General features: G+C 31.6%; 1 long non-coding RNA gene across 1 annotated transcript; it reads left to right on the top strand.

Annotated features, from left to right (window-relative positions):
• Positions 1–44,807: 44,807 nt before the first annotated feature.
• Positions 44,808–48,484, top strand: LOC130903827 (uncharacterized). The gene is made up of 2 exons (XR_009060783.1): positions 44,808–44,925; positions 48,214–48,484. It is a non-coding gene; the product is annotated as an uncharacterized LOC130903827 (long non-coding RNA).
• The last annotated feature ends 23,605 nt before the right edge of the window (positions 48,485–72,089 follow it).

Below are 72,089 nucleotides of genomic sequence, written 5' to 3'. Positions count from 1 at the left end.
CCCTTTGGTAAATAAAGAGTTTTTTCATCATTTACCAATAAAATAATTTTCAAATAGACAATAGATGTTTGGGAATAAATATTAATACAACAAATATGATAAGAAAATTTTCAATTAAATCAATCCAAATACCTAACTGTGAAGCCAACAAAGAAAGAACGATGGTTGGCTAACGATAGTGAAAAGAAAATTAAATCGAAAGTGTATAAATCGATCTAGTATCTTGTGCGGAAGGACATTCACATATTCTTAGAGTGCTTTTATCGAAACCTAGAGTTCTTTTTTCTAAGGCTACATCTTCCATTTTTTGCTTATCCCATGCCTGGCTTTGGTTAGGTTGTAGATTTAGATGATATTTAGACGATATATATATTCTATGATTCTAATTTGTATCCCAGGATCTATATTATTAGCATTGAGAGGGGCCAAATTACACCTTTAGACTTGTGAAATCTTGTACCACATGAAAAGCTAATAAATTTAATGGATATTAATAAACATTGTTAGTTGCCAAGAGTGATCTTAAGTTAACTTACTTATACCTCGTAGAAACCGTATGCTACAAGTGTTTCACAAATTTTGAACATCAAGATGCTGGAGAAATATTTTATTGAAAGTTTCTTCTCGCTCCCTATCCCTCTTCTTATCTAGAAAATAAATTGCAATACATTTTCATGATAAGTATAACTCTCCCTCTTGTTTTCAATGTTTTTTTGGCACATATTCCAGCCCTATATGACGCCAATGCTGAACACGATGGAAACATTACCTTGTTTGTATTCCAGTATTTTAGTTGTGATGAAAGTTTGATTTTCTTGTAAATACAATCATACTTATGCTATTACGTTAATATTAGTTTAAAATGTGCAGATGTGCGAGTACATCTTAAGAATATCAAGTTCGCTTGACTGTCCAAATGAGACGCTTGTCTGCTATATTATTTCATCATAACAATTTTCATATTTCTATCTCAGAGGCGTCTATGAGCGTCATCTTATGCTGTAGCTACCGAATTAATGACGAATTGTTCCCTTATTACGTATTATTAGGTTATCCGAGGGAGAAATCCGATTATACTGAAGGCAGTTCGTCTTCCAGGCAGGATTCATTAGAATTTCAAAACGATGTATACACTAAGATATCAATTTTATACAGATTGAGTATTCTTCAGGGACGGAAATTTATTATATATTAGAAGGTAGCTTTTAGGAAATTACGTTGTAAATTTCTATTTTTGTTATGCAACTTTTCTATTATTTTTCCTTGAAAATTGTTTATATGTTTCTGATCACCTCAATGCCTTAAAATATTTTATATTGATTTGATACAATCAAATAAGAATAATATTATACATAATGACTAGAATGTGATGATTTCTAATTACTGTTACCATTTGAAAGTTATGATACTATTTAAGTCGTCTCATCATCTGTCACAATGAATTCCAGAAGATCAATATTGTAAGGGTCAAGAAACTCCAAAGCGAGTTTTGTGGTTGTCAGTCAACATCGTTCGGACCAAGCGAGCGCAAATGTTTCTGTACTGTTCAGTAGAATACTAGAATACAGAGCAGATCTTGAAATTTCCGGACATTGCATTGATAATTCGCTGAGCAATGTCGTTTGTAACGATAAACTTGCGTATTTGACCTTCTTCATTATGAACATCATTTCCGCCAATTTTAGATGTTCGACAATATTTACGAACAACTCCATCACTCATAGAGGTGACTCCATCCACTCGACTCATAACTCGATGATTATCCGCTGTGCTGCTTCATTCTGCCAAGAAGAAACGAATAACAGCTCGCAATTCACAATTGGCGGAACTGCTACTCAATGGAAAATGATCTGCTGGAATTGCCAGTAACAGAACGTTACTGTTATCGTACTGAACGTAACTGAACGTTACTGTGCGATCGGAGGTTGAAACAAAAAACAAGTTTCTATCAATACATTCCGAAAGTGTGAGCCGAAACTTTAGATCTGAAGTTAATCATTGATGATTTTGAGAAAACGTTACAAGGGAATTTTTAAAAAACGGTCCACAAAATCGACCCCATACATTTATTTTCAGCGTTTTATGCTCCTTCAACGCAAAGAACAAACCTACTACTAGCAACTTGGAATAAAAGAGTCCCTTAGAAAAAGAAACGGAATTCGAGAGTTACAGTAAAGTTAAAGATTCATTCTGTCGAACAACAGTTTACGTATATTTCAAACAAAACTGCTATTCTTGAATAACCAAGAGCAACTTAAATTGCGAGGGAAAATGAATATGAAATGCTCTGTTTTTCGTTTAATAAAGAGCCACAAAAAGGTATCTTAACATGAACAGACTTACATGGAAATTCAAATGATTTGAAATAACTCAGAGGGCTTAATATTACTGCAACGCATCACACTTTCTTCGCCCTTCTCCAAGTCATCCTCTTACACGTCCAAGTTCTACAGTCCATTTGATTACGGCGCCAGTCAAGCGCAAAGCCAAAGGCAATCAATACAGCTAAATTTTGTTGTCCCGACATGAAATTTTCTTCGGAAAAAACCGTACCTCTCACAACACCTGTTCACAAGGTGAGAAACCATCTTCTGAGGAAGCTTTACTCAAAATAAAGTAGTTAAGAAACCTTGTAGGATACTCTTTGGTTTCGGATAATTTTGGTTAATCTGTCATGTAATAGAAGATATACTCACCCCCTTCTCTATCTTTTTCGCTTTGTTTTGTATCTACGATATCACAACTAAACAAAAGTTAACTCTCCACACTCCATTGGTTGGTTAAGAAGAACCGGGGCGTCATGTAAAGAGAATAACTTCTTAAATCACGAGATAAACGAGTTGTCTAACACACTTATGTGAGTTGGAGTAAAATTCAAATCTGTTTGTGTATTGTCGATGAAAATATACTAATATGGCAGTCAAATGAAACATTACTTCAATAAACTACATTTTAACTTAAAACTACGACGTACTAATTTGAAATTATTTAACATAATTGAAGGAAATAGAAAGCTAACCGACGAACACAACGTTTCTTTTTATATAAAATACGGAAATTTAATGTCTGCATTAAATTGGCATTATGGTAGTCATAAACATAAATTATTTAGTTGACTGATAACTAAACCTCTTGGCTTCTATAGAAAGTCATTCTACAGAGGAAAGTTCACTTGGAATGCTTTTGGCAGGAATGCTCATTATAGCCCTTAGACAGTTTAATAATCAAAGGTAACTATTTCGCTTTTCCAACTAACTGAGTAAGTTTCCTTTACAAAATCTTTGAAATTGTATTCTTCAAAATATTTCTATAATTCAACATTTACAGGATCATCCGCTTTACTAATTTTCGTTTCAAGAGTACTCTGCGACTTGACCATTAGTAAGTTTGGAGATTAAGATATAAGTTTAAGTATAAAGTAGAATTCTTGCATATACCGCTACCCTGACATTGACTATTCTTATTTTGGGTTTTCCAAAGTATCAGATTATAGGTCTAAATTTTACATAACGTTATGGAGCTTGCAAACATTTTATTGAGTAGAATCTAGATAAGTTGACAATAAAGCGTTCCTTGGTTGAGTAATAAGGAGATACTGAGTTACAAAGTTCAGAAATTTTGCAACGTTTTTGTCAATTGATATTTTATTTGATGCATTTATGACAGTTCCAGCCATTTAACAGAAATTTCCTACAAATACTCACAAAAAGTCGGTTCATTTCAATGCTGAAAGAAAAGTTTACTCCTGAAAGTAAATTGGTAAAACAAGCTAATAATGATGCTGATGTATTCAAACAATAATTCAACGAAACAAGAAGTTATTATCAACGGCATTCCCTTTCTTCTTTCTATTTACGGAGCTCCTAAAAAACTACCTGCTTAATTAAGTATCGATATGCATGTTTCGTGGAAAAACAAGTTCAATTGGCTTGTCTTCCTCCAAACTCAGTTGCTGCTAATCAAAATATTTTTCGGGTGCAAATGTGGCATGGTTATCAGCTACACCCTACAATCTGGGGTAGGTTAACAATACATTAGAACCCATTCAAACTTCACTTCTACCTGCGCCGGAAAAACTGCTGCACACAATTTTTTGCAACTGCAAAAAGAGACGCAGTGCTAAATGTGGTTACAAAAAAGTCGGTATATACACCTTGTGAATGCCGGTCGTATCCTAATATTGAATCACCAACAGTGGAGTATCCTTTGATTCCAACGAGGCGACATGAGACACATCGCTATTGACACAATTTACAATTTGAAAGTTACGACTGGGACGATTGAATTTCACAACTTTTTTCCAATTTAAATCGCTTTCATCTTTTCAATCTCTACTAATTTCCGTTATTTTGCAATAGTTTCAAATTAAACATAATCGCATCAGACCTGTGGAATAGGCCTTCTGGGAAAACCACGTTAAGAAAACGCGATATATACACAACTTCATAGGTGGCGTGCAAACGTGTGCATATAAGGACGATTACAACTTTTACAACTATTTAAATGACTATAACTCGGAAATAGGGGCTCGTAGGAAAATAGTATTTTTACGATAAAGCTTACCATTTTGCTGAAAATCGCGAAAAATTTATTTATTGAACCTTTGACTTTGAATAAAACTTTTTTCTTTGCAAGAGAATGATGGGGAACTTTCAAATTCTATTTTCAATTATATTTCAAATAATTTCACTGATTTTCAGCTCAGTGAAAATTTATGTAACTTGACTGGACTAATATGGTAATGAACTTGTTATAAATATCCGGAACGAAACATTAGACAGTGCGCTGTAGAGATTTGGAATAATTGTGACGTACCGAAAAATAATATGAAACTGATTCATTTGACATCAATATGCGGTAAATATGGATATTGAATCAACAATAAATATAAAAAAATAGAGCTGAGTTTCGGAAAGTACTTAAGTATATCTACTATTAGATACACAAAATCAAACAGCCTTCTCAAAATACATTCTTGAGCATTTATATACTTCTGATTATAGAGGTATAGGGCATATCTGGAACCACAATTTACTGTTACGGGCTGAGAATAACTACGATTATTTTTGGAATCCTCCCAAGACGATAAATACATGAATAACCATTACGATCAATGGAATAAATTTATTAGAATATACATGAATGCTAGTAACATCTTTCCATTCTTCTTCCAGTCATCAATAACAACTATGATTGATCTTAATGTAGGATATAACTGTTAATCAGTGAAATTATTGATATGTCATGAGATTAAGTATTCGAGGAAGATTTCACAATATAACAATAAATTTCAATTGCCACAATATGAATGCATTTGCATTACATCTTGAACTGTTCGATATTGATAAAAAACAATGTAGAAATGAAAACAGAAGGGTTACTGACTCTAATAAGAATGTAATTTGGGCACTTTTGTTATGTTAATCTCAAGGAAATAGTGTTTCTGTCCCCCAAATTTCAAATTCAATAGGGAATCTCTCTTGGATATGTAAATCCTTACAAACCCTCATTTACTGCAAAATCAACATTTTTTCGATCTTTATTAAATTTTGTAGAGTTGACAATAGAAATCTAATTTACGACGGTCTTTTGTATTTGAGAAGGTTCGTTCTAACTTCTTTGAGATTGATTTGAAATAGCTTGAGTAATACGTTTTTTTATCAGTGCCCACCCTACTGTTGAAATCTTCTATTATAATTTTGATTATATTCACCTCCTCCATTGCTATTGTTACTTATTTTCAAGATTTATGTTTATTATCTGATTTATCATCCTTAATAGGTCCGTATATGTATCGGTCGCAACTCTTCGCATATTTTTTTATCCACTATTATTATTATATGTCCGTTATCCGTTCTTATGTTTTTTCTTATAGGTTTTTCCCTTATCCTTAATATCTCTAATTTATGATAATTTATTTAATAATTAATTTTTAAACTTGGTGCAATCATAACCGAGAAAATTAATCAGTAAACTGTAAAAAATTTTTAATGTCTATTACAAAACTTCACATAGAATGAAGATAATAATCTTGCATAATATTTAGAATCCATTTTTCAATGCTCTCCACAATTAAACAATGATTGACAATAATCGAGGCGATTTTGGAATTCTTGTACACCATTTTGTATGACCTCAGAGGTTATATATTGTCTGGTCTATTAAAATATAGTTTATATTTTAAATGACTCCATAGGAAGTAACCGGGATGGGTCAATGTCTATTCTTTGAGTCTTGGTCAAATAAGCCATAGATAAATTCAATACGCTCACAAATTAACATTATACTGACCTCTTTTAGTAACTTTAAAGACCCAAATGACTGCAGCCTCCTAAATCATACCAATTGTTTATTCGGCTTTTTTACTAATATTTCAGTAGTATTTTATACATTATTATCTTCATTCTACGTAGTTTTGTGAAAGAGAATTATCAAAATTTTCCATCTCATATATAAATTTTCTCAGTTATGTTTGCACCGAATTTAAAAAACAAAGTTATATTGCTGTAGAAAGAACCAAAATCCCTTTCCAAAAAGGTAGCATACGACCCCCTTTTTAATTTAAAATTTTTGAGGAGTTGCTAATAATTCTGAGGAGATGCTGGAGGGGGATAATATTTTCATACTATGATTTGTCAATTTGATAATAAAAATCGACTTGTTTCAGGTATTTTTCACATACTCGTAGTACATAGTAATGCTGAAATGAAATTTATTCCATACATATGAACCGCATTGTGTACTCTAAGGTAATTCAGAAAAATAACTTAACTCTTTTAATTAGATGAGAAATTGTGTTTATTCTTTTTAAAAATATCCAATTTTATTATAGGAAGCTCCTATAGAATTACGCTATTTTGATTCGTTGATTTGTTGTTTGATTGCTTGTTATAAATATTTTATTCCGATTTTGTCTTATACAACATATCTTCAGAAATCAAAATAATAAAAATGCTAGACGCAATGATCCAGGAGGAGTTCTGTTCTGCCCGTTTTTGTAATTCATCTGTCTAAAAAATATTTGAGTCATTGAATTCCATTTTCATTGAATGAACTATTGGATTCCTCATCAAATCCAAATATTTCATCTACGATTATTACCACTTCACTATGGACACCAAATATTAACAAGACAAGAAAATTCACTCTCTTCGAAATGATTCAAATTAGGCTCACAAAAGCGTGGCGACACAACTTTGCATTCGCAGTTATCAATGTTTATACGAGGTTGTGTACTTACCGGGGTGGTTTAAAAACTTTGTGGGAACTAATAGACCAAAGGAGGAGATTTAAGTTCTTTAAATGGTGGATATTAACATGAAGTTTGAAATTAGAAGTAATAATGTTGCCAATACCAAAGAATACCGAATCAATAAACACATGATACATACCGTTATAAAATTTATACAGGTTGTTTCAAATTAGCAAAGAGTTCTTACAACAGTCATATACGGGTAAGCAAATGAATTCAATAATGTCTTACTTCAAATTAACAGATTTTTAGATGTAAAATATTTAATTTATTGGTTATGTTTTATACGAGGTGATCCGGAGCATGATGCAAAAAATTCGGGAATGAGTAGATGATATGAGCATTATGATTTGATATGAGAGAAAATTTTCTCATACTATCCCTAGCTTCTGAGCTACGGAATCAAACATATATTCAAGTATATTTTTCAAATTGTACATCGAACATTATGAATTTACAATGGATAATTACGTATGGCTATTTCACACTACTATCTGAAGGTCAGGAAAGGCTCATTCCCAATGGTTAACAATCCGTAACTTTTAGAGGGACAACCCATGCAATTTAAATATAGCAAAAATACATTTTTTATTCGTTTTTTTTTGATAAAAAGGTACTGTTTGTTCAACTCGATAAAATTTATGTGTTAAGAGATATGCAGATTTATAGATTGTATATGCCAAGCAAACCGTTCGCCATAAAGAGATATTCTGAAGAGATTTATCATAATTTACTTACAGTAGAAATGTTTGATTTTTTCAATAGAGTTCTGATTTCGCAACTTTATAAGGCGTATAACTCGTATAAGAATATTGTTTTATGTCGCACAATTATTTTCACGTCATCTACTCACTCCCGAATTTTTTGCCGGGAACTTTCTATATAGAAATAATCTGTATATAAGTAAAATCGACTGCGCTTGTTCATATTTTTCTTCAATTAATAATACATATTTTAAAGATATTCTCCCATATTTCAAGATTTTAGTAAATATTCTACATAATTATTGCATAATTATGGGCATGTTTCAAGTAATATATTAGTGCCGACCCTGTTTCATTTTTTTGTTGTTCCGTTTCGACGACCACTCGAATTCAAAGCTATAGTTAACAAGTAAAAATAAAATAGTGTTCGTAGAACAACATCAAGTTTTATTTCTATATTAAATATTAATTGCTAACCACCCAAGCTAGAGAGGGATTAGTAAGTTTTTCATTCTTTGCAAATGAATCCGAGCCTTACCAAGATAGATAATTGAATTTACCGTGATCAAGGTAATATTTCTCTGTGTTCATTATAAGCTAGAAACAAAATTATAATTAATTGGAACAACTTCAATTATTTTGGAATAGGTTACTTTATTGTGATATATTTGAATTTGTTTTGTTCGAATATTCCCAATATGCAAAAAAGAGTGGAAATAATATTGAATAACAAACAAACTAATAACATTTTATGTGGTCATAATACAGTTTGACCCGAAAAAGGGATAAAACCAAATCGATAGTTCTTTCGTAACAAAATAAATCGTCATTATTATTTTACTGGAATGCGAATCAAACGATGCAATAAACCTGAATGCCTTTTAAGTAGCGTTGAAAAACAGGAAAGTAGTAAGCACTGCTTCGATACGAAATAAAATTGGAATAGAAAAAAGGATAATTTTCTTTTATTCACTGATTGTTAATTGCTTCTACACTCGAAGAAATGTGATTATAAACTTGATACGTGAGGAAGTGGAAATTATTAAAAATCCCATTACGATATCATGGAAAAAAGCTAAGTTTTAAAGGCTATTCTACATTCTAACTGCAGAAAAGAAATCTATTTCAGTTAACCCAACTCACCTTAATCTGAAATCGTCTTCATAAGTAGGTTCAAACGTTGAAATTGTTCGAAATATTAATAAACAAATATAATAAAATCAATTTTTCATAATTTTTGCATTTGACATTTAACACGATTTTGATCATTCTCAACAGTTTGTAAGTAACGAAAATCTCTTAGTACAAATTTATTAAGAACATTTCTGACCTTAGAACTTTTTTCAGAAAGACTTACTACTCTTAAGAAATTTTGTGTATCGTTATAATTTTTGATAGAGTTGATCTCATACATTTAAAAAAAGTAATCTATTCCGCTGAAATATCATCTTCCAGTCTCAAGACATTTCAAGATTTGAGAAACGACTTCATGGAATTGGAAGATTCTAACCATTCAATGTAAGTTGTGGACTCCATTACGCAATTTTCAATCCTATCGCAGAAGAGTACATCTAAGATAACTTAGTTCAATTTGAAGAAATATTCGTGGTATGTCTTGTGAAATGGAATTTATTGAGAAGCAGTTTCTATCAATTTCAAAGCTATTGGCGGCTCTTATCTTTAAGAGAATGTGGTTCCAAAAAATTTAATATGCTTTGAAAGAGTCAATTCTTGTGTCATTTCTGAAATACGTCTGGTTCGGGTCTTTTACAAAATAGATAGCAAACTTTATTCAACTCAAACTGTTCGTATGTTTGTACGGAAGAAATTTGTTAATCAATATCAAAGTAACTTCATATTTCTTCTTTTATCGTTGGGTTTTTTATTCGTCGTGAAACGTCTGCTTTGCGTAAGTACATCATTTCAACTGCTTGAAGTTTGCTTCTGAGTGAGTTTGTAGTACCCAGCTTTCGCTATCATGTATGAAGACTGGTCGGAATTTTGATTTATAGACGTTTATTTTGTTTTTCTTTCTTTTTTCATTTCTTTTCTTGTGAGAAAATTTCTCTTCAACGCTTAATAGTTCGATTACCATACTGATTCATTTTTCACCTATGCTTCTTGATTTTCATCGCTCTGTATGTCCACACCTACATATTTGAAACTTTTCACTTGTTCCAGCTGCATTTCACTATTCAATTTTGAGGTTTTCTTCTTGTTTCCCTTCGAATATTATTATTGTCTTTCCTTTCTTCATATCATGTCTCTCCATTCAACGCATTCAATTTTTCTTCATTTCATTGTTATTCAATATTGATATTGTTTCTTAATTTGACTCCACCTCTTCTTAGTTGTAAATTATTCCATATTTGGTTTCTTCGAACGCTATCAAATGTTTTTTGGATGTCTAAAAAACCGATGTATACTTGTTGATCCATTTTCAGTTTTTTTTTGTTATATGTTCCAATGTAAATAATGTGTTAAACAAAATATGACTTGATAAACTCATCTGTTCGGATATTTTTTCAATTTCTTCTTTCAAAGCAATCTCTTATAGCTGTCTTCAGGGAACCAACCAATTCACCGCTTTACCCTCGAGTAATCCAATTCAATCATTTGCAATTATTTTGGTCTAGTTAGTAATAAAAATTTCTTGAATATTGAAGATGCAACTTCAAATTGAATTGATGTTTCCAAATGCGGTTTGCGGTTTGAGTTACATTTTCCGCATGACCGCTTGCTATAAAAACACAAATCAAACGAATTCCTGGTATTTCATCAAAGACGGCGCCTTAGCTAAATTTCATAATTCCACTAAGGAGAGAAACTGATCATGTCATTTTGATGGAGAATGTGCACCACAAGCGTAAATACAGAGAATCAATCTTTTGTCTACTTGAAGACAACATTTTGTAGAATCATTTCATTTGAATTATTTATCTATTTTGGAATTGTCGGAAAAATGTTATGTTTGTTTCGTGTTCCACAAATGAAATTTCATGAAGCAAATCCTTAATTTAATTTCAATGATTTTCATCATGTCTGCTGTGAATGTATGAACTATATCTCGTTACCGTTTATACCATAGCTGTAATAACGAAGCTTGCCTATTTTGTGTCAATCTCGTCATTCTATTGTTGGTTAGTTTTAATATATCATGAATAATCAAAGCATATTTTTCATCACATATATGTGAAATTGAAGAAATTGATAAACTCCGACGAAAAATGAAATGCATTTCTGCAGATACGATTCAATGGATATTATTCGATTCCTTCAAAATACAATTTATCCAATTGGATACGGGAGCACAAAATTCCGTAAACTGAAGTCACTCATATGGAATTGAAAATAGCAGTCCTTTAGTTATTTCAGAAGCATTTCTTGATAATTCATTCAAAATTGCAGGAGTCAGTAGGATCCCGATCTCGATGTGATATGTTTTTAGAACACATTACATGCCCTCAACTACTTGTATTCTATTTAAGAAAGCTCTACATCTATTATAACCACGCACCATCAATATTAAAGCAATTCTATCGCTTCATCCACAATACTCAATTTATTTCAATTTAATGTAATATTTTTTCCTCAATTATTCACTATTTTGAAAAAGCATTCCTGGAAATTTATTCTATAAGAACGATCTCAACATACTGTAAATAAGTTAAAAACAATACAAGATAGAAGATTGAGAGTTTCCCTCCGCATCCGCCAAACTTCAGATTTTGTTAATATAATAGAACAAGGCCGGCTTCACGATCTACGTTAGTAGACGAGTTCGTAACATAAATATAGATGTGAATATTGTAATAATATGACATTGAGATAATGAGGGTATTAATATAGACGGTAAAATTACCCAGATAAAAAGGCTATGAAGCACGAAGACAACAAATGAAAAACACTGAATCAAAAACCATTATCAATCCACAAGAGCAACTAAAAATTACAGTGTCACTGACAGCTCTAGGAAATGTGGGGGGATATATACATTTAGTGAAAATCATGAAGCAAAATGAAGGAAATCAAACTGAAAAAATAAAAATATGGTTATGATCAATACAGGTCTAATTTGACAAAGACAATTGTTAAACATATAGAATAGAATTATTATACACTGAAAACCGTGCAACTGTATGAGGAAAAGGGAAAAATCTCAAATATGTTGGTCCGATGATCAGAAATAGCTCGCAACATCAAAATGGAAGCAACTCTCCCAAGAAATAAGAACATGGAAAAAAACCTATGTTCTTATATTGATTTGATAGCTGAATATAATATAATAATAATCAAAAATACTGTACCATGTTCAATAAATTATGATTATTGAAAATATATTATAATACGTCAAAAATCATTCCAAAGTATATACATTTACAAATACCATGAAATCATTTCCTTAATTCAATTTAAATAAATAAAAATCCTGAAGTTTTGTCAAAAAAAAGTGCCAACTCACAAATATCTTATATATCACTAATGCAATCATGAATATTTCAGCTCAATGAGTGAGATTTCCATTTGTGAAGACAATTTTTTAGGTGTGAATAGGATGTCAAAATAAAAGTAGAATATTTTAGATTTATTGCTATGTAAATCCTTCATAACATCCGCAATGTAATAAAAATTTTTTGTTTCTGGTCTTTTATGACTATAAACTTTGAAAATCGTAGAAATGAGCTGAAATGTATATTTCCATGACATATCACGATACTTTTCCACTTATATACAGATTGGTTTCATTCATCAATCTTGTTGCAGCTCATATTAGATCCTTAGGTGTATATATTCCAGTTTGCCACTTGATACATGGGAAACATCTAAACGAGAGACAAAACATTTTATCGGTGAATTTGAACAAGTAGTGATAAATTATTTTCTTGACATTCTATAAAGCGAGAGGAAAGAAAGTGTCTCTATCTTAGATAAAATAACATTATCGTATTCTACGGAATATCATCGGTGGGTAATATATTTCCTATACAGATTATTCTTCATTGAATATGAGTTTAAAACATGCTGTTGATAGTTCGTATTACGACTGTTGTCTCTTACGACTATTCACACTATTTGCACGCGTAACCAATGGTTAATTAACCTATCTACAAATAAAATTAACCTATCTCATCATTACCATTGAGCTACATCCAGCTGTATCCTCAATAAAAGTTCTGTCTATAATGTACATTTCAATATTAAGTGGAGAATCAGTTAAACGATGAAACAGGAAATAGAGAATGGCCATCTTATGTTGGATGCAATGAAAAGATGGCCGGTCCCCATTTCTTGGTTTGAGAAACCTCTATGTGAAGCCACCTTTTCCCAAAATCGAAACAAAAAACAAAGAACATTTATTCCGATACCTTATAATCTTATTTATAGAAAAAAATAGGAAAGATCGGTATAAAATTATTTTATAAATATATTGTTGAGAAGTCCTAAGGATAAAATACCATATTTTGAAAATAGTACAATCTATGAAATTAGCTTTAATGATTATGACCAAAAGTATTGAGTAAACTAAGAGATCTATTAATGTCCGGTTTAAAGAGCACATAGCTCAGTCATAATCATGAAATAATTCAAAATTGTTAAGAAATGTATCCAATAATAAGTTGATGGATGCATTTGAGACCATTGAGAATGTTAAATGTTAAAAAGAACAGTTTAAACAGGGACAAAGTACCTTTTCCCTTCAGCTCACTCTATAGTTTAGTGGTTAAGAGTTGAATGTGACAGTCTAAGAGGTATTGGCGCTGAAATCGTTTTTCTTGGAAGTTGGTAGGAAAAGTTAGTATAAATCATATGGGTAAAGTTAATAGGTTTTACATTCAGACACAGAAGACGATAACTTGATTATAGGAACACGAATCAGACGGTGTAATTGCAAGTGTTGTGTACTGGTAGTGTAAACAGTGTGTTCAGTATGAATATTACAAACGTTTCCAAATTAGCTACTTGGAGGAACTGTTTTCATAAGCCATCCAGTGAGCTTTTGTCACAGTTTTCTACAATCTTGCTGATCATTTCAGTTGTTAAAGCTGGATTTTCTCTTCTCTAAAATTGATGTAGTTCTATTTTTTTTTGGCCGCACATGCGATTCTCTTCAAAAACTGTGCATTTGAATGGGTCCAACTTCAAATTAAAATATTGAAAATACTTTTTATGCAGAAGCTAAATCAATTTCACAACTTCCTCCTTATAATCGGGGTCGTTATCTTTCAAGAATGCAAGTATGCCATTCAAACGCAATTCCGTGCTTCCGTGTGTTCGAAGGCTTCAAATATCCAATTGCTTCTATTATTTACAAATTTGAAGCTATTCTTAAGCGATTCATTGCAATTTTGAGACGTTATCTTACTTTTCGAGAAAACTCATTATCGCAACACATATTGATAGACCCACCAAAAATGGTAGTGATTAAATCACTGTTATCAATTCTGTTGACAAATTTTCTACTCATAGGATCATATTATTGATGAGTTAATGAAATAAATATTGAGCTAGACGTGTAGTTTCAATGCTCATATAATCTTCGATAAAAATAGTACAAGAATAACCAACATTCTATTTACATAATCATTAATAATTCACTTATGCTCACAGAACTTTTTTATCCGCTTATCGGTTGGATATGTATCTGATCAAAAGCCAACCAGCGAAATAAAACATACAGAAACGTATCGCTGATTAATTAATGGTGTTAATTGGACATTCAGTACTCTTTACGATAAGATTAATTGAAATAAAAAAATCATCAACCGTTTTATAATTCAAAAAGCATCGCATGCACTGTGATGATTAGTACTAAATAATTTAAATAAATAGTTGAAATAGACAAAATCGGATTATTGCTTATTATTACATTATGTCCGTTCCGTTAAATTGTAATAAAGAACTAGAACTATTCAGACAGAAACGTTAACATTTGACACTACTAAGAGTCTGTTGATGTCAGCGAGAAGAGCATCAAGTCCATGTTCAGTTATCACAACGCAACGTGATCGTTTCCAAGCTCAAATTTGAATTAGAGTCAGTTCTGGGAACGTTAGTGGTCAGCCTATTTTCCTTTTATTTTTGGTTCCAGTAGAATCCTAACAATGGGGTAGTTACAATAAGTTATTCGTTGCTTAGAGTCGAGAAATATATATGACTGCCCCATCACCAAAAACTTTCCATTTACTTCCCCCTTCCATTCACACTCGTTGTTGCTAAAGGCGATAAATTAAGTACGAAATAAATAATATTTGGTGATAATCACACAAGCCACATCAAGATGGTTATCTAGTCACTGCCGATCAATTATTACCAAGACACCAACTTAAGCGCTAAAGCAGAAACATCCAGAAATTGAAGTAAGACAGTAAAATAGCAACTGGAATCCCAAAAGATACATATGGATTTGCCATCTTCATCATAATAATATAAGTGTAATTTTACAAAATCAAGAAACTACAGATAGTGTAAGTAATATAAAATAATATAAAATATATAGCCTGTGATTTAGACTTAAGAGATAACCAAATTCCACATCTGCGATGAAAATGAAATAAAAAAAGAAAAAATTATTCTTTTTTTATACTCTACTGTGAAGTCGACACAGTACTAATTTTAGTACTCTTAAATTGAAATGTAGAATAATTTAGTTCGCAAGTCTAATCTATGAAATGAAAATAAAAAAAAAAAACTAAAATAAATGTTCGAAATGGGCATGTTGCACTTCTACACATTTCATGAGTATACGAAGGATATTTCTTTAAAATTGGAGGAGCTTTACAAGATTCTGCCTTAAAGCGTCACAATTGAAATTTATTCTATCGATCTTTTCGTTCCTTGTTTTTACCGGTGTTACATATACCAAGCTATCCCAAAGATCCCATAATATATCCCAAAAAAGGAATTCATTGTATTTAATTCAGGGGAAAGTGGTGGCCATACAAATAGACCTCTCCGACCAATCCGCCTATTGGAAAAAATGTTTTTTTATATGTCAATTATGAATCTCTTCCAAGTTTTTCCTTTTGGCAGTATTATGATATTCGATAGTATAAATTTATTTATTCACTCATTAGATCTCCAAGAAATATTTGATTGTGTTACAATCCTCCTCTAATTATTTTCAATATATAATAACAATTTATGATATTTTTCTTCAAAATGTCTTTTAAGGCGAATGGTTTGTTTGCCATATAGAACTATGTATTCCATAAATTTCATCGAGTCAAACAAAGAGCACTTTTTTGTTAAAAAAATCGATTGAAATATTCATTTTGGTTGTATTTAGATTTTACAGGTTACACCCGTAAAAGTTACGGATCGTATGAGAAAATTTTTTTGTACGTCACAGCATTATTTTCACGTCATCTACTCACTCCCGATGTTTTTGCATAAATTCATGGAATACCTTGTATAATAAAATTAATTCGATCATGATCTCAATGTTCAAATATTAATCTGGATCACGCTTACTCGTGTTCGGAAAGTGAACGAAGTTAAACAGGTCGTAGTATCCTTTCTACTTAGTATATCAGTGAACGAAAGCTATCAACTTCGTTTGTTTTGTACTTAGTAATTTCTTTCATATTGTCATCTATAAAGTAATTGATAGTAGACTTGATGTTTTTTGACTTTCCTATAATAAAAAACAGTACATTAAGATCAAATTTCAATGATTAATATTTTACTATACCACTTAAAAAAGATATAGAAACATAGATAACTTTGAATATATATACAAGAAAAATCGTGAGAAGATTCACGCAAAACATTTTAGTAAGGAACATAAAAAGTTATGTTTGAAACTACTATTCGAAAAAGGACCTGATGAAAATCTGGTTCTGAGGTAATATGCACACTGATATTTTCTAAGAAGCTTTTTGATATGTAGGTAATATCTTTTTTCTTGCTCTTTGTTTCATTTATATAAACAAAAACATCCATCACTTTCTGAATGGTCCTCGTGTATTTAGTTTTGCTTGATTATTGAGCGAATATCAACATTACAATAAATTTTCCTTTAACAAAAGTACAACAACTGGTATCAATTCAGATACCTCTAATATCTCGGCAAGGAATTGTTTATAACCAAGCCAGACACAGTAATTTTCCTAATTAGATAGTAAATTTTAGAAATAAGGATGGGTAGAGGTTCCTTAATGGTGCTTGTGCACGCGCGACCAAATAATGGCAAAGAAGGGAAAAGATATTAACCAGCGACGGATGTCGCATTGACTTTAAATTGGGGAACCAAACTGACTATTTCGGAAAATATACTCAAAATTCTTCATCATCAAAATATGTTAATAAATTGTATTTTTTTAAACAATTGGATGATTGATTTAGTTACAATAGGGTACTTGCATTTTCTATTTAAGTAATTATTTTGTTGTTTATTTTATAAGCTCTTGATATGAAATAATGTCAGAGAGAGAAATATTCATAGCAAAAATTTCAAATTATTGACTACATAACAAAAGGATTTTTATTGGATTTCAGTTGTGACGTCATACGTTTAATAAAAACCTTGATCAGTTGTCTGCTTGATGATCACGAGGTTATCGTTGCCGGCAACATAGCGTTTGCTGTTATAGTACAGTTCTTATTTATATGAGAATAAAGTGAATAAACCGTTTTTATAGGTTAAGTTGTTACATAATCACGTTAAAATGTAAAAGCATATAAATTTAATTACTATGAGATATTAAAATAAATTAAATTTGAATCATACTCACATTAAAATGATTCTGGCAAAAAAATAATAATAATATCGCAGGATCGTCAAAACGATCAACACTTTCAAACCCTTTTTGTTGTTTATTTGAATTTCTGGCATTATTCAAAAAAAACTTCTGTGTTATAGTGTGGTGTTATAGTCGTGGTATTGAATAACTGTCGTATTTACTTTGTATCATATGTTCAGTGTTTATTTTATACCTATGACGACACGCAATATGACGACCGTATTGAAATGTTTAAACTACCTATATATTTTTTTAATTTTCAACAATTTTGTTATTTTCCATAAATATTCATTACAGAAATAGAATCAAATTATGATAAAAGTTGTATACAAACTATCCAAAACTATTTTTTTTTCTCAAACCATGCAAGTACCCGAATACAATTTTGATATGATATCCACATTAAACTAAGTGATAGGACAAACCATCTGTTTACTCAATTTAATCCAATCCAATGAAGGCTATATTCTCCTAATTAATGAAAATGTGGAATTTAGTTTTGGTTCTCAGTACATAAACATAAACATCTTTACAAAGAATGAGCGAAATATTTCTAAATTTCGATAGTTCTCTTCAATATATCAGCTCACAGAATGATTACAATTTTTATTCATATAGAACTGTTACATAATTACTAAGAGAATATTGACAAATAATGACAGTTCATATTTTTGTGAATTGAATAATATTAAATATTATACAGTTTGTCCACGTAATTTGGCTTTTTTATTATTAATTTTTACGAAAAAAAGTTATTCTTTTTAAAAACTTCTACATAGTCCAAAATCTGAAATTCAATCATCAGATGTTGAATTTTTTCAGTCGTATACGAGGTTTGTCAAAAAATGGATTTTTGCTCTAGAGTAAAGTACAAATGACAATATCGCAAATTGTTAAAAAGAAAAGATGTTTAGAATTAAAAATAGCTTCCAAATTTTCAACATTGTTTATTTACATAAAAATATTTTTTTCTTCATTTTCTCTGCGATTACGTTGGAACTTTAAGTTTGCACATTAATGCATAATCAATCTAGGATGCACTGGCATAAACAATGTTGAATATTTGAAAGCTATTTTCAATTCTAAACATCTATTCTTCATAACAATTTTCGATATTGTTAAAAAGAAAGGTACTTTAGAGCAAAAATCACATTTTTTGACAAACCTTGTATACGACTGAAAAAATTTAGCATCTGATGATTGAATTTTAGGTTTTGGACCATGCGTAACTTTTTATAAAGAATAAGTTTTTTTCGTAAAATTAATAATAAAAAAGTTTCCCATATGCCGCCAACTTACGTTGACACAGTGAATATAATTAAATCTTGATGATTATTTTTGGAGTGAGTAGGTGAAAGATTCTAGATCATTTCTGTGAGCAGGAGATGGTGTTTATGAAAAAAACTGGTAAAGTAGAAATTAACCGATGTTTATGCACGTTACATCGACGATAACCTACATAACAAGTTATAATGAGGAATAAAATTGAACCCACTTAGAAAAAAGCTTTCTCATGGTCAAATATTCTTGCATAATTGTAAACACACGACCTTCTGATATCTTTACGGCCTCAGCTATCTCACTCAATTTTAATTTACGATTAGATATAAAGAAATTGTGGACTTTTTTTATGTTTTCTGGAGTAACCAACTCAATTGAACGACCTGACCGTCCACTATCATCGGTGTCTGTACAACCACGTTCAAATTCAGCAAACCAATAACAAATGGTTCTTTTCGATAGAGCAGAGTCCGGAAACACTTTTGAAGTCATTACTTAGCTTGTACAGTATTTTTTTTTCATCAAGAAGTAATGATAAATTAACACACGAAATTGTTTTAATCAATAATTTTAGAAATCACAAAAGTAGTTTCACTTAAATGGCTAATCGAAATGTCATGAAATTTCACACAAAGACTTTTGAAAGCTGGTATACGTCATATTGATCTGACAATGGCAGCGCCATCTGTCTGTTATTTACACAACTTATTAACAGATAACAAGCCAAATAGTGACTTACGTAATAATTCATAGATTTGCCTGTTTGCAATTCAAAGCATTGGAGAAGCATTCATATAACTTAATTTATACATAACAATTATAAAACCAAAACCACAATAGGAACGGATATAATCATTCCAGGTGTTGCTAGTAGGTACAAAATATATCTCTTCGGTCAATGTATGTGACGTACTCAATTGACGAATTTGTATAATCACCAAAATTCCCGTAACGCGTTGTGAACTTGGCAATATATTCAGATCGCATTTCGGGTAAAATAGCAAATCCCATAACAATATATGACGACAAAGGTCGAGCACATACGAAGGCTATTGCTTTATGGGTAATGCGAAAGAGCCACAAAGCAAAGCATCATAGCCTATTTATTCGATGTGATTCGCATAATTTGATGGAAGATAGATATGTATGACATTTTTGAGACTGGTTCGAATAAACTTTACCTAAGGTCTAATAATAGATAAACACTTCTGGAAGGTGACTTTATATTAGTTAAATAAGTAGAAATATTCGAGAATCAGGAGGCTCTCTTATCTTAATGACCACAAGATGAAAAATTATTAATTAGAAGATATACGGACAATGATAATATTAGATTTTTGGTCCACTAAAGGAGGAAAGGGTAGGACCATTATTGCTTCTACGTGAATCTTCAATGAATTGAAGAAAAAACGCATTAATATTACTCAAGAAATTAATATCTTCGAAACTGTAACGCATGTTGAAAGAAAAATCATGTTTTGGGTTCCGATAATTTGCTCAAAGCCCGTTGTATCACACTCCACTTAATGGCCGAAATAATGACAAGCAACGCCGCGTTGCTTGTACAAATTTTGGTCACTGCTCGAATTCGACAATTGAGTACAATATATGCACAAAGCTCATATATATTCATCCATTTTTCACATCAGTTCAGTCTACTATTGAAAAAGAAAAGTTTTTGTATCTTTAAACAATTTGGGCCATGGAAGCTTCTGTATTTTTTCAATTAATAAACATCTATATCCAGCGATATTTGACTTTCTCACGATTATATCTAAATTTATATGTTTATATGGATACAATAAAAATATACTCAAAGTTATTGGAGCTTTCCCTCCAAATTATGAGGTTGGTTTTTATGTTCTTTATTAAAATGATACGCATGTTATCACGAAATTACTTTCGTGTGTAACCTCTAAACCGCGTCTATCTAATATTTTCTAAGTTCAAATATTGACAAAAGTTCGTATTTTTTCAAATTAGAGCCTTCTGGAATAAGTTTATAAATATACGATAGCTGAATAGTTAGAAGAGTAAATGATTTCAACTAAAGCGACTAGAAATCTAATAGTAGTGGAAAAAAATTAGTTTTATACAGCGAATTAGTATAATGAAAGGGCCGTTTATTTTTTCAACCTCCGATCGCTCCGTGCAGACGCTACGTAGGCAGAAGAAAGCGGACATGCGTTGTAGGTGACAGCGAAGCTCTCGCTCTATACACACCGCCATAGTTGACGTTGTCACGTAAACATGTCCGCCATTATTAATGCTCCCGCCAAGTATGAATTGCGAAGTGTAATTCGTTTTCTACAAGCTGAAGGTCCTAGTACTGCAGAAATCCATCGGAGAATGAGTCGTGTATATGGGGAAAATTTCATGAGTGATGGTGTCGAAAGTTTAAAGATGGCCGTAATGATGTAAATGATGAAGGGGCAAATCTGACGTTTGACCTGGTTCAACGAGTTAACAGAAAGGTTCAAGAACACTTCAGATTCATCATTACTGTTTTGTCAACGGAATTTCCAGAAGTTCAAGGTCTGTTTTGTACTCTGTTACTGAACGGCTGAGCTACATTGGAGGCAACTTTCTTTGAAGAGGGAAAGCTTGTCCAGAGATATAACAAATGTCTCAATCTCTTGTCCTTTATTTATAGCCTATCGGAAGTTGAGAAAAAACAGCCCCCATATATATGTGTATTTTAAAAATGCTTCAAATTTATCTCACTCCTCACCCCATATTTCTTCTTATTTTCTGATGGTATGAGTTTATTGACATTATAATTATCACTTCCTAGCAAATTTTGACTTTGGTTTTGCGACAGTTTAAAAATTATTGAAGCTGATCAATATGACAGATGTTAAAATTATTTTTTGATATAACTTGATTAAATTTATCAATAGATATTCTCTTTTATAAATTAACTATAAGGAAAAATATCTCTACGCTCCTGGAAAGAGTGAAGGGAATATTGTCTTCCGACACAGTTAGGAATTTGAAACAATTAGCTGAGTACAATCATATTTTTTGATGTTCATCGAGTTGTCACAGTCTAATGCTCTCAGTTCCTTTCTTCAAATGTTTTACGTCTTATTAATAGTATTCAGAGTTTCATATTTCTGTAAATGTAGAATTTTGTCAACCAAATTAAGTTTGGTGATTATCAAGTGAATTACTTCATGACTGAAAACAATCACTAAATTTGGAAATGACATATGCGGTATATTATGAACGAATATATTTTCAGTCTCGATAATTTCTAAAATATAACGATAAAAAGTATTTGATATTGTCATTATTATATGTGAAAGTAATGTAGAGAGAACTAAATTTTCTGAATACTAAAACTGATATTGAAAATTCAAACAAGTATTTGGATATAATCGAACATACTATTTATCGCAGTAAACTCAATTTTGCCATATTAAATATTATAATATACGGTTGTTAGAAATCATACCAAAGTTATATGAGATGGAAGGTAATAATGTTGAGCTCGAGGATCCGGATACCTGACTTCTCTTGTTTTCGATAGAATTGATTGGAGATGTTCATTCGTAAGTCTTGTCCGATGTTTGTTCTTATTTATTTTCATGACGCAAGACATCTACTCACATAAATAGGTGCTATAAAACATGCAGATAATGCGTGCTGGCTGCTTGTTTAATTTCGGATAATTATCCAATCTCATGAAATATTTATAAAATATAAGAGCGTCCAATTATATATTTCGCACTCGTACGACACAAACAAATGCACAATACCCGCACAATCACTACTTCGCAGTACAATTAGAATCCTTCTCTAACCGTACCGCTTCGATTACTCGACTCAACAGACTCACCTCGCGCCGACGCACTCGTTTTATATGGTTAAGGAAGGTTCTAGTCTAGACTCAAAACACCTGGAAGATTTTATCGTTTACGACAAAAATAATAGGATAATTTCGATTGCTGCTATGAGATGGCGATACTCTTTCTCTCTCGCTTTTCTGGGCATGCGCTGCCTTTGAAATTACTTACGGCCCAGGGGCCGGAAGCATCCCGTGGACCGTGCCTTTGACATGACTGATGTAGACCATAAAATATCTCTGAAAAATAATATTATGAAAGATCAACAATTAACTAAAAGTTGAGTTACAGGGGGTATAGCGTTTCGAACGCTAGAAGCATTAGTTATGATCCACTAGATGGTATGGCTTGATAATAAAGATAAACTCAACTGATATAAAATAAATAATACAACATTTAACAATGCTAAAGAATAGTACATTATGTTACTAGAAGTAGAAGGCTATCATTATTGTTGAGCCCTGATTCTCGCACAGCTGAGGCGTTAGCCGAGACTGTTCAAACTGGGCGAAGCATATTATGGGTCTTCTGCTCCGAGTGACATATACTATATTTTTTTCAAACGGAGGTGTACATTGAAATTCTTCTTCTTGAGAAATTTTTACAATACACGTTACAACGCGCATAATAAGACGTTGCTATCGTTTCTCACTATTTTTTCACTAGTTCAGTAATGAGCATTCATTATTTTACTAGAAAAATAATAGCTTATATTTCTACCATCTGTGTTAACGAAAATAATATAGATATTATTATACGCTTGATAAAAAAACAAATTTGACAGTGTTGTCAGTGTCAAGCAGCTAGTGTGCAAGAAAATTATCACTGATTATCAATCACAAAAAATTGTTGATTAGTTTATTGTATGCCAGATCGTACTTAGAATACTAATCAAGGATATAATTTCCTTTGTGCTACTAAGATGCATCCTAAAGCTCCGGTATTTAATTTGGGAAATTCTTTAGTATATAGGTCAGTTTTCTAATGCCGATAAATAAGGTGTCAATAGGTTGAACGTGACTTTAATCCAAAGGCTCATCCCACAACCAGAGTGGAAATAATTTAATCCGGCATGACTGCATAGTTACCATATTGAAATCGTGATTTGATTCGATTAATCCAGTATAATTCGGTTTCGAGAGAAATATGACTATCCGTATACACTCCCACAGTGGGTGTAGGAGCTGTTCTGTTACAGACGTCGCTGTTAGAGACAAATTGATTTAGTTAATTTGAAACGACTAACCGCAATTTCGAGAGTTCACGCAGTTTGCATTCCATTTGTTTCAAATAATAGGATATTCAGAAATTATCAAATTTATTAAGTATGCGTAATTTTTTTGATTATTGAGTACATTTTTGTGTTCTTATACCTGTATACCACCTACAGAATATAACGAGGTTTAAATTCCCTTTTTTATATCATTGGATTGTATTTATATATACTTAGCAATTCTGGAAGGTCTCAATGGGAGCTAAACTTCCTGCAGCCAAAGTTGACTCATGATTCAGTATTTGGATCTCCAGTTTCTATAAGAAATTCGGAATGGAGATGATCCAGCTGCTAACATTCTTGAAACCTAATATTTTCCTCTATATTTACTTTAGTAACTGTGGTACTCTTCCATCAACCAAATTGCTTCATCGTCTGCTTCTGCTGAAAGGCTTGCCGATATTCAACGTAAACAATCCAAATCCAAATTAATTCGCAGCATTTTTTATGAAAGGTTGTACAGTGTTGTACAGTACAGCAAGTATAGATGAAATATATTCTTTCTTATGAACAGCTAAGTAGCCGCAAAGAAACATAACCTCTAATAAGTTTGAAACTCTCCATTTCAACGCAATCAACAATGATGGAAATTATTTATCAGTTTTGGTTCTTGGATCTGTTACAGCACAAACTGGTTTTTATCTTCTACATCTTTACATGTTGCCGCTGGCATTAAAAACGTTTCACCGAGTGCTATGTATATTTTAGGACATTTTCTTCTGATAACAGACTAGATTGATTGGTACTCCTCAACTTTTGCTCTAGATGCTGATATAATTTCTAAGGATCATATGATATTCTAAGCTACAATCTTATATCTAGACCACAATTTTTTTTATGCTTTTCCAGACTTTATTTCAATTTCATCGAAAATTACAATTATTTTAAAATTTGTTAATTTTCAATACTCATCTCTCTATCATCAGATATGCAAACAATGATAATTTTGATAATTATATTTTAATTGTTTCTAATCAATTATTATGTATAAAGATTCATCCAAAAAACAAATAAATAATAATGTAAATTGAAAAAACTTGACTTATGCGGAGTTGAGCAGTGATGTGCTAGTCCTAACAGAATCATTAAGAGTGCCTTTAATTTTCGAAAACATTTATCAAATAATATTTTCTTTCCAGCTTCTAAATACAAATTAGTATGAAGTGGGGGCTCATTATAATGCACATAACATAAAAGTGTAAACCGTCTTTATTTGCATCGTAAACTGAGATAAAGCCTTATAAGCGCGGGGTAATCTCCTACAAAGTGGAAATGCTCACTCTTACACGTATTCTTCCATATATGGCTAATAGAGAACTTGCAGGCTTTGCTCACGTCCATTTGTAGTTAATTCTGTGAAACGTGTTTTTAGTCGTATTCTGAAATATAGTTCATAATCATTTTTGGATGGCAATTATCATACAAATTTGTAGATTATCATTATAAGAGCACAGAAAAAAATAATAAAAATAAAAAATAAAAAAAAATAAAAACGATAATAAGGAACTTTGAACAATCAATAGAAAAATTAGATCATTAACTGAACAAAACAACAAAGTAGGATTGTGGAATCAACATGAAATATGAAAATGGTTATGGAGATTATACATAAAATTTCAAATAACACTAGTTTATACGGTTTTTATACCCCACCTGAAAGTTATGTTGTTATTCATCTAGGTAGAATTATCCAGAAAAAATAATAAAATAATTCTGTCACGTATGGTTTCAAAAATATTTATTAACTTAAGTGGAATCATTGTATAAAGAATAGGATGGTAGGTTAATCTTATGAGGATATCATTTGACGAGGTGGACGCCACCAATAGATGGCAGTGGAGAGTTGGCGTCCACAGCACGTCTCCTCTTACTGTACGTCGTAGGTTGAATTACGTGTTTTCTTAGCTTTGGTTGCCGAATTACCCCAATAACAGATAGCGCCAAAATTATTTAAAATATTATAATCAACCCTTAAACTGTGTTGTAAAGTTTCTTATTTTGGATGGGCCTATAGCAAAGTTGCAATTTGAGTTCATTATTGTAATGTGTTCGTTATGTCATTGTTGAGTTTCGTTGGTTGTGCATTTTGGATTATTTTTAATTTATATACATCACTACTCTTTTAATTAATATATTCAAATTATAAGAGGCGTTAGATGTATAAATGCTACAGCTTATTGCGAAAAAGAAAATGTATATTTAGTGATCTACTTACTAAAATGTATTTATATAACAAATAATCACTTCTTATTTAAATTTTTTAGAAATGGCTGGAAATAAGTGTGTTTATTTCAAGTATGGACTAAGTAAGAGATCAGATCCTACAATTAAAATGTACCGATTTTCTGTGAATGACCCTAAGACAATTATTTTTCATAAAGGAATAAAAAATAGTGAATGTGAATAAATGACTGTTTACAAATGTTCAATACTAAACATAAGTAGGTATTTAATTATAGTCAAATAAAAGATAATTCGTCCAATAGTCTTTTCTGATAATGAGTTTATTTGTATTATGGTCGCATTGCATATTATACGAGTACAATGATTTACTACAAATTCCAAATCTATTCAATCTTATAAACTTATCAAAAGTACTTGAATCATACCTAAATTTAAACTTAGGAGCCACCTTTATAGTAAAGACAAACAGAATAGAATAAAACATTTTTGAAAATATTTCAAACTTATACATAAACACAACTAACCGAATACAAAGGACTAATATTTCACAAAAATTGAAATAGTATTTTTTGTTATTTTTTTATATTTATGAACTAAGCACATAATAATAAGGTAGTGTGTCTGTGTGTTTATATTTGGAAATTATCCTGTCAATGAGGCAAAAATTTCACCTGTTCAAATGTATATGGACTGTTTTTTTTTTCATCACACATTATAATATGGTTATAATATTATATTCTATACCATAACAGATTGACAAAATAGTAACAATTAGGGAGAAAATTATAATTTCCTCTATTCTCAAGTTATACATGAAAATTATGCTTTTGTTTTATCCAGCATAGAATGTTTGAATGAAATAATATCAAATATTAGTTTTGTTTGAATACAAATTTACTATAGACATATACCAACAAATCTTCGATACAACGTTTCGTGCCTTCACGAGGCAACATATAGATTTTTAATAAGGATATGCTTATTTATTATAATTACTAGTCAATTTAAGCGATATAATTATCACACTTTTATCTCCAATAACTAACATCACTAATGATTATTCTTAAATACGTTTCTCTCGTAGATACTCGTTTTGATTTTGTCAAAAAATGTACTGAGAGCTTTACTTTAAACATTACCTGGTGTTTTCGATATAAAAAAGAACTTTTTTAACCAATGTAATGTCCCTCCATAATATAATCACCATTTTTGTCCATTGTTCATTTTTGTCCTCGTATCTATTAAGGGTAAGAATATAGTAATGCCATATACCATCTTACGATTGTTGAATACTTTCAATAAAAATGAATTTTAATTTCAATTTTATTATATATATTACAAAAAACACATTTAACAAAAGATAATTTTATTTGCTAGTAAGTACCCACTTTTATGACCATACATACTTGGTTCACATAAGTAGACCTTTTGCCTGCTTTTATTATACCATTAAACAAACAGATGGTTTTGTAAGCATTTATGGTCTCATTGTAAAATATAATTTCTGAAATTTAAAGGTAGCAATAAGCTCCTCAAGTACATTTTTCCAGTCGAACATTATGAATGAATTTATTATCCAAACAAATATTGATGTTTGTTATTTATTTCTCGATTTACCTATCCATAACTTCCTACAGTGATAATAGAAACAGCCTATTTAAAACTATAGAACAAATTAATTATTTTTAAAAAATATTACTTATAAAAAATCTTGGAGAAGAGCAATTGATTTGATGATTTACCTATAACAGATTTGTGAATAAAATCATTATGTTAAATTAGTACTAGTAGTAATATAAATATATTTAACTCAACAATGAGCTCAGTTTTAACATTTCTATATTATTTTGTGGTCAACCCCAAAAGTATAAATAGATAATACAATAAATAATATTTTCAATTATTATAACTTTTGACTCTCCAATGTGAAACCAAGACCGGTCCGGGGTTAGTTGGTACACTTATTGGTAAGGATGAGGCCATTGTATAAATATCTTTACACAATGATAAAACTGACAAAACGATTATAAGTAGGTATTTTAGTAGTAGTTGATAGGACAAATTTTTTTCTTTATTAGAAAGAGTTTTTTTATTTATTGGTCTTATCAAAATTTCCTCATTGATCAAAGCCAATGAATATAATATTTGTATTAAAATCAGATTTTTTAAATATCTTTGGTACGCATATACTTATTTGTATATTTTTTAATTCTGGTTTTGTTACAATTCTTTTGAATGGTCTTTTTTGTTTTATTTAAAAAACCCTTATTAAAGATAAGTAAGAGAGTGTTTTTGTCGTTGTTGTGAGCATACCAAGAAATTTCAATGATGTCTAGTCGTTTTTGAGAATGATACTCAGGTATGGAATTATATTAACACAATTCGGGAAAATTCTGTCATTCCGATGATGATATTAGATTAGATTAGAAATAGATATAGGGAAATTCCAAAATGAGGGTACTACTAGTCGTTATTCCATTTATGGTCGTTATTGAAATGGAATAAAGTTTTTGAACATAAAAAATACTTTACCATAACCATTACAATGAATATGTATGCTAACATTGAAATATTGAACAGTGAAAATATTAGTTAATCTAAAAGATTGCCTACAACTGCTGTACCTTTCCTCTACTAAAATGAGGTTCAGAAACTGAATCGGATAGGGAAAATTTGGATGAACAAATAATCCAATTGAATATTTCCTCACTCCACAAACATACTCAAAAAGTCTTTTCATTCCTCTGATTCATTCCTGAAACATTGAAATAACAGATAGTTCTATCAGTAACCATGAAGATGAAGAGTGGTTGAAAGAGTTACAGAACCTTCCATCTTGTTCTATGGGAATTGGAGTTAGGAAGCAGTCATTGCAAAAAGAAAATGAACGGTTGAGAAAGGAACAAACCAATGCTAGGAAAAAAGTCAATAACCTGAATTCTCAATTGAAAGCTACAAAAAAAAGTATTATGAAAACGCAACTGCGAACGTTTTGTATGGAGAAGGAACTCTCACGAATTTTACAAAATCTCTTGTGAATATGTAATTACAACATAAGATGAGATCCCCATGGTAACTATCTGAAAAGAAAACTGCCATGTCATTATTTTATAAAGGACCTAAGACATACAGATATTTGCGACAAGAGTATTATTATTAGTACAATATTGTATTATGATAAATTTAGTATATTTCTTCTCGTTACGTTTAAAGTATTAGTATAGTTAGAACTTTACACAAGTTATTGTTTTTGATGTTATTATATATTAATACAGTACGAAAGCGGAACAAACTCAAAAATATTTTTCCCAGGAAAAAAGGGGAAAATGGATAAATCACATAAATCAACTGAAAGTTAAAAAAAAATACAAAATAGCCAGGACTTATTTTTTCGCCTCTTCAAAATATCATCAAAATATGAATGTTTCAAAAATACATTCATGACCGAGCTTCTGAAATCTTTCTATCCCAAATTTAAGTGATTAACAGATTAATAAAAAAAGTATTTGTTTCATTTGCTAGTGCTGCACGAGCTCGTTACAAAAATCTTTTTTTATACATTGAAATTGGTGACAAATAATTAGTACTGAGATTAAGTTTATTTTCGATTCGAGATGAATACATGCTATAATATTATTAAGAACATGATATTTCAAAATACGCCCTATCTATCTATTGTAAAGTTTCTTATCGAATAGGTAATTTGTGTCACTTTCGTAATAAAAAGTAAAATCGGCAACAATGTACTGTCGGTTCGAATTTCGAAGATAAATAAAATTTCACATTTAGTTGGGATCTTTCTAAAAAAATTTAGTTGTTGAAAATAGTGTTGTTTATTTCAGATGGCTACGGGTCATTTTTATGATGAAGAACGAGCGTAAAAGTAACTAGATGGCGTGCAAAATTGCCTCAAATGGTTTTAACATTATCACTGTTCTACTATCCTATTCTTTATACAATGGTGAAATACATAATTTTGATAATAAAAAAAATGACTAATTTTTGCTTTCTTTTTATAACTATTTGAATCAGTTTTTCTTATAATAGACCAACAGTAATCCTGTAACAAAGGAGTCGGCAACCTATGACCCGTGAGTAATTTGGTAATTTCAAGTGACCCACTTTAGTTCCGAAAATAAATGATAAGATATTAAAAATTTCTTATCGCAAAGTTATGAACGTACCAAATTTGAATCCAATATAACATAATAACTTAACAAATTTATGTACTTCATGTACAGATATTATAATTTCCGTCAGGGCTTATAATATTTAGCGATACTTTTCTTCAAAACATAAAGATGTGAGTGAAATGGTGAATAAAAATTAATCTGATTACATTGCTAACCGTGTATTACATTTTGGCAAACAAATTAAATTCTTAAAGAGTTTTTGTTACCAGCAACAATCACGCTACGTCTGCTCTATTACAGCTCTTAGCATTTGTATCAACGGAAAACCATTTACAGACGGGGAGTTTTTGAAAAAGACATTCATGAATTGTTCCGAACATTTAATGACTATATAAAAAATAAACAATTGAGAGAATCAAAGAAATGCCATTCTCAGCTAGAACAGTCCAGCGTCGCGTTGAAGATATGGCCAAGAATATTGATGAACAGGTCAAAAATGATTTGTTATCTTGTGACATATTGAGCATTGAAGTTGACGAGAGTACCGACATAAATAGTTTTAGTAGGCTTGCAATAATTATTAGATTTATATCAATAAATAGCTTCAATATCAATGAAGAACTATGCGTTCTTGCTTCGATGAATGACACCACCAAAGGCACTGATATTTTTCGTATAAGTACAAAAGTATACAAATTATAAAAATGGACAAGTATTGGATTTAAAAAGTAGATTGTTTTTCATATCAACTGACGTTGCTCCGAGTATGAGAGAAAAAAGTGTTGGATTTGTAAAACTAATGGAAAATGAACTTGGCCGTTCACTTTTATCCTTTCATTGTATCATACATGAAGAAAATTTATTCGCAAAGGCATCTACACAACAACTTAGGAATGTAAGGAAAAAGATCGTTAACATGACAATAGCGCAAACAGCATTAATACACAGGCGCTTTAAAGCTTTTTTGGAGGAAATTGAATCGAAATATGGAGATTTGTTATTACATTCTGAAATATGATGGTTAAATCGGGGCAAAGTTCTTAATAGATTTGTAGAGTGATTTGATTATATATAAATCTTTTGTCACGAAATCGGTGAAAATGATCTCGAACTCAATGATAAACAATGTTTTTTTTTTGAGACTTTTACTCTTAACAGACATAATGAACCATTATAATGATTTCATCGTACGACTCCAAGGAAATAACTATACTACTTTGAAAATGTGTTAGGAATGGAAGAATTTTTCTTCAAAATTGATATTATTTGAAACTGACATGAAAACTAAAAAATTTCACGTCTTTCCTTTGTTGAAAAAGGGAACATGAAAAAGAAAATATCGATGAACGCAATCTAAATATGTTCTAAAGTTAGATTTCGCTCATTTCAAGTGAATATGAAAGTCGGTTTCAAAGTCTTGAGAAACAAGGAGAATTTTTTACATTCATAATAAAGCCCGATAAAATATAAGAAAATATTATCAATTTACAGTATTTTCTATATCTTAGAATTTAGAACTTGGACAATTTTAATTTAGAAATAATTGATTATGGAATGGATGGATGAATTCGAGAAATTGGGAACGAATTGGAAAATACAGAAGATAATTATTTTCTCATTATATCAACATATCGGGCATCACTTCCTATGAGGTTTTCACCATTAAAAAAATTGGCTTCGCCATTTTGTCCACATTCGGATCCACTTATAAATGTGAGTAAATATTTTCACAATTGAAATTTATTTAAGTAAAAATAGGAACAGGTGAACTATTTAAAATTCAGATGCTTGTGTTCGACTCAAAACGACTAATTACGAGTACAAACCAGACTTGTTCTTCGAAAACCTTAAAGTGTTGGTGAAAAAGTTATTCTTGTTGTCACTCACACTTCAGGGAAAGACTCGGATGCGAGAGGAGAAAATGAATCTTTGATGACATGTTTACTCCCATCTTATGAAAATTTTCCAATAAATCGGGCACTTTTTCAGGGAATTGGTTACGGCCAGCTGCTCTAAAACTTGGTACAATGTCGTTTAAAACAAGTTGATTGAAAGTCTCATAGGGGGCGAAACCCCAAAACTACCCCTGAAATGTCCGAAGGTACTCTGGTAGGAGTAGGGAGGAAGGTATTGGTTTCGAGCATTCTTTTTATACTTGGCAGAATGATAATTTAGAAAAAATTAGAAGTAATGCACACGCATACATATATACATACATACATCCCTTTCCAAGATATTACCCTTAAAAGGTTGTGACTAAAATTGAAATTTTATTATTTCTATTTCAATAAAGATAGAAACTTGAAAGTCTGTAATTTTCGTGCACTCGCAAAGGAGTAATCACAGGGATTTTTTGGTAAAATTAGCAACCCTCACTTTATTTTATCAAGACTTTGTTTTATTTAAAAAAAATTCTATTCTTGATTTTTTGTCAAAACCAATAACGGCAGAGAAAAAAAATAAACACCATATCTCAACCGTTGGATTGGTCGAGGAGAGGCTACGTTTATGTATTGTGGCTAGGGGTGGTTATTTCCAGCATTTATTATGAATTGTATTACATTTTCCATCTTTACTGCTTCACACTCAAATCAAAAAATAATGGTCTTGATTTTTTTTCTCTGCAACTATTTATTCTGGGGAAAACAATAAAAAATATTTTCAGATAAAACTTGTATTTTAAGTTATGATTTTTTTTTCATAAAACTTCATGTAACAGGAATATTGAAAAAATATCCGTAGTTAGTTCTTTGCGAGTGCACGTAAATTACAGAATTTCTTTCTTAACTGAAATTCTAGGAAACTATAAAAGCTCAATTTTGGTCGCCACGTTTAAGGGTGATATCTCAGAAAGAAGAGGGTTGAGGAAATTTTGTTATAGGAAAGACTCATCTTAATTTCATAAGAGCAATCACCTCCTGAATTTAGTAACACCTTGCATATATACACAAGTTAAAAAATGACCGCAATAGTAACAATATATTTTCTTGGTCCTTTTCAGGACAGTAGAAAAGCGACCTCACCCGTGACAAAATAGCAAGCAAATTCATTTGCTAAGATTTTTAACATTTTCACTTGAATATTAAGAATGGCGGATTGCTTGGGATGTATTACTTGCAATAGATATTTGCAGCGACAACAAATTGCTTGGATCGATGGTGACGAAAATATTGAGAAACTGCCCTAACAAATACTAACAATCGAGGTTCTTTTTTTGTGAACCCTGACAGGACTTCTACATCTTGCCTTAATTGACTGAATTTATGAAGTTACTTATGCAACTTACCTACACTATTGACGACCCAGTGAGACTTTTGATCAGCTTGCTTCAAACAAAATCATTGTGTCAAGTTCTAGAAAAATGAGCCGAAACCCAATTTCCATGACGATTGAGCGGGATCATTTTTGTGGCGCAATAATCATTTCTGTTCTTTAATCACTGCCAGTATCGCATTAATTTCTCGACTTCGCCTTAAGTTCGATTAGTTTGACTTAGTTAATTCGGAACTGGAAACGTTCTCTTTCCGACACTGCCTACTACAGGTAATCATCAAAAAATAAATTCAATAAATGTCGATATTCGTCTTCACAATCGCTGCTCTGCAGATACCAGGTTATAGTAGCAAAAAATAACAAACCAACATACCAACAAGTAAATAAGTATCAACGTTTACTTATCCATCAACGACGATCACAGTTGAGGGCAACAACCAAACGGCTTACCTCAGATAAGTTTTTATTCTTATTTCTGATATATGGAACTCTGTTGTTTATCAATTTAGTAGTAAATGATCTTGAATTGCTGAAAGTTTTCTAGTTTTCCCAGCAATTTATAACTATTTGTAGAGGGATAGTTTCATTTCGTTTTAATAATTTGATAACTTATTGTTCACTGTATCTAAGTACAGTTGAGTTCGGCTGATCCGAACTAATAGGGATCGAACAATATTCGGATCAGCTGATTGTTCGCATTAGCCGAAATAATTAAAATAATCAAAAAGAATGCAATTTCACGGCTCCGTAGTATTATGATATGAATTACTAATACATAAACACTGCGCCACTATTTATAGTTTTGTGACGTGGGGGCGGCCAGACTACTTTTGATGAATACTGAGTGCCAGCTGTACGCACCACTAACCGGGAGTGTACCCACCCTGCCACCCATCCCGCCGTGCACTCTCTCCACCCCATAACTGAAGAGCCAGCATAACATAAATCTAATCCGATTTTTTTTGTACAGCGGTCAGTCACCTGTGGAATCGTGCGTATTGTGTAAGTGTGAAGATACAGTACTGTAGTGTTTTTTATTTGTTGTGTTACTGTTTGAAAGATTAGTGTTTTGAAGTGTGAAAGGAAAGTGAAATGGCTACTTAACGTAAACAATATGTGATTGAAATAAAAAACATGCGAAGCTTCAGCAATTTTGAACAACGTCTTGAAAATCTGCATACAGAGCCCCATTCAAACCTCGAAAAACTTACTTGCGGCGAGATGATGGCAGTCTTTTTACCACCAAATGTAACACCTTCACTACAGCCAACGGACCAGGGAGATTTGCAAGGGCTGGAGTTGAAGTAACTATTTTTGAAATCTTAAACTGAAGCCAATACCATCCACTTGGTATTAAAGAAACAAACGTACAGGATGTTGTCTATTGGGCAGATGAGTCTTGGGAAAATGTTACAGTTTGAGCAATGAGAAAATCTTGGAATAAATGGACATATTCGGAATTTGAAGAACAGTCTGCAAAAAAGACACCGTTTACCTGATTCCACTGTTACAGAACATTCCAGGTTGTGAGGATGTAGTTGAAGCAAAAGTGAATGAATGGATGGCTGCAGATAGCGCTGAAACTTTGAAAGATAATGACATCATCGCTACTATGACGTGTAAACAGGTTCAGTGCGACAAGGAGGAGGAAAGCGGCGATGAGCAACGGAGCGCGAAGGGAGAGGAAAAAGTCTCCTACCATGAGGCAGCAGCTGCACTGGATCTCTTCGCTTCTTGGAGCAAAAGTCTACTGCCACATCCGCGGATATCATGTTCATGAGAAAATGAGAGTTTATTCTTTTGTTCAGTACGGTATATACCTATAATCTTTTTTACTGCGTATTTCTTCGTTTGTTTATTGTTTGCGTTGTATCAATTTAGTCTGTAATTATTAAACAAACTATTTGTACTTTATTTTCGTTTCTTTTCAACATAATTTACCTTCCTTTGTCTACTTTTAATTTTGTGAAATATATCTTCACATTAATCCCGATTATGTACTGTAACTATAAACATGTTTGAATTAAGCAGATGTTCGGATTACTCATGTTCGGACTAGCGGGACTCAAGTTTATTAGCTATTTATACTACAAATTAGGCCGGATATCACTTATTGAAAATGAGTTTTCAGGCTTTGAGATTACTCAGTACATAGAAGATTGCGGCACAAAATAGACGAAAATGAGCGGCATATAAACAACCTAAACAAACAATCAATAACATAACAAGAACATATCACAGAAAAATTAAGAAGCAGAAGAAAGTTTTCCTCATATATTTTATAGAAATCGAACAAATTTATTGTATGCCCATGAAACAAATTATGTAGTCCGTCTTATAATATGGAAACTACTTTTCGGAAACTATAATCCAGATTCAGATAGATCATCCACCAGATTATTGTGAACCTTTGATCCTAATCCAGTACGAGATTCAGATCACAATTTCCGAAGGTCATGTTCAATTCAAAATATACGAACTTTAGATTTTTACTACTTTTTTGTGCTTTCTTCCATGATATTTAGTTAGATTCTAGATGTTCAATATGTGTTATTGAGCAGTTATTAACGATTTTTACACTACACACACACACACACGATTTTTGATACTAATTATCTATTTTCCGCTGAAATTCCAGAAAGTATATAAGCTCAAATGCCTTAAAGTATAAAATCACAACTTCTATAACTTATCAATGCTCATGAGAATTAATAAAGACTGAAGGTAATTCGAAACATCAATTTTTTATCTATATTTTAAAAATTATAAAAAACTGAAATTTATACAGAGGAGACCTAAAATCGAGAACATTTCGAAGCCTTAATATAACTAAAGGTCTAAGAAATAAGAAGAAATTAAAGAAATTAGAAAGTCATTATCTAAAGACGATAACTTGGTTATCGAAAAGCGTGTCAGACAGTGTAATTGAGAGTGTTGGTGTAGTGGTAGTGTAAACAGTATCTTCGGTACAAATGTCACCAATGATTCCAAAAATTACAACTTACCAAAGACAAATGACACAATGCGTCAGCTGATCGCATTTACCCACCGTTCTATCAGGATAGAAAGGATCCTATCAAATGATAACGACCCGATTAACTCGATCAGTTTCCTAACAACAGTGAACTTGATTAGGCTGAGCTCTCCAATATTTAGATCTTGATCGGGTTAATCCGATCATAGTTACCGAAAAGTCCTAAGATAATAAAACTGATTACTTTTTAAACATAATATTAGAGATTATCATAGTTAGAAATGTTATGAAGCGAATAACGTCTGATTTGATCACAGCTTTTTATTTTGTAATAAAAAACGCGATTGCACTAATAAAGAGCCATCTTGTTGTTCACACACAGCAAAGTCCACAATTATTTTTTTATGCCTCTAATAGTTTTCACTTCACTGTTGAACGAGCATTTATATAGAGAAATTTAGTTAGTAGATTTCATACCTTAAATAAACTCGCAAATGTTAATTTTCATCGTTTTTCTACGGACTTGAGTTAGAGAAGACAATACTGCTAGTGGTTGACAAAACTGTTTTGAAGAGAGCTCTTTGATGTTTTACACAACTGGATAAGATCGGAGGTGAGTAAAGCCTTATTCGTCGCCCGTCTTTTTGTTTCATCTTCAAAGCTCTTTGGCACTTAATTAATTCAAAACTTGATTTCAAACATATTTTGGGTTAAATTCAAAAATCCTAAAGGTTAATTTCATAGGGGATATCCTTTTTAGAGATCCTTAACACCGGATCGTACAAACAGTACAAATAGAAACACAATTTATGCTGATAGCTGGAAAAATTAGCAAATATTAAGAAGGATTTCTAAATGCTGATCATGAAAATATTTGTATATTCTTTCTGATAGAGGTTTTAGTATCTTAGTTCATATTCATAAATCCAATTAACTTGCTTGCTTTCAAATAAAGTGTTTCAATTTCAAGTAAAGTATTTTATTTCCAAATGAGTTTATTTCTATAATTTGTCTACTCATTTCTTGTAGGTGAACTCCTGATTTAAGATTTCAATAATGATCGACTATGGGAATAATTGTAGTAACTGAGCTATTTGATGATGTCTAATTGGATCACAAAATTGTTAAAGCAGTAGTAAGAATAATACGTAGACTACTTCTTGGTTTCTGGCTTTCAGTTTATTTTCGTGAAACAAATAGATCTGTTTCAAATAAATTGAATAGAAATGTCGTTCTCATTATTTATTTTCTTGACAATAATGAATGGTAGGACTATGGACTTATAATTGATAGATATTGAAAGAAAAGTAAATTTCAAATCATTATAGTTCTTCTGTTTACATAGTGCCTCCAATGTGCATACGGAGACGAGGGTGACAGACAATACATTTTCTCCGTAACAATTTTTCACTCACTACTCCGATTGTCTTTGTCAGATCCAGGTGTATGGAAAGGGGAAAGTCCTTTGTCCATTGGGAAATTCAGTTACCAGACTCAGTTTCGAACTTTATTTGAAAGACGTCATATGTGTATGAATCTTTCCTATATATGGATAGGAAATGCACAAGGTTGCATTATATGTCATTATATATATCTACCACTATAACATAATCAATGGATTGTTAAGAGAATATTAACACATATGACAAATCTTACTGTTGTCGATTGAATATTATCGAGATTTCTCTGAAATAATATTATTCAAAGTCATATTACGAGCTACGTTTAAATTAAAAATGCAATATTTTGGTGCAAGTAGTTGTGTCAATTTGTACAATTTCAGATTTTTAACTTGAGCTCTGTTTATTTCACGTATTTCAAGATTAATGCTAAGATTAGTACGAAGTTTTTTATGATGAAGAAATGTGTAGCAATATCCCTCTTGAAATATTGGAACTATCCACAAGTACAACTGAAAATCTGCTACATAAAAAATATAAGGTGACTTCTACAGGTGCACATTAGAAATTTATTGACTGGTAGTAAACGCAAAAAACCGTATCTTTGAAAATGTGTGTCAATATATGAAGCTAGCAACGTCAGTCTGAAAGTTGTCGACCAAAAACACCAAGCCCGACGATCTGTATTTTATTTAGAGAAGCACCAGATCATCGATTGCTTCTGAACCATCATCAAAGTCAAAATTTTGAATGATTTCATCCCTGTTACGCACAGTTTGTATGAATACGGGTTTAATGCAAACCTGCTACATGAATGGTTACATTTCATGAAAATTGAAAATACGGAAAAGCTCTTATAACCAATATACCTGTTACTAAAACCAAGATATCTAGTTCGTAGAGAGTGTCAATTTCACGAAACTTATAGAAAATATGAAGAGTTTGATACGAATATCAAATTTACCAGAATGTTTGACAGTAATTGCCATGAGCAAACAAATTGGCACATGGAAATCAACCGCAATTGTCGAACATCGACGACAACATAAACAACACATTCCAAAGAGAAAGCAAAATGGTGTTAGCAATTAACAATAACAACTGTACCATACAATAGTACAAGTAACAAAAGAAGAACTACTCTTATTCATTACCAATTACAAAATATATCGCAAAATACTGTCATTTTATTATTGATCAAAGTCAACAAATTGCTTCTAGTTTTAGTGTTACTCTTCTAATGTCAACAATTATTTTTTAAGTGTCATTTATGATTTCCGATAATAGACAATAGCCTTCCATTCAATTCTTTCACAATGTTTAAAACTGTAATCCTTCCTACGAGATAAATTTTTTTTGACAATAGTTGTGTGAAATCAAATCTCAATTCTATATTCCTTAAAGATATTCACTTGAGTACATACTTTGTATGTAAAGTCAACTTATCCCAGTGGCTCTTGGAAACTTCAAATATAGCGAGACGTTCATGAGGATTTTGTGTATTTAGGGGTAGTTGTATCGTTATATAGCCACCGCTATATCGTTACATACCCACCATTTTTATCTGTATTCCGGTTTGGAGACTTTACTAACATTCATTGAAGTTATATTTTAACAAACAGCAGCTCAAACAGTGATTCCTTATAATTGTCATTTGAAAATGAAAAATACTACTGAATAAAAAAATAAAGGTAAGGAGAAAAATAAAGTGGTAAGTGTCTTGTATAATGTGGCTTGACTTATTTAATTTAAGATTTGTATGAGCTTATCTAGAGTCATTTGAGTTATTACGAATTTAGTTTCTCAATATTTCTCATCCTTATTACGTAGCCATTGCTTATTGCCAATAAGTTAAAGCTATAGAAAAGTTTTATGATTATCTATTGGAAAACATTTAGAATGTTGAATTACATTTCAACAGACAACGTGACAGAGGTCGACCAATATCCATTCAACCATTTCCATTTCGTACATCATTTTTCCATATAGCATGAAAATTATATTCAATATCCACAATAAAACTTCTCCTTTCGAGCTTTCTAATTATAAATCCAGTATTTCTCGGTTGATGAAAGAGTGTGATTTGATTTAGACTAGATTAGCTCCTTACCAGAAGAGTTCGGTCCAAATTGTAAGCTTAGTAATTGATGCAGTCAAAACTACAATTATTATTAATCAGAAGGAAAAATCTACAATTTTTTGTCCATAGTAGCATTAAGCCCTTAAATTCCAAAAATGGCGCTTACTTCAATGAGGTTTATGTGACCACACAGATTGAGACCGTCCGACAGGACTTCTGGGACCAAATGGTAGGCAACCTTACATGGTTATAAAAAAATCACAAAATGCATTTGATACTTTCGATAGCACCAATTAAAATTTGCTTCCACCTCTAGGATATACACAATAAAAACGGTTCACGATCCAAAACTCGAAAATTCGATAGAAGGTGGTGGGGTGACTTATTCACTTAATGTTATCTGATGGTGGCTGTAGATTTTTATATGGTTCTACTGATGTAGATCATTGCGTTTCGGCTTAATCTAAATGACAAATTTCTCAAGAGATTCACAGACTCCGATATCACAACTTGTTATTGACCAGACATGGAACTAAATTTTACAAAACCAGTGTATATATATTTTGGATTGTAATTTTATGTAATGTAACATTAAGAATTACAATCCGTAACTTTTACAGGGACAACCTACAATCCAAAGATAGCAAAAATAAATTTTTCAATAGATTTTTCAACAAAAAGGTACTCTTTATTTGACTAAATGAAATTTATGGTTTAAGTGATATTAGATTTTTAGTTCGTTGTACATGCCAAGGAAATCGCTCGTCATAAAGAGACATTCTTGAGAAAATTATCATAAATTGTAATTATTTATTGAAAATACTTAGAATAGGTGTCAAAACAAAATCAAATATTTTTTGCGGAATTGATGATTTCATCTAGTAGACTACTTTCAACTAAGCACTAGGTCATATTCAATTAAAAATTGCAATTGACTCAATTTGTTAATGTCAGTTTGCTGTCAATTTTTCCAAAACCTGTCATTAATACTTATGAGATCACATTTAAAAATTGAATATGGTAGAATTAACCTCATGTTAATTATTAATTAATCGATAGTTTGGCTTCTAGTAACTCATCAGAAGCCAGAAGGTTGTACACTGAACGCTTTCCTGGTGTATATTTCTCTGTATACCCTGTAGTTGAGTGCCTACGGATTTATTAATGAAACGTGTAGTGTATTCACGCTTTTTATCGAAACACAAGAAACATGAGTATCTGATGGCTCCCTATTATCCATCTGAAAAGAGTTTCTTATGGGGATAGAAAAGTGGGAATTATTCCCGACTAACGATAGTTCGAATGCAACAGAGAATAATGAAGCAGTTTACATATTTTACTCGGGAGAATTGTTACGTCGACTCTGTCAGATTGGAAGACGAGATAAAAGAGAAAACTTGGTGTCGTATTTACATTTATAAATGGTTTCACTAGGTATCTTAACTAATATTAATTCAATATTTTAATACTAGAATTAGATCATTCTTGTTTCAAATTTGTTTTGAAGGACATATTTGTTTTATAGGTACTTTTTATTCCTTTTCATTCTTTATATAGGGCTGTGACGCTCTAGTAGGCTTATACAAGGTTCATTTTTTAAATAAGAACCCTATAACCGTTTTCGTTAGTGTCAATATTATTGGTCTTTCCACCATAATTATCATTAACATTTAAATATTTCGTGTCGTGTTTGTTTTTAGCAAAGAACTATGCTGCTAGACCCTTGATTCAGTTTCTATCAACTTCAAGGGCTTTCCACCAAACAAATTTTTGAGTTCTGAATACAGATGAGAGACTGATGATGTGGTCTCAATGCGGGATAATCCAATACCGCAGGATTGATATTTTCCAGTTGTGTTTTTGTAAGATAACAACCAGAATGCGAGTCGCCATTGCAGTGCACATAGAAAATTATTTGCTTTGAATACATGTTTGCCAGTTACATGACAGATCCATATAGGATTTTAAATTGAAAATACTTGACTTGTCGTCTCAATAAGACTTCTATAAAATAGATAATTTGTGGCACTGGACGATTGTTTCATACTATATAATTCAATGTACATTCGATGCAAGCTGATAGATTGTCATATAGCTCTCCTGTTATATCGCAATACGGAACTGCAGACCTGGCTAGTTAGTAGTAGGACTAAATCAACCACTAAAAAAATTTTTTTGAAAACTATATTTGATTTTTGTAATTAAATGATAAAAGAATAAAAAAAATAAGCCAGACGATTCAATTGTCAGTAACGTGCAAAAGTATTTTACAAAAAAATATGAAAAATGTATTTAAGCAAATGAAAAATTCTATAGAGTATTATTTATATCATTTTGATAGGACTTTATACCATCCAGGTCATGTAGCGCTTTAGACAAGTTGTGTAAAAGAGCAGCTCTTGTTTGGCGAGAAGTCACTTGACTTACAACGGTCATTAGGTTTCTTGTCAGATTTTCAGAATCGTTATTCACGGTCATCTAATTCTAATATTGGTGTTACTACACGTGTTTTGAATAATTTTAAAATGTCTAGTGGAAAATAAGTTTTTGTGATTTGCAAAAAAGACAATGATAAAGTGATTTGTTCTGTAGAGAAAACTCTCAATGTATTGGAGATCCAGTAACATCATGGATTGAAATATAATAATATTGTTTTGCCAGTTATTTCTAACCAAACAGAAGGTTATCATAAAAATTGAAAGAAAGAAATTCTCAACGTTAATTAAAAAATATTATGTCTTTATTGTGATTGGATCCAATATTTCTAATTGATTTTTCTATAAACCGTTTCATCAGATATTCACAAAATTTCCCATTTTTCCCTCTGAAATTCCGTGCATAAGCCTCATGGCTATTTTAAGTCAACGGACCTCGCCGGATCCAGTATTAACGCGGCAAGGAAAAATGCAGACAGTTGTCGATAAATGCTGTCTCTTACACTACAAATAGTTTACACCGCTACGCACTTGCACCTTTAAATTATTTGTTAGATCACTTAGCAGGTAAAAATCCCCACCAAAATAATATAAATAATACTAGATGCCTGAAATACATTTTCAAATAATTTTGTATAATACATACATTTATCGACAATGTGATACTCGTAATCTCGATTAAATCGTCTGCCAAGTTTTTTTATTCTTCTAACATTAAGCTACAATAAATTAAATATGGCAAATTTTTTGAAAATATATTTTTAAATATTTAGTGATTGCGTTAGCCCCGTTACTCACCAGCCAGGTCTACAGTTCTGTGTTGGGATATTTATTACAAAGCTAGAAAAAACTGTTAATTATAGTATTGTTGAATTATCAAGATACAGGAAGCTCATATTAACTCAACAATAAAAAAGGAAAGTCATTTTACTAGTGTTGAAAAGATTATAATTTCGATAGAACTACAATGGAATTTTAAAATTCGGCATATTCGCGCGGCGCATTTCATTAACTTTATAAATGGCCGACGCGACTTTATATTAGCTTTTAAAAATTTTTATTATAGCAGGCGATTCACTGACAGTATTTCTGTAAAATAATTTCTTGGAAAGTATTTATTCATTTGTAGCGTTTTTTTTTTTGTTCTAGAAATTTGTAGAATTCTATTTAAGATATATAAGGAGTTATGTAAGCGCAGTTAGTTCAGTTTTAAATAAATAGTCGTAGTTAGAAGGAGGAATTAGTGAAAGTAATCGTAAAAATTATTCAAGTAATACGAATAATTAAGTTATTATAAGTTAAGTGTATTGTATAGTGTGTAAATAAATAAGAAAAACTTTATATTACGATCAATCCCCACAACCATGTAAAGGAATCAATAACTATCAGAGAAGTATATATTATACGATAGTAATAGTATATAGTAAAAAAATGTGATCCAAACTGTTATGTTACCCAGTTTGTTGATAATTGTTCAGACATTCCTAGATCTGTAGGTGATTATGATGGTTGACTTGTATTGCTAGTCTCATGAAAATTATGGCGAGAGCAGAGATGGTGGTCTTACCGATGCTAATATTTCCAATTTTGTTTATAAACTATCTTCACTTTGATATGAGCTCTATAGGTTTTGTATTTGAGACCATAGATCTGCAGATATTAAATAAATCAATTGTTTATTTTTGCATTAGGAAAAATATCCATGTTTTTTCACTAGACATGTAATTATTTCACTAAATTTGCTACAAAATAGTCGGCTCTTCACTTCCAGTGTAGTCAGTGGCTGGAAAATCGGCAAAAAATTGGTAGCGACCAGTAGAAGATCCTAGGAAACCAGTCACCTTTACCAAAACAGTACTCATGTTAACATGGTTTCAACTTTCAATTGCGTTAATGCGTTATCTTCGAATTTCAACAAATTTCGGTTTTGACAATGTGGCCCAGTTATAACCAGAATTATTAGATGCATTTCTTTTTTTGAGTTGAAGTTTGTAGCTGCGTCGTTATTATTATTATTTATTCTTGTTTCCCAATCTCCACTATTATTATTTTCTGCTAGCAATAAACCATATTTGTCAAACCAATAAAAAATGAAATGATCTATGATTTAACATTGTCCATTGTTATTCATATCACTTAATTACGTTAACATTCAAACAATTAGGTGTTGAAATTGAAATCAATAGATAATTAATAATTAATAATTACGTCCTTATATTTGTTGTGGGTTAGTATTGTTCCCGTTTTCTAATTAATTACAGGTTTAATGGTGTCTTCTGTTATTTTCTATTGAATTTTAGTATTCCACGATGTTAAGCACGAGTTTATTACTAATTTTTTTACATGTGAGTAATTCCAATATTTGATGTTGATATAAAAAATATGGCACATATTTTGGTACAAAAATATTTATTATTACTGAAAATCATGCAAATATATTTAGAACTTCTCAATTTTTGGGTTTGAGGTTTCATCAAGTTGTTGTTATTTTCTAATCAAAGAAGTTTATCCAATTTATTCTCATCACATGAGAAGTTTCACTTTGAAATTGAAGATAATGAGTTATGGGTGATTCCGTTCTAACTGTGATATTCAATGTCCTGTATTGTTTTTTTGTACTAGTCATTAATTAATAATCAATTAATAAAAATTTTGTGTTAATTGAATAATTCTTAAGATATTTAAACATTATTTTTATACAATATAACTTGCCACTTAAAGAAAACTTATACTACATCACTTGAATGTCAGTACCGTGTCATGTCCATTCCTAGAATTTACCGATAAATTATTAATTTTTTTTGTCGTAACAAATGATTTAAACTAATTACCTTATAAATTCTAATGTTTATGATCAAACTGAGGAAAATTGATGCACTTGTTGTTTAATATCTTAAGTTACCATGTCAGTACCGTGTCATGTCCATTCCTAGAATTTACCGATAAATTATTAATTTTTTTTGTCGTAACAAATGATTCAAACTAATTACCTTATAAATTCTAATGTTTATGATCAAACTGAGGAAAATTGATGCACTTGTTGTTTAATATCTTAAGTTACCATGTCAGTACCGTGGATAAATGAGTCAGTACCGTGGAACTCAAAATCCGACATTTGTGTCTTGCTCGTGATACTTTGAAGTTGTAGTAAATTCCTCTTAGAGTTTTATTTTTACAGTAAAATAGATGAATAATATGCATAAAAAAGTTAGAAAAGTTAAATTTTAAAATCTTGAAATTTTGAATACAAAAAATCACAGTTAGAACGGAATCACCCTTATAAACTTACAAAAACCTTAACTTAACACTTAGTAACCGTTTGTAAATATTGATGTAACCAAGAGAATAGTTATTTGCGTTATAAGTCCAGGAAAGGATTTAGTACGGTACGAGAGAGATGTTTATGGACGAGGCGACGAAGGAGCCGAGTCAAGAATATCTAATCGAGTACCGTAATAATAACTTCACGGACGTATATATATATATATATATATATATATATATATATATATATATATATAGTCAGACATATGGGTTTTTGGAATAACAAAAAATATTTTCCGAAAAAATGGCAGAAATTGTTATATATATAGAAATACGATAAAGTCCCATTTTCCGGACTCAAATTAGTACCGTATAGTCAACTTTACAGTTCAGTATTAGGAAAAGGTTTTCATAAGATTATTGGAACTAATCCATCTCCAAGATTTATGTGAAATTTTGACAAATGTCACTATAAATATGGCAAGAAATAAAAATATGGTCAGCGAAGTGAAAATGTTTAATCATTCTTCCAATATGATCAGTGATTACGTGAGAATACCCTTCAATCAAAATCATCAATAAAATATTTATTATAATATGAAAAAGGCACAAATTACGTTCAATTTAATTGAATACGCTTATACTAATGGTTAAAAAATATTTCTAAGCACTGTTCAATTCTTAACCTCAGGTACTGGTCTGAATCCTTTTCAGTAGTATCCTATTATTCACTTTAGAGAATACATCAATGTTGAGTGCTATTATAAATCGAAAGGATGTATATAACTAACATACAATATCAATTTTTTTCCAATTTTTTTGCCACGACTTTGCCAATTCAACATAGCTTCCAAGTATTTCGTAGTAATCCCATATGGTGTTCATACATATAGAAATGTACCGATTGCTCTCAATGGATACTTGAAACCTCTTTTTACATTTATTCTCTTGAAGTATGAGAGACTATAAAGAAAAATACATCTGGGTTAGTGTGGAATACTATACCTGAGAGCGCTTGAAATAGAAGAAGAAGAGCTCTGGTAATTACAGGCATCCTACATTCTAGACTTAAACAATGGGTTCTCCAGTATCTCAGCAAGAAAGTGGGACACAATAGATCCTTTGGACCGCAGTGTATACGAGACCCCAAATCTATATATACATACTACATACATACATATATAGTTTGAAATAGAAAATCGAGATCCTTGGTATTGATGGCTATCCCATCTCCTGAACTTTCTGGAAGAAGTGGGATTAATGAATCGGCTGCCAATACTGAGCATCCTCAATGTTTCTACATACTTCATACAAGATACCCTGATTGTCCTATTTGCTTCTTTTTCTGACTAAGAAATTTCATGAGTCATTTTGAACTTTTCCAATAATTATATAACATATTTTGACTGCAAAAAGCTCGTCAAATTTATTGAATAGCTATAATCAAGAACGTCATAACAAATTAAGCTCAAATATCTAGACTAGATGGTGTTTCACGTAAAGCTGAAAACTGTGTAATATTTCCACATTAATAAAAAAAAGTGAAATCAAATTTTCTATCTACTATAATGATAAAAAGACACTACAATCAATTAAAAAACAGAATAGAAATGAAACATCAAACATAAAACATTTTTCCTCTCCATATGTACAAGGACTTTCCTAACAACTATCAAATTATTTTAATAAATATGATATTAGTATAAGTCATAAAGGACATAATATGTTATCCAAATATTCCACTAAATTTAAAACTAAAACACCAAAAAATAAAAGGAGAAATATTATATATCAATTGCCTTGTACTAATTGTGACGCTGTCTACATAGGGCAGTCATCTCAGTATTTAGAAAATAGACTAAGAGATCATCAATACGATTAAAAAATAGAACTACATTTACGAACCATGAAATATCAAAAAAACATAAATTCATTTATAAAGATTAAAAAATTCTTGTAACGGAATCTAATACACGAAAAAGAGAATTTTTAGAAATGGTTCACATTCATAAAAACGAAAAAGCTATAAATGATAAAAAAAAATTTAAATAATTTGAGTGAATTTTATAGCTCTATTTTGTAAATTCTAATAAAACTACAAATAATTTGATTGATTAAATACTGCTACATATTTGAGATGTAAGGACTAAGGAAAAATTAATTTTTCTTCTAATATAAATATGCAAATTGTCAGTGTCAATATCATATTTTAATAAAGACTCAAAGAAAAGTCAAAACGTCAAATTTTATCTTTCTTCCAAAGTAAATGATACTGAAATTTTTTATATATAATCTATAAACAATTGTTATATTTTCATAACCGGTATATCTCAAGATCAATTGATGACCGTTCTACGTTATTTTTTTAGATCGCATCCTCGCGGGAATCACCGAAAAATATGAACTGTTTGGAGAAGTCAAATATCTCATGGGATATGATATCCGCTGATGTGGTTGTGAGACATATACGTATTGGTCGAATTCCTATCGACGAATATTGTTTTGGAATTTGTGAAAAATTTAAATCTGGCTTAGACATTTCAGATATTGACAAAAAAATATGTGATTTCACTATTAACTAAAACTTTTCAATTTTTTTTCATCAATAAATCTGTCTAGTGTGTTTTGAAATGTATAAAATATTTATTTATAATACCTGATATTCCAATGATCCAGGGGCATATGGTATTTGCAGTATGTATATATTATTTCATTGAATAATAAGGCTTACCCAAAGTTGATTATAGAGAGATATTTTTAATTCCACTGATATGAAACGCTGTTTCAAGTTAATATTGGTTAAGAGAACCGCGTGTAGGTATTATCATTTCTTGCCAGCAAAAATGATTGAGTCGGGCATGTTAGTGATAATATTGAGTCAGTTTTGTCGAATAAACCGGGCTTATCCACTTTCTTAATACTTTCTCTGGGGATTGATAGTAAATATAAGTAAGCCCTATGCGAAATAATCGATTTACAGTTTGGCAAATACAAGAGTGAATATCTAGAAACGTACGAGAGGCACGAAGTTAAGATGAGAAAGTATTCGGCTGACAAAGAGGGTAATATACGCTTGGTATGAATTAGTATGGTAAATAACATTCTTCAATTATTCAGGAAACGTAAATAAAGGTATTAATAGTATTTATGGGTGTTTAATAATATATTGATTAATATCTGTTAGAACAATACAAGTCTATACGAAATAAGAATGCATATATTTACTTAAAGAAACAAGTGGTAGGAATTCCAATATTTTAAACTTAATCCGGATGTATGTCAGAATAGGGAATCAAAACCTTCGAAAGCATTAAAACAATAATTTAAAATACACAATTAAAGTACAGATAAAACATTTATTCACTAAATTAATTTAAAAAACAGATATTTACACGTTTCAACTAAAATGTTTCAGCAACGATCACATATTAATATTAAAAAGAATATCAGCTTATCAGATCTATTGTTGAGTTTAATGTATTTCAAATTAGGTTAGAACTCTTTTATGGGTCGCTTGATAATTCAAAATATATCTTCTTAGAACACCTTTATCGCAGTTATCCAAGCCTATTTGGGGTTTTGATATTTTCTGGTAATTTTATACTTTCGCGGTCCCCTCGTTTTTTAGCTCTAGAAAATCGAAAAATCATCCGATTGCAATGATTTTTTTTAAATCTTCGTTTTTATGGTGAATTTTTGGAAAAAATATGGGAAATATCTTACCTGGAGATTTCATATAGTTTTATGTCTTTAAATGTGATCATAACCGCACTTCATCGCATATAATCGTTCATAACTTTTTTACAAAGCATCAAACGCCGTTCAGTTTTTTTGTAAATCTACACAAAAGAACAAACATTTTGGAAAAAAAATATTCATTTTTTATGGTGAAAAGTTAACTTTTAATATTGTACTCTTGATTACAATAAGTGATTTTAAGAATGTTTTTGTTCATATAACTTCAATGATTACTTAATAAAAAAGGTACAAACGATTATATGTAAGAAAAGGTCAATTTTAAGAGAAATTATTTTTAATTGTAAAAACATGATAAATAAACATTTTTTTCAATTTGTACGTTTTTTGTGTAGGTTATGAAAAAAAATATAATAACTTCATTTCATTATTTGGAAAAAAGTTATCAACAATTATAAGTGGATGAGTGTATTTTCGTGATCATTTAAAGCCCTGAAAAACAAGTAAAAACGCAGATTTGAAAAAAATTCATCAAAATCGTATGATTTTTCTATTTTCTAGAGCCAAAAACAAGGGGACCACGAAAGTATAGAATTTCCATTTTTATTTTTTTGTTTGGAGTAGAAAACGATGAAGATTCCCCATTTTCTATTTGCCTAATCGGCTTTTCAATATTTTAAATCGTATGCACACTGACACCTGTGGCAAAAGCAACACGTATTATTGAATTTCCTTGATAGGTTTATTTTGTGATGCTTCCCGGCGCATAAAATAAATTACATTTGTCAAAATTTCTCAACTCTGTCCTGTCAAAACTTTTCCTTTCACTTTTGAGTTGAATTCCATTTTAAACCACTCTAAGAATAATAATATCTTTATTTAGCACCAATAAATATTTTTCTCGGTATACAGTAAAAACAAAGAAAGTAGGTACCCACGCATTGCTCTTCACAGACACAATAGAACAGGCTAGAATAGTAGTTAACTATACCTTCTTGAGGGACCGTACTAATCCCTACTACCATCATCTAGTAATGACAAGCGTGGCTATTTCACATTCATTTTTGTATTTGTCAAAGTGTACTTTATTTTATATTTATTTTCAGGCAAAGAGCAAAATAAAGCATTATATTAACCGCTTTAAAGTTTTCTAAATTTTGCGAAACGTGCATATGCATATTTTATTATTATTCTGATGGTATGGGTCTTAATTTTTAACTATTTTATTTTGATTATCTAATTAACAAAGACAGCAAAACGTAAAAATAACAACATGACAAGCCTATCTAATAATAATACATAATTTGAAAATAAAAAACTAATAACACATAATAGAGACAAATAGTGCTTGTTCATAGACTCAATGAAATATATTTCAGACGCTATGTTGTTACATAATGAAATGAACATTTAAAAACATCTCCAACAGATGCCCATCAGTGGACAGTAATGCAGTGAATGAATACAATGTGAGAGAAATGTAGACCCAAAAAATGTTCTTTCGCCTCCACTTCACATTAAGCTTGTGATAATAAAAAACTTTGTGAAGGCTATGAACATTTAGTTTGAAGGAATTATTAAATACTTGACATAAGTCTTTCCCCAATTAAGTGACACCAAATTGAAGAGGGTATTTTCACTGTACCACAAATTAAAATTTATATATATATATATATATATATATATATATATATATATATATATATATATATATATATAAAAATATGTAGTTAGCCTAGACCAGTTCCATGCATAAACAAAATATTGTAGCTGTATCAAAAGGGTAAGCAGATTTACCAAGATATGCTTAATACCCTTGGTGATCAATGTCCTTCGTTTGCGACCGTGAAAAATTGGACTGCAAGCTTCAAAAGAGGTAAATTTTCCATTGAAGATGATGACCGATCGGATAGGCCAGTTTCTGTGTCAGTCCCCGAAAATATCGATGCAGTTCATGACATGATTTTATCACACCGATGAATTGGGTTAAAACGTATATCTGAAGCACTGAATATTTTATACGAACGCGTTAATCACATTGAATATTGACCAAAAGCGTGCAAGGGTAGAAGCATCGCTTTCGATCTGTCCTCGATTTGAAAACGATGTAGACTCATCTACGATCTAGAAACAAAGCAACAATGGATAGAATGGCGACACTCTGGTTCTCCAAGACCTAAGACCTAAGAAGTTTCGTGTCAAAAATCTGCTGGAAAAGTCCTTGCTTCAGTTTTTTGGGATTGCCATGGAGTAATCATAATTGATTTTTTGGATAAGCTTAGAACAATATCTGGAGATTACTATTAAAAATCAAAGAGAAAAGACGCTGAAAGCTATCCAAAGGTGTTTTGTTTTTGCAGGACAACACCCATGCAAAAATTCGTGATTTAGGGTTTGAATTACTAGAGCACCCCCTTAGTCACCATATTTGGTTCCGTCTGACTATCATCTTTTTCCTCAACTGAAAAAAAGTTTAAAAGGTCGTAAATTTTCTTCAAACGAGGAGGTAATTAAAACTGTGGAGTTCTGGTGTGCAGGACAAGCAGAAACATTTTTTTAAAGGTCTAGAGACGTTGCAGGTTCGCTGTATGTATCCAATGTATCCAATTAAGAGGAGAATATGTTGAGTAATAAAATATTTTGACATTGAAATTTTGTTTGGTTCTATAGTAGGCTAAGAATTTTTCATTATATCCTCGTATATCACCTAATAATTCAATTCACATATCGCTGTCTACGACAGAGATCTACTCGACTAATGGTTCGCAGTTGGAAGTGAATATGTCACTGGAAGACGTCTACTGAGGAATGTTTAGCTACATGAATCAAGTAGAATCACCTGCTGGCTGTGTCTTCAGTTCGGATTAGAAACTCCGAACGCTACACCATTCTGAAGAGACGCAACAACGTCGAACCTAGTAGGAGGTTACGACCATCTTCTTGTAATTGCGAGCCAATTGGGATGACAATTTCTTCGAATTGGTTATAAATTTTTTTGTCTTTTTTGATATAATTAATGATGGTAATGGTAATCAAATTAATTAGTCTATGTGTGTCATTGAAAGGTTATTTTTCACCAAATTCCATGAAGAAAAAATGTTTATTGCAAGAGATAAAAATTAAAAACTAAGGACTTGGTTATTTCCACATTTTTTTATAGGAATTCAAGATTTGGAAATTGGTATATAAGCCGTTTTTCATCCCTAAAAACTTACCTTCCCCCTCCCGAGATCAGATCGCCCGTAAATTGTTTTTCCTTCAATTTTAATCATATTCTTCTCTTTTTCCAATGGGTTTCCTGCCACAAGAATTTTTTTTGTTTTAAAAATTATCTACCTTGGTCTATTAAAGCTTGGAACTCATTAGTAAGTGTTGTGAGGGGATTTTTGGGTATGGTATGAATGCAAATTACAAATAGCTAGTTGATGACCTTCATCATTCTTTCTGAGCATTTGGAAAGGTTTTGACCCTCAATCAAAGGGTGAAAAGGGTGAAATAAAATGTGAATATACAGGATGTTCTTAAATTCCTGCAACAAAATTCAGGAGGTGTTCGCTCGTATGAAATTAAAATGGATCTTATAAAACAATTTTCTCCACGCCTTTCCGAGATATCACCCTTAGAATGTGGTGACTGAAATTGAGTATTGATTTTTTTTTCAAATTATGCTAGAAACTTGGAATTGTATGATTTTCGTTCACTCCAAAAGGAGTAAAAAAAAATCAAATCAATAAATGGAGTGGAAAACAGTAAAGATGTAAAATATAATACGCTTCACAATAAATGCTGGAAATGACCACCTAAATCTTTGCGAGGGCACGAAAATGATAGAATTTCAAATTTCTAGCTTTACTGAAATTTTAGAGAAAGAAAATAAAAACTTAATTTTAGTCTCCTTATTTCAAAACTGATATCTTTAAAGGAGTGGGCTGGGGAAATTTTTTTATAGGAAAGACTCATTTTAATTTCATATGACCAAAGACTTCCTTAAGTTTGTCGCATGAATTTAGAAACACCCTGAATATTCCAGATTTATTACTTGTTAGTTCGATATCAATTATACAAATATAGTCGATACACAAAGTCTTCCAATGAATATTGAATAAAAGCCTTAAGTGGAAGAAATTTTTCTGGGCATTCATGGGAATATTTAGATAGATTAATTTTACTTTGAAAACTAATCGGATTCATGTTACAGCATACATATTTTTATCTAAGAATATGATATACTATCTTTTATCGACTAAATAAAACACACGTTGCGGTTTTATAACCATTACAATACGCATATAAGTTGCTTAAAGTGTTTTGTGCAGTGGAATATTTGCATACATATAAGCGTGAGAAAGAGATAAATATATTTGAAAAATTATAGATTCCTCATTTCCAATATCACCTTCATAAATTCCAAATGTATTACGATAAATTGTGAATATAACTATCTCAAACAGTCGTAGACTACCAAATAAATGTTCAAATATTCAGAATTTCTTTCTCCCTCTCCCATCCTCATAATCGTAAAACTGTTTCCAGATATCCGGAATAGTACCGCTTTAAAGAGAAAGAACTGAATTTTCTATTTCCTTCCGCACTATTGGAATTCTTTAATAAAATGCCTTTGAGGGTGAATATTTGCATTATAGAAATGGCGCATCTTTTGTACGACTACTTTTTATATGTTAGATCCGTTTTAAGATTACCCTCAATTTATTTTTAGGAACATTTGTAGGGGAGCACCAGCTTAAATTAACATATACAATTGTCGCATACTACATTTAACTATCAAATTTGATGAATTCTTCCAATATTTCAATGTGACTTTTGTTCCCGTATTAAAGGGAATTGAATATTCCATATTTCAAATAGGACCTTCCATTAGGCAATACCAGATATATTAAGTAGAATTTAATTTTAAGTTAAAGTATAGAGTGGAATAAAAATATTGAAATACAGCTGAAAATTTCTACCAACATCGGTCTGTGTCAGTAATAAGTTAACTACAGGCAAATGTTGAAGTTTTATCAAGTAAGATCTCTTATATATGATGAAACAATTAGTGACGGCTTCTCAGTGTGCCACGAAAGTCACTTTGATGAGAAGGTATTCGAAGTGTCTGCCGTGAATCACGAATCATAAACAAAATTCTATGTTTCAATTTGAACAGAAATGAAAACAGAATGATTTTAAATGTCCAACATAAGTGAAATACATGTTTACTTTTGTATCATAATGATCATCTCTTTCCTCATGGGATCCGTCCTCTTTGTTTTATTTTGCAACTATTACATTCAGTTTCAAGAAAGAATATTGAATTAAAAATCAAAGTGTATTTATCCGCTTCCAGTATCCTCTAGTGAGTTGATCCATAGACAAATTATGGGTTCCCGTGATTCATATTCTTCTTAATGTATTTTCGATTTTTATTGTCATGAGTTGTTTATTCATGTGACGTATCCCTTTGTGAATCCATCTAGTAAACGTAGTTATTCCTACTTATTTGTTGCATTTGCAAGACCTTTCGTGGTCCAACGAAGAGCAGCCTCCAATTCTTGAAATTTATTTGCCAAATTGGATGACTCCCAAACTAGAACAACTTTTGCATGGCTCATGTCATGTCTCGAGAACTGCAAATTGTTTATTTTCAAATTACTCGCCCTTATGGCCTCCTTGACTGTCACAGAAGATTTGCGATAGTTCTAGTCTTAATAGAATTATTCCCTTCAAATATCTAGAGGTTTTCCTTGGAAGGGGTTACCGTTGATTCTTGGTTAATATACACGTATTCTAGTTTCTATTACGATTTTGTAAACAATACTACCTTCCTAAACACCTTGCTTAATATTAACATTATCATAGTATACACTTCTTGAAATATATGGGGAAGAGAAAGGAATGTACTATCTATTTTATTAATCTTTTCAACTAAATTAAGTATTAACATACTTCATTTAGAAGAATGCTATAATGAAGTTTTATTAACCTTACTTGTGGATTCAAGAATTTGCCAAGGGATATTCAATAAAAAAAATTTTTTTTACCTATACATATCTGCGTAATGTAAATCCCAACAATTAGTTCTCTTTTTCTTCTAATTGGAACGAAAGGCATTCTGCGGGTACTTGATTTGATTTTCCTTTAAAAATAAAGGCGGATCAGAAACCGCTGACCAGTCGGACTGCCTTTTAACAAAGTATAAAATTCGATTAATTCAAACAACATTTTACGAACAACGGCAGAACGGCAGTCGTTGCATAAAAGCTCTGATCTCGACCAATAACCCTCTTTGCCGCGGGCAACTCCCGTATTCTCCGCTTCTCTCTGCCAGCGCCGAGCCACCTTTCAGACCTTCACTTAACCCAATTAAATTAATGAATGTTCAAAATCTCCATCCACCTTTATAGATTCCAGAAACTTGGCGATACGGTTTTCAACTCGCTTTGAGAGTATTTTGCATTTTGTACTATCGGGATCTTTTTTATTTTTTAATGACTTTCCCAAACATCAGAGTTGCGAAAATGAAAAAGTTAAGCATTTAATGAATTACAAATATACGTAGTTTGAATATAAAATGATATTTTATTCTTTTACACAAATATAAAGTGTAATTATTCTCTAAAAGTCAATGAATAAATTAACGGATTTATTCCTATTATCACCCGAACAATAATTTATTTTTTTATTTTTGAGCACGAGGAAGACAAATCCAATTCAATAACTATATTAAGTATCGAAAAGGTATGCAATTATACCAAAACCTGAAGAAATAATTGAAGTGATTGGTTTTTGCAGAGAATTATTTCCTAATATTATTTTGAATAGTACCAACTGTAATTGATTTAAAGACTTGTATACTTTTCCTATAAACGTCTCTTGTGTAACCTGCATAATATTTAAGAGTGGAATAATTACCTCATTCAACTTCTAGACAGATGGGAAATAAAATGGTTTTACGAATAAAATCAAATTAAGGGAATTCAATAAAAAAATAGGATTGGTTTAATCCATGAATCAAATAAAGAAGAGTCAGCAGAATATTCAATAGTGGAACTAACCGTAGTACTATTTTTGAAGCACATGTTTAGTTTTTGTTTGATAAATAAAGCCAGTAGTTGTAGCAACGACATTCAAGAAGACAGATATCATTTTATACAGATTCTGATATAGTTCTTCCAATATCAATTACAGAAGACAGCTATACGAGGAACAATCAATATTTCATAAATACCCACGGCACTCATACCAAATTAAGAAATGAAAAATAATGTTAACTCCCCGTCTGGAATTCGGTGAACATCTAACAAACCGTCAGTCCTCTTGGACTCAATCTCCACTGTTTACCAATGAAAACATCAAATCGAAGAAATAAATGCATTTCTATTGGCCGAAGCCGTATGTACACAATTTCTTCAAAATATTCCTGCTACAAAGTCAGCGATATGGGCCCGGTTGCATCCTAGTTTTTGTGAAAAGTTCGCGAAAAGTAAAAAGTCGGTGAAATCTGGCATTACATTCGGCCGGATATTTGAAGTTGGATTTAATAAACACGAAAATTTGCAAATTTCAAGATCAGGTAACACTGAAGTCTAAAGGGTATTTTGGAATTGTGGAAGGCATAGAAAAATACCAGTTTCTCAGAGTGAAAGAAAGGAGAAACAAAGACACAAGAAATCATCATATCAAGATTAGGTGAGCAAGTCATAAAACGTACTGTCAAGCCAGACATCTTCTAAAATGTGTACTAAGTAAAAAACTATTTATGAACACCAGTCACAGGCTAGTGTCCATTTGCTTCTCAATTTACAATTCAAGGAAGGTTGTGCTGCAGATTTTATGTCACAGTTAGAAGAGATTAGAGTCTCATTTAAGAAGAAGGAATAAGTGACAAAATAGTTATGACAAAAGTGTTGATGTCTCTAACAGAAAATATTGAGCATTTCGTGATCGCTTGGGAGTCAACTCCTGAAGCAAATAGAAATTTCACTGATCTAATGTCAAGGTTAATGCTCGAGGAAGGGCGAACTAAGAATAATAAGGAAGGAACAGCGTAAACAACTCAAAGATTTTTAGTACTACTCAAAATAACATGAGTAGTTAAAGCGACGACTTTCAAAAAGTCAGTTATCATTTTATATAGATATAAAATGGATGGTACTGCTTCAGATGACATGTGTTGTGACAAAAGTCAATTCAAAATATTTAAAAATGTTACTGAAATGAGACAAGTCTGTCGGGTCAGTTAATTAACAATAATTATATGAGATTGGTGTTATTCTTTCACACAAATGAACCGTATTTCTTAGGCAAAATATTATTAACACAATCCCAATAATACACTAATATAAATAATAAATACTAAAAAGGTCTATAACCATTTATTTTCACAACTTGACTTGCAAATACAAAAATCTGGGTACTGTACCTAATAATTTAACCACCTATTGTTAGAATTGAATGAGAAAGTTGTCAATTTGAAGAGATAAACAATCAATGGTTAGTAATGCGGTGTCAAAGGGATCACGATTATTCGTACACATGCCAAGTACATACTTGTCTATACTTGTAGAACCACTCTAACGAATGCACAAATAGTTTTCTTTTACTCTGACTATTCAAAGTTTTCAAGACCTAGCAGAAGTGTACAGACGTTTTGTTTGTGTTTTTTTGAATAGAGTGGACAAATGAGATGCTGGTGTTTCTTCATTTTTATGAAAATGTTCCTGTCATTATGGCTAAACATAAAGACCATAAGAATGGTAATGCTACTAATGATGCATCGAAAAGAATACAAGATAACAAATCTGTCCAGTGCACTATAAATGAACTGATGGCCAAACTTCAGCCACTCATTTAAAAAGTTGAAGCTTCATCTGGAACTGGATCCAGCGTCGTAAACGTTTGTGGAGCGACATTGTTGTGCTCATCGCGGAAGCAACAAAGAGATTTTCCAGACGACCGCTATTCTTAATAACTGCCACATCGCTGATCCATTTGTCAAGGTTTTAATGCTCGCGCTCGCGTACTTGTAAATTGTACACGTGGTGTGAGCGCCTTTACCATCGCTTGTATACGTGTCAAGAACACGAGTCGCTTGGGCCCGGCTTTATATTCAGAATTGCTCCAAATGGAATGAAAGCGTAAGGACGGTCATGACATATGCAATAGAAACTAGAGCGGAGAACACAACCACTAAACAGCTCCTAAGAACAACAGAAATGCGAACTCTGAGATCAATAACAGGACATACGTTACTCGATCGGAAGAGAAAAGAAGAAATAAGAGACATGTGCGATATTCAGGATGTAGTGGGCACGGAGCCGCAGAAGAGAATGGAGAGGCCATGTTGACAGAATGCCAAATGAACGGTTAGCAAAAATTGCAAATGAAAAGGAACCAGACACAACTCGACCTCCTGGACGACCACCTATAAGGTGGTATGAAAGCTGGTCCTCAGCATCTCAACTACTCCTGGCAAACCCTTGATGAAAATACAGGACCTAGTCCTAACGTAAGAAGAAGAAGGAATGAAAGCATCAGAAACACATCACAAATGTAAGCAAAAAAAAACACTAATTAGTATGTAAATAATTAAATTGAATTGTGAGAAAGACTTCTGAATTAATGAGTTTTTGTTACCTGAAACGAAGCAGAAAGCTAAAGGAAATGAGTGCATCTAACGACTGAGTAACAATTCGAAATGAATACCACAGTTCCATAGTGGAGAACACATATATAGAATATATAGAAATTTGAGATGCACTCGAAATTTATGAAATTACACAAATACTTGTATAGAACCCAAAGGCATTTTATTTAAAAATTAATTTTATGCTTGCATTTGAATCTGATTAATGGAAAATCCAGAATAACAAGATTTATTAAAATGTATACTAATTTTGCTGACTTCACGTCTTGTCGACATCCACTCGTGTTCATTAGATGATATGATGGCTGGGCTTAGTATTACATTTTCATATTAAATATTAAAAAAATAGATAGAAGAAGACCACGTCACATCAACAGATTCGAAAATTAAAAAGCTTCTATGAAGGGTTTATCTACTTTTGTATAACTTGTTATATATCGTTGATGATGATCAGTCACGGGTCAGAAAAGAATCAGCGCTTTCAGTATGTTACTAATAGAGATCAGAATTTGATTTTTTCATTGATTTAAATTCGATTTAATTATAATTAATGGAAATAATAAAAGTAGCAAAAAACTTTACATGGCCTCCATCGGTTTCATTCCAATATCCTAACTTTGTGAACGTATTCCTGTTCTACGATTTTATATTTCTATGGTTTCGTATATAAATCGACGTTATGAGGGCTTACGAAACACCCTGAAAACGTCTTTTTTAAACTAACAAATGCCGGTCACGCTCGCCAACGTCACGTGGCCAACACACATGACTAATGTCATTTTACATCGCCGATGTAAATCATGTGATATCGTTGATCGAATTTACTTTCGGATGTCGGGTATTTATGTTCGGAACATGTTCCGATTAATCCATAATTTCTAACGAGCTGTGAGGTGGAAAGTTGATATACATACCCACTTCATAACTATTCATCGTTTGAATCCGCAATTCGTTTCGCGAAGGGTTACCCAATTGAGAAAATTATTGCGGAAAATCAATTTTCCTTTGATATTAATAATAGGCTTAAATGAAATATACGAGGAAAGCTCTGTTGGAGGACATCACATATAAAATTAAACTTAATATAGAAACTGAAGTAAAAATGTGTAAATAATAATCACTAAAATATTAATAATTTCGTCCTCCTAAATACAATGTATTTTCAACCGCGAAAGGAGTCAAAATCGTGGAAAAATTTTTAAAAAATCAAATAACGATAGAAAAAAAATCGTTACATGATGGAAATATTCGAAAACTTTCCCGACAACGCGCATCTCAGAAATTCAAACTGTATAATCTGTATAATTTGATAGATTTATTCGAGCGTTAAACTGTGTTTTTTGTTAAAGTATTTTGATCATAACTGTTAAGTAAGTACTCTAACCTGAAAGACACACCCACTACTCTTAAATGCGATAAGTTGTTATCATTCGATAACAAATTATGTGACAATACAATACAAATTGACATGCTCGAAAGAAATCAACTGATTACATTCTCTTACAGCTATAACTAGATAAAATAGAATAGTTACTCAAAAGCAATACAAATCATTATATTGTTTCCGACATCGAGAAAAACTGTTCGCACAGCATTTTTAATGAATAATAAGATCTGCGAAATATTTGATACAAATACGACCTCAAGAATAAATCGAATTTGCCTAATGCAGCGTTTTGGTTATCTCAATCTATGCAGTATCTAATGAACTTGTTTTGTTCTACATCAGTTGGCACTCGTAATTTGAACATCTATATAGAATACGGACAGAAACAATTCTCTTGTCTTATATAATACAATTTTCATAATAAATATGAATATAAAGCCTATCACATTATTAATATTCGACACGAATATTAGAGAATTTAACAGTTGATAGAGTAGTAAATAACTAGAATTCGTGAGAGACATCATTTCCTTTTCATTGACTACGAATCCACATTTTTTTCTCAGTATTCTCAGAAGGCTTGATTCGCACGAGATATAAACGAGAAATTGGATAAAAATTCCACTCGAAAATGTACTACGACTAATACGAAGGAAGTAAATAACTTGAAATAGACGTTTAATTCCTTATAAATTCTTTTTGATATCAACAAATCCATACGAATTCTCACATTGAGTGATCCATTTGGTTCAAATATAATCTTTATGTCTGAGAACGTCAAACAAAAAATCTAAGAGTGATACGATGAAAAATTGATAGTACAACATATTTACATCTGAGAAATAAAGGAGGTAATTATGTATTCTAGAATTCTTTTTCTAAAGATTTATTTCTATCTAATGTTATATTCACCAACTACTGACTGCTTGAATAAACACAAATATATCGTTGTTTTGATAAGAGTTTATCACAAGTGAATTTGAAAACCACATTGAGTCAGAAAACTGTAATATATGGAAATTGAGAAAATATTTCTCAATTCGTTTGCATTAGAGAATTATTGATTTCTTATCCATATTTGTTGGTTATCTTTATGTTGGTTTGTAGAAAAATTAGCTTTTTTTATGTTGGTGTCTATTGTACATTATCTAAATAAGGCACATAATTTTAATAAAACAATTTCCATATAACATGAGGGTATCCAAAATACTTATCATTGGTGAGATCATTCATCTGCTTTTTGTTAGTTAATAAGTAATTTTCTATCATAAACCTGTCTAACAGAATTGAAGGATATTTAGATGAAAAAGTTTGCGGTAAGCACTCCTTTATTTCGGTAAAAATTTTGTACATGCATGTATCGACGTATTTCAAAGAGAACCTTCTTATGTCGTCCTCTTTTTCCACTAAATTCGACCATTACAACCGTGGAATTTTTATAATTATGAGATGTTTCTTTAGGTTCAATTCATTCTTTCATTGTGTAGATTCAGTAGAATCTTGATGCTGAAAACTGCACCAAATAAAAACGAGTCAATGGTAATGAATTTGTTTCAGGATATTAATGCAGAGAACAATCTCACCAGATTATGGTTCCTATTTTTCCCGCTGCATCCATCCGAAAATATGAAAAAGTTCTATCAATAATCATTTTCTCCCGTGTTTTTGCTTTTTCCCTGTGAGTAAATGCCACTCTTTATTTTTTTATTGAAAATAAGTGCGTGGATCGATAAATTGACTAATTCTTAACAACTTTTGTTTCATAAAGTTTTTCCTGAAAGTCAATATTCTTCGACTTATTCGCGAGTGGAATCGTCGGTTATCGGGCAAAAATCTACGTTTATAGATTGTTTGTCGCGAATAAGTGGACAAATATGCACTTAATCCTTAAGAACCTGTGAAAGCTGAAATTGTAGCTAATGAAACAACAAAAGAAATTTGTGTATTTGAGATTTATGCATACCCTATACAATCGGAATTATTGCTTGTTGAAGATTTATTGGTATGATCGCCAAAATGCCAAAATGGAGTTTTTACGTACAGTAACAGAAAACCAATCAATATTTTGAAGACAACTCATAAGAACTTTTCGAAAGTACTTCACAAAACCTCTAGTTTTATTTTTTTAAAAAGTTCCTAGCATTAAAACTAAACGAGTTATGAAGAGAATAATGTCGATTCCTATTTTTTCGTTGCAAAGAGATAATCTCAACCTCCCTTTCATCCCATTTGATAAAAATCGTTGTCACTCCACAATTCGCTTCAACCATGTTCTAATAAGCTCTGAGCATTTGACCGGCTTAAAAAACTTATTTTTCTTTGCTCAAAATAACTCAAAAATTATTGATGATACGCATAATTTTGAAGGGTAGAAATTTGTTTGTTGTTCTTTTCTCAAAAATTTTTTTTGTAGTATAAAATTTGAGATATTGCCATTTAAAGTTTTCGTGCGTTAACGCAAAGTACCTTTTTTAATCCTATTTAGCATTAACCTTTTTAAAAATAACATCTGAAAAAAATTTATTTAGATGGGATTGTAGCCCTCAAAAAACCTACGAAATGCTTTTTTGAGGGACTTGATTGCTTAAAAAGTAAGCAAGTTATGAGGAAAAAACCAAATTTACATTTTGTAGAAATTATAACATGTATATTAATATATTGATGGATACTCTCTATATTTGAGGCCTAGTTGAACTTTCACTTATATAAAGTACACAGGGCAACATTTCAATGTGCGCGTGCATGTGACATCACATAACATGTTCTGTGTACGTGTGTTTAAACCTGGTCGAGTAGCTTGATGACGAAATAGTTTAACACGTACGAGGAGCTGCGTATAATAATGTAGAAGATGTGTATAGTAGTAGTGTAGCACGAAGAACATTTACATTCCCTGTACACTGTGTATAGAGAAGCCAAAGCAGTATACTTCCAGGATCGGAAGAAATACCACCTGTTGCTATCTGTTAAATGTTAAAAACGCATTATTCTGTAAATTACTGTAAAATGATAAAAAAATAAATCGGTAATCACACAAAGAATTTTATAATGAAAAAGTATATCATTAATGAATGAGTAATAAAAATTGGCAATTGTCGTTTATATATCCGATACAAATATGATTCAAATCGATTACATCCTCAAATCAAAATTTAAAAACCTATTTTCAAATAGGCGTGGTTTTCACCGCCAGAAAAAAGGAACCCTCGGCTCAGGGTAGATTTGGAAATAGAGCGTATGTAGAACCTAAATCCAAACTTTCATACAAATCGGTGCGGTACCGGATAAATACACGGTTAATACTATTTTACCGTAATTACCGGACTATAAGAAACTCTTTATTTTTTTGTTTTTCTTAAATGAAATATTTTGTTTTGATATATTGAGTACTTGCAAATTTTGCTTTTTATGGCAAATCAGATCATTTTCTATTGAGTTAATATTTGCAAATCTAGTTTTGCAAATCTTTATTTTTCCAGATACCGTCGAAATTTTGTATACCTAGGAAGACGCTTGATTCAAATTAGTTGAGAGTGATGCTGGTTTTCGGTATCTTTAACTGTAATTTCAACATTAATAGTATCATTCCTAATAAATGTACATCTCGTTTATTTCTGATTAATGGTTTCTATAATTTTTTAAATGCATATACGTTGTTTTTTAGACATTTTTTTATAACCTTGTAGGCTACATTTGGAAAAAATATATTGAAGAAGTAATGAAACCCTTCTCGCAACATGTAATTTCAATAATGTATTTTTTATGACATAAGCGCATTTTAAAGAGAGTACCTACTTATTTGCAATGGCCACGCTACTCAATTATTTTGTTTACCCTTTCTAAAAGTTGGAGCAGCCCTGATCTCACGGCACTTTATATGACCATATCTAGTGACCTAATCATCCTTAAATCATGATGCGATTCTAATCTTCTCTGTGTCATCGTTTCTAAAACCAAAGTTTTATCATATAAAAATACATTGGAAGTCTTTTTATTAAATAATACCACTATCAACTGTGTATTTTTCCTCAAAATGGGCGTTCCATTACATATTATATATATATATATATATATATATATATATATATATATATATATATATATATATATATATATCTATATATATATATATATATATATATATATATATATATATATATATATATATTACATACAAATTACATTACATTACATTAATAGATATTTACTCGGACCTCTTTAAAAGATTAAAAATTCTGACTCTTCCTTCCTTCATCATTGAATCCGTTTGCCTAATTCGTAAGTACGCTTCTCCAGAAAGATCGTTGCACGGCTATCCACTTAGGAATGCGGAGCACGACTTTACCTACCTACTCCACGTTAAAAATTAGTTGAGGGGTCAATATTTTACAATGCAAAAAATGCACAATCACTTGCCAATTGAAATCAAATCGATATCATCTTTTCTCACATTCCGCAATAATTTGAGGGCACATTTACTGGAAAGTGCCTACTCTGTCAACGACTTTTATTCCAATAATAATATTTAATTCCGGACATAATGCATACTGGATTAATTTTCGCTATCGACTCATATACGATTTATGTTCTAATTATTACCTATTACTATTACCTATAATTTTATCACATTATGTATTACAAAACCTCCAAAGTCGGCTACTTATGTGGTTTCTCAAATAAGGATAAGTAACGCTTGTCAGCTTGATATAACACGTACTCTGTTACAACAATACGTAGATACTACTTTAGGGCCAATTTTACAACCTAGGCTAAAACTGGGAGATCAAACTAAAGTTTAAACTATAGTTTGAGCTCTAGCTAGAACCAAGAAAAAACAAGACTGCCTATTTCACAGGTCATAGTAAAACAGACATATTTCTGCCAGTTCCTGATATTTTGTTTTGAAGTTGAATTGCTTAAGAAAGTTTTATAACAAAAATTATTTAAGACCAAAATATCGTGCAATTTTTATGCAGTAGTTGTGAAGAAATACAAAGAAGCAGTCGAATTCCAAAAAAAGTAATACAGTTACTTACAGGAAAAGAAAAAAATTGGGAGGAGTTGGCAAGGAAACTTCTAGATATCTCAGCGCTTCGACAATGTTGATATACGAGCTCTGGCTATTAAATAACGAGACTGCGCGCCTAGAGGACGCCCTAGATGGATGGGGTGAAAAACGGTAGGGCGTTGGGTATCTAAATATCTTGTCTATGCACGTCGCAAAACACGTTTCCGTCACTATTATAGTAGTTGGTAGTAGTAGAGTAGCGGTTTGAGACGAACGTGTTTTTTTCTCGTGCCGAAAACCATGTGTAACGAAAAACAGGAGCAGCGTATTAATCTCAAATTTCTCTTTAATTTGGAAAAAAATTTCGACTGAATGCTATATATTGTTGTAAGAGGCCTATAGGGACAATTCTCTATCTCGTGTGCGTGTTTTTGAGTGGTTTAAGCGCTTTAGTAAGGGCCGAGAGAACACTGATGGTGACCAGCGCCCAGCTCGCCCTGTGACTGTTTCAACTCCGGAAACAGTGACCAAAATCAACAAAATTATGCGTGCAGATCGTTGAATGAACATCTGGATGATTCCCGAGGCTGTAAACGCCGATGAAGAAACGGTTAGAAAAATTTTACATGAGGAATTACACATGATAAAAGTCTGTGCGAAGTTGGTGCCAAAAAAACTGAATCCTAACCAAATGCTCATGCTTCAACGGGTCTTCTCAGATTTCCTTGAAAAGTCAGAAATGTTAGAAAAAGATCTGCTTTGAAAGGGACCCGATTTGAGTTGATGGAAGCGGTAGAGCTCTTAAGCACCCTCACCAAAGAAGACTTCCAACACTGCTTCGATCAATTGAAAAAACGTATGGAAAGGTGTGTAGCAAGGGGAGGGGAGTAAATTGAAGGGGAGCATTTGAATGTAGAATAATTTTTAAAATAAAACCCCTTTTCATAATTAGTGTCGTTATTTATTAGCCAGACCTTATATTTCTTCATCATCGTCGAATTCATCAAATATAAAGTTCAAATCTTCAATCATTTCACCAAAAACCTTTATAATATTGTAAAAATGTAAACAATTTTGAAAAAGTTAGTTTCGGATCCTCCGTTTCATGTTAAACTGAAGTTTAAACTACCCGCAGACTACCGGTAACATTTAAATTGAAGCTTGTCAGTAAACATGAAAAAAACGATATCTGTAGTTTTAACCTCACTTGTAAAAATTGGGCCTTAGTTATAAATAATTTCTAACAGGAATATTCAAAGAATGTTTAGTTGTAGTTCATATGCGAAATGTATCAAGATTAAGTCTGTAGTTAGAAGATTTTCTGACGAAACGAATGTAAATGTAAATAACTTTTCAAGCTCCCTCTTACACTATCGACAGTAGTATCGAAGTAATAGTGGCCAATTTGAGACAACATACTCTAACTTATGGGAGCCGTAGTGAAAATGTGAGCTTATATGTCAGAAATAGTGTTGGCTATTTTCTCAACAAGTCAATTGGTGACTTTGATCTTCTGGAATGACCAATTCTAGTGAAATTTTTTCGGAGCTATCATTAATTGAACGATAAATGAATCATCTTGTTGACTAGACTTAACTAGATCATGGACTTATTATTGACAGATGTGTTAAATATTCATTCCTCTCGTTGTCTTTTTATAAATTTAGATTGGAAAACCTAATGTAGTTGAGCTAATGATTTCAGTTTTAATATCGCTTCAAAGCTCAAATATTTTCTAATTTGTACAATAAAGATTAATACAGATATTTTACAATTTCAGCGACTGGCTTGAATGTTATTATAAACGAATTCCGATTCGATTGAATTTTTTTCTGGAACAATTAAGAGTCCGATCGTAAATGTAATGATATCTGTTTGACTGCAGCGCTAGAAAAAGAACTAACGATACGAAATAATGGTTTTTTCATGGAAATGGTTCCGATACCTTTCTAATTGAGTTTGGTAAGTGCCGATTAATATTCATCGAAGCAGTCACCCTTGAACCTCTCTTTACAAGTAAAAAGGCTGTGGGCAAATTATGATTTCAGAAACACGCCTATTTTCAAGCTCCTGGTCGGAATCTTTGGGAAAAAAATTTATATTGTCTCCATAAAAAAGGAAATATCGTTCATGCCTCAATTTTTCAAGTTGATTTTTGTTCTGAGATACGCATCGAGTACGTAATGTCATGATTCTTTATGTTATAATGACAAAGATGGGATTTTTAAATGATGCGTCCCATTTTTATATTGTCTATTTAGGAGTGATTCGTCTGATAAGAAATTCAAATAGGTCTATTAGGAAGAGGAAGCGTTCTACCAAAATCAGAAAAATAAAAAACAAATCTATAAGTTTTCATTAAATATTCCTTTTGTTTGATATGCTGTTAGTAGTTATTAATAATTAATCATGTGAAAAGTACGAGGTTTGACCAGAACAATCTGCTTATTATTTTATTGAAAACATAGAATGCTAATTAATCTTCTTAAATGTAGAACACTTGACGATTCGTTATCAATGTATTTCTCTCATAGTTGAATTGATGACTGGTAGAATTTTTGGAAACTTCCGTCACATTATCGTGGCCTTCTATGCAGATGATCTCAGAAGTACCTGGCCTGACCTAGAGATAACGCTAGCTGCTTGACAAATACCACTGTACTAGAAAGTACACAATATATACAGCATATTTTTCAAGTTTGGAGGTGCCATGTTGTTTAGTATTTGTTTGGCAGCAGTCAATATTGAAAGTCAGTGAATTTGTAGGCTTGTAAAAAATTGGCCATCGTTATATAATACAATTCATTTATTTGAAAGGAATTAGCCCAACCAATATAAAAGCTCAACTACTCTGGGTGAGACTGCTCCTTTGTTATAAGCAGTAAAATATTGGGTAGTAGAGTTTAAACGAGGTAGTACGACTAAAACGTGCTAAAACGAGCATAGCAGTGGTCGACCAAAATATTCATAGTAATCTTTCCGAAAAGTACGATACATCGCATATTAACTAAAAATTTAGACAAGTGAAACTTTTGCCACGTTTGCTCACAATGAAAAATAAACATCCTCGTGAAGATGTTTCCATCGAGTGTTTGGCAACGTTTCACAGAAATAAAGCCAAAAGAATTCTTATGCCGTTTCATAACCATGAATTAAGCGTGGGTTCAACACTTCATACCCAAAACAAAAAAACAATGAAAACAACACTGAAAAGGGAGAACCAGAACCGGCTCCAAAGAAGGCAAATACTGTTCCATCTGCAGGCAAGATGCGCGTGGGATAATTTTCATTGACTATCTTAAAAAAGAAGAAACTATCAACGGCGAATATTATGCAAACCTATTGCAACGTTTGAGCAAATAAATCAAGGAAAAACGGTCGCATTTGGCTAAGAACAAAAAATGTTTCATCAAGACAATGCACCCGCTCACACATCAGTTATTGCAATGGCCAAAATTGTTAGTAAATTCGTCAAATTTAGCCCTTTCGGAATATTTTCTGTTCCCAGACTTGAAAAAATGGCTCGGTGGTCAAAGGTTTTCCAACAATGAACAGGTGATTTCGGCAGTTAATCGTTATTCTGAGGAGCTTGAAGATTCTTACTATAAAAAGGGGTATATAATCTATCAAACATCGCTGGGATGGATCTAAAAGGAGATCACGTAGAAAAATGAATATATTTTTTTTCGAAATTTTTGTGTTTTCTTTGTTGTGGCAGGCACTTCTAGGACCATCCTCGTAAGTGTCGAAAAATTTTCTAAATATTTTCATCTTAAAACATTTTCTTTTTTCGAGACGAGCCCTAGATCGCATGATACTGAATCTGGTAAATGAGGCAAATGAGAACAGGAAAACCTCGATAAAAACCTATGTATCAAAAACAGCACAATTAAATGATTAAAAAGAAAATCGTTGGTTCACTTTTCAGGTCTCTTTTTTGACACTTCATTTCGGATACGTCGTTTCTAATCCTAATAATTCTGATAATAATCGTTTCGACGAGAAACATGTATTCCAGTCCACCTTTGAAGCTGTAGGCAGCCCTTGGAAGGTGATTTATTATAAAATGAACAGTATCCCCTACAAAATTATAAAATATTTCAATCAAACACAAAAAATTCTTACGTCGATTTCCGAATGATCAAATAAAAAACAAATAAAATATGATCTATCGTTCCACTTTATCTACAAAACATTTCGAAAATTGTATCACTGAAATCCCTCAAGCAAACAATTTCTGTGCAGGAAATATTTGGTTATGTCTTGAACGGAACGCAATTGTAGAAAAATATTTCTCAATCAGAATTACATTTTTATCCTTTCATTTTAAGATCAAGTCAATGTTTCACGGCGTAGAATGTTGGTGTATATTGCGAAGCTTTCTTGATCGATAAGTTTCAATCAAAAAAGTTTTAACTATGCCACTTAGAAATACTTGACTTCATAGTTTCTTTACCAAAAATATAAAAACTTAAATATTATTCTCGATATAGACAGTATTGATTATAATTTTTTTTAATAACGAGAACCGATCATATAGTTATAACTCTTAAATGTTAACTCTCGTACTTTTTTAAAATAATAGCTTGGTGTAGAAGGTCTCCACTCTCCTCTTGCTCTTGGGTATACAGTTTTTAGCACATCCTTTCCATAAAAAACGAGCTGCTACTAGCATTTTCTCTGTCCGCCCGACTGTCCAATTGTCTGTCCGTCTGCCTGTCACTCTGTAGCAGCTATGTCTCGTTATTGAAAGCATGTAGTTGTCTCAGTGATTTCATCGAGTGTTAAGTGAAGTGCAGTGAAAGCGGGCAAAATGAGAAAATAGGGTCGCTGAAGGAAACCAAAAATAAGACAGAGATACATACTCTGGAAAGATTTGAAGCGTTGCAAAACAAAAAAGCGGAGAATAACGTTCGCTCTAACATCACAGAAGATTAAAGAGACGAAAACAGACACGACAGCCCTAAAAATTAAACAATGGAAGACAGAGAATCCGAAGAAAGGGAAATGGGTGACTGCCCCATGGAAGGAAACACAGTGAATATACAAACACAACAAAAATTTGAAAAAATAAAGTAAGAGGAAGAGAAAGCCACCTCCAATAATATTATTACTGTCCCCACTCATGTGGACAGTAATATGGAAGAAGCTAGTGCAGAGGAGAATAGAAGCCCTATGCAAATGGAAATTTACTCAGGTAAAATAACGACAGCAACAAAAGAGGATTTAAACAAAAAGAAGATGCTTCTGATGGAGTAGGTATAAGAAAATTGAGTGGTATACGTATCTGCTCCATAAAGGACGTCAATTCAAATCATTTGAGGTAATTTTTCATATCATAAACAAATTATTTGGAGAATAATGAAATTAATAAATGAATGAATTTATGGATATTTTTCCTGTGCTATTTTTCCTAGCAACTTCGTTTTATAAATTAAGTTTTTTATTAATATTTATTGATTGATAAAATATGGGCTATAGTCTCTCGCGCCAAAAGTGCGACGACCTTTTTACTTGCTAAAAGTTTCAGTCAATCAATCTTTCAGATATTTGTAGTAACACCTTTTTTGCTGAAAATAACTCTAGTTATAATTACAATCTAACCAAAGTAGGATATTGAGTATTTCAGCTGGTTTTAATAGACATGCAAGAGTATCTTCCAGTTAAGATACCCCTTCAGTGTATACGAGATCTGGCTTTTAAATAACGATACTGCGCGCCTAGAGGGCGCCCTAGACGGTTTGGGTGAAAAACAAGTAGAGTGTTGGGTATCAAGATATCTTGTCTATTAAGTCCCAAAACACATTTCCGTCACTATTATGGTATTTCTGTAGTAGCGGTTTTAAACGAACGTGTTTTTTTCTCGTGCCGAAAACCAAGTGTGACGAAAAACAGGTGCATCGTATTAATCTCAAATTTCTCGTTGAATTGAAAAAAACTCCAACTGATTGCTATAAATTGTTGCAAGAGGCCTATGGGGACAATTCTCTATCTCGTGCGCGTGTTTTTGAGTGGTGTAAGTGCTTTAGTGAGTGCCGAGAGATCACTGAAGATGACCAGCACCTAGGTCGCTCTGTGACTGTTTCAACTTTGGACACAGTGACCAAAATCAACCAAATTGTGCAAAAAACCTCAGAGCTCCTAAACACCTTCTCAATAGAAGACTTCCAGCACTGCTTTGATCAATGGAAAAAACGTATGGAAAAGTGTTTGGCGAGGGAAGAGGAGTATATTGGAGGGGAGGGATCGAATGTAGAATAATTTTCATAATAAAACCCTTTTTCGTAACCAGTCTCGTTACTTAATAGCCAGACCTTGTATAAAAATGTACTATTAGTAAACAGTGAAAATATTTGACCTCTATTTATTTGTAGAAATTCAATATACAGAAAAGACTCAATTTTATTATAATTATTCCAAGATTCATAGAAAAACATAATTATATTTCATTTTGAAAGATAGAAAAAAAAGTTGATGGTATCTCTTACATGGATATCCAAGAAATGCAAGA

The sequence above is a fragment of the Diorhabda carinulata genome, chromosome 2 (assembly GCF_026250575.1).
Source record: "Diorhabda carinulata isolate Delta chromosome 2, icDioCari1.1, whole genome shotgun sequence".
In the NCBI taxonomy this organism is placed as follows: Eukaryota; Metazoa; Arthropoda; class Insecta; order Coleoptera; family Chrysomelidae; genus Diorhabda; species Diorhabda carinulata.
Note: the sequence above shows the minus strand (reverse complement) of the source record. Positions and strands in the feature narration are given on the sequence as shown.